Source organism: Mesoplodon densirostris, chromosome 16 (genome assembly GCF_025265405.1).
Source record: "Mesoplodon densirostris isolate mMesDen1 chromosome 16, mMesDen1 primary haplotype, whole genome shotgun sequence".
In the NCBI taxonomy this organism is placed as follows: Eukaryota; Metazoa; Chordata; class Mammalia; order Artiodactyla; family Ziphiidae; genus Mesoplodon; species Mesoplodon densirostris.
Genome location: NC_082676.1, coordinates 44,630,349 through 44,687,754, shown reverse-complemented (window position 1 = coordinate 44,687,754; position 57,406 = coordinate 44,630,349). Strand labels below are relative to the sequence as shown.

General features: G+C 48.9%; 2 protein-coding genes and 1 pseudogene across 9 annotated transcripts; 2 read left to right on the top strand and 1 right to left on the bottom strand.

Moving 5' to 3' along the window:
• Positions 1 to 4,808: 4,808 nt before the first annotated feature.
• Positions 4,809 to 5,894, bottom strand: LOC132476949 (zinc finger protein 28 homolog; annotated as a pseudogene).
• A 14,664-nt stretch (positions 5,895 to 20,558) lies between these two features.
• On the top strand, positions 20,559 to 26,002 carry PRR14 (proline rich 14). Of its 6 annotated transcripts, none has more exons than XM_060078944.1 (11): positions 20,559 to 21,047; positions 22,099 to 22,267; positions 22,894 to 23,015; positions 23,088 to 23,277; positions 23,562 to 23,605; positions 23,808 to 23,917; positions 24,218 to 24,806; positions 24,943 to 25,018; positions 25,095 to 25,186; positions 25,459 to 25,530; positions 25,621 to 26,002. In XM_060078944.1, exons 2-11 carry the CDS (start codon positions 22,253 to 22,255, stop codon positions 25,898 to 25,900), a joined length of 1,590 nt encoding a protein of 529 aa, XP_059934927.1. In that variant the 5' UTR covers positions 20,559 to 21,047; positions 22,099 to 22,252; the 3' UTR covers positions 25,901 to 26,002. The 6 variants fall into 6 exon arrangements, with proteins under 6 accessions (XP_059934927.1, XP_059934926.1, XP_059934922.1 ...); XM_060078943.1 differs by having other exon boundaries at positions 20,559 to 21,114; XM_060078941.1 differs by lacking the exon at positions 20,559 to 21,047 and adding an exon at positions 21,855 to 21,974 and having other exon boundaries at positions 24,943 to 25,012.
• A 1,475-nt stretch (positions 26,003 to 27,477) lies between these two features.
• Positions 27,478 to 40,116, top strand: FBRS (fibrosin). 3 transcript variants are annotated; one of them, XM_060078074.1, is made up of 18 exons: positions 27,478 to 29,018; positions 29,300 to 29,479; positions 30,218 to 30,253; positions 30,373 to 30,402; positions 31,460 to 31,508; positions 31,601 to 31,901; positions 33,268 to 33,569; positions 33,775 to 33,980; positions 34,096 to 34,140; positions 34,393 to 34,488; positions 34,725 to 34,793; positions 35,568 to 35,597; positions 35,978 to 36,049; positions 36,360 to 36,480; positions 36,586 to 36,666; positions 37,569 to 37,652; positions 38,006 to 38,213; positions 38,317 to 40,116. In XM_060078074.1, the coding sequence occupies exons 1-18, from the start codon at positions 28,563 to 28,565 to the stop codon at positions 38,894 to 38,896; spliced, it is 2,946 nt and encodes a 981-aa protein (XP_059934057.1). In that variant the 5' UTR covers positions 27,478 to 28,562; the 3' UTR covers positions 38,897 to 40,116. The 3 variants fall into 3 exon arrangements, with proteins under 3 accessions (XP_059934057.1, XP_059934056.1, XP_059934058.1); XM_060078073.1 differs by having other exon boundaries at positions 35,568 to 35,606; XM_060078075.1 differs by lacking the exon at positions 34,096 to 34,140 and having other exon boundaries at positions 35,568 to 35,606.
• The last annotated feature ends 17,290 nt before the right edge of the window (positions 40,117 to 57,406 follow it).

The window sequence follows — 57,406 nt, the reverse complement described above, 5'->3', positions numbered from 1 at the left end:
GTTCCCTTTCCACAGGGCCCCCTCTATTTTTTTTTTTTTTTTTTTGGCCACGCCCAGCGGCTTGTGTGATCTCAGTTCCCTGACCAAGGACTGAACCCAAGCCATGGCAGTGAAAGCCCGGAATCCTAACCACTAGGCCACCAGGGAGCTCCCACACAGGGGCCCCTCTTGGTCATAAATTCGACCAAGGTTTGGGAGGCATTTCATGGTCAATTTGTCATGGAATTCTCATTCCTAGGTCAGAGGAAGATTTCATTGATCAGCCACCCAATGTGCTGTTTCTGTTTATTTTTTTTTTAATTTTAAAAAATTTTATTTGGTTGTGCCAGTTGGGGCAGATGTGCTCCTTAGTTGCGGCTCACCGGCTCCTTAGTTGTGGCATGCGAACTCTTAGTTGCGGCATGCATGTGGGATCTTAGTTCCCTGACCAGGGGTTGAACCCAGGCTCCCTGCATTGGGAACACAGAGTCTTAACCACTGTGCCACCAGGGAGGTCCCCCAATGTATTATTTTTGGATTAGGCTCTGTTAATAACCTAAAATTCTCTGGATCGTGTGTTTTACTAGTCTATTCCTATAATCCAGGAAATGTTTTCCCTTGTTGCTTCTCCATATCTAGAGTCTCACTGTTAAAATTATTTTACATAGAGTTATATATATGATCAATTGCCTCAAGACATTTAGCCATCATTAATTTTGTTGGAGGCCTGATGATACATTAGGTAATGCAAGAGGTAACAATCTTATAAAATAGACAGGATATAAGTAATATAGCTAGTAACATTAATAAGGTCATAGTACAGCAGAGAGAGACACAAAGCATAAGCAATTTGAGAACAACAAAAAGAGAACAAATTTCAACGACTAGTATAACTAGTTGTAACCTGGTCACAAGAAGCCATCAAGTCCAGAGGGGAGCTAGCTAGGGAAGCCAAATCCTGGAGGGATCAGGCAGAGAGAAAAAGAGCAATGTTTCATCTTCATTTACAATACAGAGGTATACTTTATCAACTTGTTGTAGGTCATAGCATAAGAGGAAAGGTTTTCTGGAAAACAGAGATTAAAAGCCAGCCAGTAGGGCCTCCCTGGTGGCGCAAGTGGTTGAGAGTCCGCCTGCCGATGCAGGGGATACGGGTTCGTGCCCCGGTCTGGGAGGATCCCATATGCCGCGGAGCGGCTGGGCCCGTGAGCCATGGCCGCTGGGCCTGCGCGTCCGGAGCCTGTGCGTCCGGAGCCTGTGCTCCGCAACGGGGGAGGCCACAGCAGTGAGAGGCCCGCATACCGCAAAAAAAAAAAAAAAAAAAAAAAAAGCCAGTAATATTTTAGACAAAAAGTCATAAAATTATAAATCATATTTATCAGTTCATTCAGTCCCATGTAATTAATTCCTGTTAATCTGGAAGAAGCCATCAGGTTTCCTGTTAGAGTTTTGTAATTTTTTATCCAGTTCAGTGGTAAGATCTAAAAGTCATCAAAAGTCTTATTTGTCAAAAAGTCCTTTTTATGAATCTCCTTGAAGATCTTCATTTTATAAAAGCATCAGAGTAAAACAATGTCTATAAGTGACAGAAGACTTAAAATGGCATGGTTGAGGTACTTCCCTGGTGGTGCAGTGGTTAAGAATCCAGCTGCCAATGCAGGGGACACGGATTCGAGCCCTGGTCCGGGAAGATCCCACATGCTGCAGAGCAACTAAGCTCGTGCACCACAACTACTGAGCCTGTGCTCTAGAGCCCGCGAGCCACAACTACTGGGCCCGCGTGCCACAACTACTGAAGCCTGTGCACCTAGAGCCCGTGCTCCGCAACAAGAGAAGCCACCGCAATGAGAAGCCCACAGACCGCAACAAAGAGTAGCCCCCGCTTGCCACAACTAGAGAAAGCCCACACACAGCAACGAAGACCCAATGCAGCCAAAAATAAAAATATAAGTTTATTTTTTAAAATGGCATGGTTGAAATTGATATAAATGATCTCAGTTGAAACTCATCTTCAGAGTCCCTATGAGGATGATTATCCTTCCAGAGTCATTATGAGGACATTTCAGAAGGTTGAGCAGCTTGCCCAGAACCTGTTAGTAAAGGCAGGGATGAGATTTGAACCTGGAATGTCCCCTGTGTTGCACTGGCAGCTCTAAATTGGGTTTTGAAAGTCTTCGAGTTAATTTCTCCTTGTTTCATGCTCAGTGAGAGGCAATGCCTGAAAGTACAACTTCCGATTATAGTTAGTACACATGGACTTCACCTTATAGACTGACAAACCTCACCTTTGCCTAAGATGTCATTGCACCATAAACCCAGACTTGAGCAAGCAGTGTACTTAATCCTGGGAGAGGGTAATGAGTCCTGAAGGACTTAACAGATTCATGTAGGCTAGTTCCAACCTGTCCTTTTTTTTTTTTTTTTTTTTTGCGGTACGCGGGCCTCTCAGGCCTCTCACCGCTGCGGCCTCTCCGGTTGCGGAGCACAGGCTCCAGATGCGCAGGCCTACGGGCCCAGCCGCTCCATGGCATGTGGGATCCTCCCGGACCGGGACATGAACCCGCGTCCCCTGCATTGGCAGGCGGACTCTCAACCACTGCGCCACCAGGGAAGCCCCCACTTTTTTTTTTATTTTAATTATTTATTTTATTTTTGGCTGTGTTGGGTCTTCGTTGCTGCACGGGCTTTCTCTAGTTGCAGCGAGTGGGGGCTACTCTTCGTTGTGCGCAGGCTTCTCACTGTGGTGGCTTCTCTTGGTGCGGAGCACGGGCTCTAGGCTCGCGGGCTTCAGTAGTTGCAGCACGCAGGCTCAGTAGTTGTGGCTTGTGGGCTCTAGAGTGCAGGCTTAGTTGTGGCGCACAGGCTTAGTTGCTTGGCAGCATGTGGGATCTTCCTGGACCAGGACTAGAACCCGTGTCCCCTGCATTGGCAGGCGGATTCTTAACCAGTGCGCCACCAGGGAAGTCCCCAACCTGTCCTTTCTAAGTAAAGTAATTCACAGGCACCTTCCTGATTAATTCTATATCCTGCTCTCTGAAGGGGGACTTCAAGGCAGGCACACACCTTATCACTTAGTACATCTCCCCCTTTTTTTCCCCCTCTCATGCCTCTGCTCACCCTGCATGGCCAACACTCGGATGAAAAGAGATATCTTCCATCATAAGCCTTCACAGCATGTGACCCAGGTCCCCCATACTCCTGGAATCTGTCTGAGAAATAGTGGATTTGAACTGGGTGGGCCTGATCCCCAGGGATGGAGCCTGACACAGGGACTACCCAGCTCTCCCACACCTTTGCCTCTTCCTGTTTGTCTGATGGATCCACTGGTTGGCTTTCAGGGCATACTTTCTCTTGAATCTTTCCCCACTCTCAGTGCAGGGAAAAGGCCTCTCAGCAGAGTGGATGCGCCCTTGGCTGAGCAGGAGGGAGGAGTAGAAGCAGATGCCAACTGCAGGGAGAACGCTTCTTGCCTGTGTGTGCGCCTGGCTGTAAATGCCCAAGGAAGCCTCTGGCAGAAGCACCGCCCCCAGTCACAACACCAGCAGGGCTTCTTTCCCGTGTGGGTGAGCTGGTTCCAGAGCACGTCTTCCTGGCAAGCACTTTGTAGGCAGTAATGGCGGTGCTTACCCAATGCACGAGCCCATGTTGGCTGGGGGGGTGGGGGGGAATGGGCGTATGCAAAGCGGCACCCACAGTCTGTGCAAGTACGTCTGCACTTGTGGATACAGAGGACCTGCTCGGGTGGAAGTGGCGGTCATAGGGCACAGGTGTGTCCTGCGTGGAGCAGCTGGTGCTAGCCCAGGTGAGCCCTCTGGGAAAAGTGGATGCCACATGACCATAAACATGGGAACGGTAACCAGAGTGGACCTACCTGCGTCTAACGGTGTGGGGAAGGCAAAGAGCTGCCCACAGTCCAGACATGAATAGGACTTCTCCTTCTATGGGTGGCCAGTGCCCTAATTATTCAAAAGCAACAGCTACACTGGAGCCAGGGGAAGATTGCAGGGTGCTGTGAACCACATAGCTCTCTCTCTCTCTGGGAAGCAGGCAGTTGTGTATGGAGATGGAGCAGCACATGAGACTGAGTACCCATTCATCCGAGGCACAGGGGTCTGAGTGTGACCCCCTCATCCAGAGATACCCCACCTGCCTCAGGCACAAGTTTCCCCTTTTCAGGAAAAGTACCATCCCTTCTTCCTCACTCAGGGCCTCCAAAACTGTATAGTGTTCTCATAAGAAAGTGCTGAATTCTTTTCATAGGGAAGCTAACACCTCTCCCTGGTTAAAGACCTTAGATGTGAGCATTTCAGTGAAAACATTTCTCAAACTGAGACCTCAGTGCCTTTTAAGCACACAAAAACACTTGTTACCATCTTAATTGGAAGGTGGCAAGTCATTAAATTACTTATATTGAGGGGTCTAGGCAGCTTCAAATGGCAGGGTACTTCCTTAGAGCCAAAGGCGGGCCAAGAAACCTGACCAAGTGAACTGGCCCCTCTGCAAGGCCAATCAGAAATATGGCGGCGTCTAGGCTTAAATTAGCTAAAAGTTAAAATTCCCTTCCTCAGGCACACTAGCCACATTTTAAGTTCTAAATAGCCACATGTGGATAGTGGCTTCTATGTTGGACAGCATAGATACAGCACATCCTCATAACTGAAGAAAGCTCTGTTGGACAGCAATGCTCTAAGTACTCTAAGCAGAAAGAAGGCAAAAGATCTCAATCCCCAACAGAGCTGCCTCACCCCAAACCCACAGTGCGGACCAGTGGGACCAGCTTCCCTTGAAGGCAAGGAGGACGCCAGGTGTGGTAAAGAGAACTTGGGAAGAGAGGGTTCACTGGATTCGTACTAACGGGTCTTTAAAGAGAAGGGCTGGGGAAGGTAGGGGGAGGGGCTCCTGGGAGAAAGGGCCGCCCGGCTCACTCCCAAGAGAGGCTGACTTCCAGCTCAGCTCAGTTTTCCTCACCTATCCCAGATCCTGGGCCCCTCGGCCCCTCCTCGGGATCCTTGGCCTCCGAGCTCCATGCCTCCTTCCTTCCCTCCATCCAGGAGATGAGGGCCGGTTTGGGGCCTGCAAATCCTAGGGGAGAAGGGCGAACAGCGGACAGAGTGAGAGGATGGAGCCTAGAGAAGGTGCTTCCTCTGCAGGGGTGGGGTGCAGCCTCCCGATCACTCGGAGAGAAGACCCTTCCCAACAACAGACACACTCTCAGGCGCGCCCGGACCGAAGCCTAAGGGTCCCCCGGTCACAAGAAAAAGGTTAAACGGGAGGGCCGGGCCTCAGAGCGCGCCCAGGTGGCCGCAGGTCTCCCGCATCACGTCCCGATACAGGGCCCTCTGCGCTGGCCGCAGACACCCCCACTCCTCCGGGAAGAAGTACACGGCTACGTCCGCGAAGCTCACGGCGCCCGGCCTCCCTCGCCCGGGCCGGGCCTCCCCCTGCCCGCCGGCAGGGAGCGGGTCCGGGGGCGGCGCCGTGGGTCCAGCGCTTTTCCCCGGGTTCGCCGCTGGGCGCCGGGTTCTGGACGCAGCGGGGCTGACGCCGGCCTCTGCTCGGACGCAAAGCGCCGCCGAGGAGGCCCGAAAGGCTCCGCGACCAGCCTCTCCTGGAGCCAGTGAAACCCCCTCCGATATTATTCTCACGGGTCCTGCAAGGACCGGGGTTAGAGCCTGGGAAGATGCCTTCGGGCGCAGTGGAAGCGCGGTTGAATCTCACCTACCGCTAGGCGGCGCCGGGGCCCTAAACTCTTCGCCCTGAAGTGTCATGGCGCTGCTGAACTTCACGCCCTTCTCCCGCCCGCGCACTGTGATTGGGTGGTGTCCGGCAGAAGGCAAAGAGCCAGCGTCCTGATTGGGTCTGAGAGAGTCGTTCCGGTTGGAAGGAAGCCAGCAATAGCGTTGAGGGCAGGCCATCTTCCTGGAGCCCCAGCCAGCCACTGTTCAGCACCTGCTCGGCGCCAGGCGCTGTGTTGGGTGTACGTGCCAAGGGACAGCGGCGCAGCCCTGCTGCCCAAGAGCTCACAGCACCGGCCTCCTCCCTGGCCCGGCGCTCGGCCCCGCTCTCGCCAGAGCCTCGTCTGCGTTGCTCTAGTAGGATTCCCTGCCTCCTTTACACACAGACTTGGACGATGGTCAAACATTTATTGAGCACCCACTGGGTTGAGCACAGTTGTAGGCGCTGGGTAGAGAGCAGGGAGCTACTCAAAGTGGGCTCGGCCGTGGAGGTTACATTCCTCTCCACAGCCTTCCAGATGCTCAGGTCTCCACTGGACTTGATTCAAGGTTTAGTCCTGGAGCACCTGAGGCTTTCCATGTCTGAAGTGATTTAACATGGCATCTCCAAATATAATGCTTGGGACCAGAAAGAGGTGGCTCTAAGGGTGCCTTCTCCCAGTGGTGCTTACAACCTACTGAGGGAGACACAAATATACAGGTCTAGTTGCCCAAGGCACTGGAAAAGCCCCCAGTGGAGCCAGCAGCCCCCAGGTAGTAAAGGCATCATACTGCAGCACAGACTTCACTTCTAGCTTAGTAGTGTCTTCTATAAGCATCTGAGAGTATGACAGTAGGCCTCTTGCATATTTCACCTCAGATGATGGTCGTATTTCCAATGTATTTACCTGTTAAGATTTATATGGAATCTACCATGAGAAGGGCACAGTGACACACCCCAGGGAATAAGATAATCTCTCACCTCCGAGTTGAGCACAGAAAAAGATAACCATTGTGAAACAATTAAGAAGAAAGCGAGGACTTCCCTGGTGGCGCAGTGGTTAAGAATCTGCCTGCCAATGCAGGAGACACGGGTTCCATCCCTGGTCCAGGAAGATTCCACATGCCGCAGAGCAACTAAGCCCATGTGCCACAACTACTGAGCCTGCGCTCTAGAGCCTGTGAGCTACAACAAGAGAAGCCACCACAATGAGAAGCCCGCACACCGCAACGAAGAGTAGCCCCAGCTCGTCACAACTAGAGAAAGCCTGAAACAAAGACCCAACACAGGCAAAAATAAATTAATAAATAAAATAATTAATTAATTTTAAAAAGAAGAAAGGGAAAAAAGCTGGCTGAAACATAAAGAGCTAGAGAAATTGCACTAAAAAGCAGGTGTTTAAAACAGATGATTAGATAAGCCTGTCTTCAATATTCAAAAGACTCTACTGTCCTCACACACCTTAAGATGGCTACTATTATAAAAAAAAAAGAGGGCCTCCCTGGTGGCGCAGTGGTTGAGAGTCCGCCTGCCGATGCAGGGGATACGGGTTCGTGCCCCGGTCCGGGAGGATCCCATATGCCGCGGAGCGGCTGGGCCCGTGAGCCATGGCCGCTGAGCCTGTGCATCCGGAGCCTGTGCTCCGCAACGGGAGAGGCCACAGCAGTGAGAGGCCCGCGTACCACAAAAAAAAAAAAAAAAAAAAAGAACAAGTGCAGGTGAGGATGTGGAGTAACTGGTATTCTTGTGCACTGTTGGTGGGAATGTAAAATGGTGCAGTTGCTCTGGAAAACATTATAGTGGTTCATCAAAAAATTAAAAATAGAATTACTTTATGATCCAAAAATTCCACTTTGGGTATATACCCCAAAGAATTCAAAACAGTGTCTTGAGGAGATATTGATGCACACACGTTTATGGCAGCATTATTCACAATAGTCAAGAGGTGGAAGCAACCCCGGTGTCCATGGACCAATGAATGGATAAAGAAAATGTGGTGTTTACATACAATTGAATATTATCCAGCCATGAAAAGTTAGGAAACATGACACATACTACAACTTGGAGGAAACTTGAGGACATTAAGTGAAATAAGCCAGTCACAAAATGATAAATACGTATGATTCCACTTATATGAGGTATCTAAAGTAGCCAATTTCATAGAAACAGAAAGTAGAATGGTGGTTGGGTGATTACCATGGACTGAGGAGAGGGGAATATGGGGAGTTTTTTAATGAGTATATGTTACTGAGGCTAAGCTCGTACTGCTCACCACAGGAGAGGCCAATAATCGAGAGAGGTGTTGCTGGGGCAAGGAATAACGACTTTATTCAGAAAGCCAGCTGACCCAGAAGATGGTGGGTTTGTGCCCAAAGAACCATCTTGCCTGAGTTAGAACTCAGGCTCCTTTTATACAAAAATGGGAGGGAGTAAAGCAAAACACTTCCTGATTCCTATCTGCCTCCAGAGGGGATGTGCTAATTTCTTCCTCCCACAGTCATTCACAGGTAGGCCTGGTCAGGATATTTCCTGTGAGCTAAACAAAGGTATTTAGATTAACGCCCATTACCTGGGAAGCAGGGTTCCCAGAGATGGGCCATTATGTATAATGTAAGCTTAGAGGCAACATCTCTTTAGTGATTAACTTGTGATAGAACACAAAAGGTTCTTCCTTATTACATACAGAGTTCCAGTTTTGCAGGATGAGAAAGGTATGGAGATTGGTTGCACAACAGTGTGAATATTCTTAACACTACTGAACTGTACACTTAAAAATGGTTAAGATGGTAAACATTATGTTGTGTGAATTTTACCACAAATAAAAATAAAAACCAATACCTAACAAAATACAAGAGAAGACCAAATCCAGCAACACACAGAAAGGGTTATATAGCATGATTGGATGGCAGTTAGCCCAGGCGTGCAAGCTTGGTTTAACATCTGAAAATCAATTCATGTAATACATCATATGTCAATAAAATAAGGACAAAAACCACAGGATCATCTTAACAGATATGCAAAAAGAACTTCACAACATCCAACACCCCTTCATAATAAAAACACTCAACAACTAGAAATAAAAAGGAAAGTCCTCAACTTGATGAAAGACTGAATGCTTTTCCCATAAGATCAAGAACAAGATAAGGAGGCCCACTCTTTTCATTTCTATTCTATTCACCAATATTATTCTCATTATTACATACTATAATATATGTATATTTTTCTCATCACTTCCATTTTATTCTGTTACATTATACTGTTCTAGGCAGAACAATTAGACAAGAATATGAAATAAAAGCCATGCAGATTGGAGAGATGTAAAACTCTTGCTATATGTAGGTGACATGATATACAAACTCCTAAGGAATTCATTGAAAAAAATTAGTACAGCCATTTTGTAAGACTGTCAATTCCTTAGAAAAATAAACATACTCTTATTATATGATCCAGCAATTATGCTTCTTGGTATTTACCCAAAGGAGTCGATAACTTACATCCACACAAAAACCTGCACACGGATGTTTACAGCAACTGTATTCACAATTGCCAAAGCTTGGAAGCAACCAAGATGCCCTTCAGTAAGTGAATAGATAAATAAACTGTGGTACATCCATACAGTGAAATATTAGCGCTAAAAAGTAATGCGCTATCAGGCCATGAAAAGATATGCAGAGACCTCAAATGCATATTTGTGATTATTGTATGATTCCAACTATATGACATTCTGGAAAAGGCAAAACCATGGAGACAATAAAAAGATTGGTGGTTTCCAGGGGTTGGGAAAAGGAGGAATGAATAGTTGGAGCACAGAGGATTTTTAGGGTAATGAAACTATTGCACATGATACTATAATAATGGTGGATACACATCATTATGCATTTGTCAAAAGTCATAGAGGTACAACACCAAAAGTGAATCTTAATGTAAACTATGGACTTTGAGTGATAATGATGAGTCAATGTAGGTTCATAGATTGTAACAAATGTGCCACTCTGGTATGGGTTGTTGATAGTGGGGGAGGCTGGGGGGAGGGCAGAGGAATATGGGAACTCTGTACATTCAGCTCAATTCTACTGTGAACTCTATAAACTACTCTAAAAATAAAATCTATTTTAAAAATTCTAAATAATGATTCATGTTATAACACGGATGAACTTTAAAAACATGCCAAGTGAAATAAGCCAGATAAAAAAAGACCACATGGGGCTTCCCTGGTGGTGCAGTGGTTGAGAGTCCGCCTGCCAATGCAGGGGACACGGGTTCGTGCCCCAGTCCGGGAGGATCCCACATGCCGCGGAGCGGCTGGGCCTGTGAGCCATGGCTGCTGAGCCTGCGCGTCCGGAGCCTGTGCTCCGCAACGGGAGAGGCCACAGCAGTGAGAGGTCCGCGTATCGCCAAAAAAAAAAAAAAAAAAAAGACCACATGTCTTATGATTCCATTTACATGAAATGTCCAGAAAAGGCAAATCTACAGAGAGATAAAGTAGATCAGTGGTTGCCAGGGGCTGGAGGAGAGGAGAATGGGGAGTGATGGCTGGGGAGTTTCTTTCTGGAGTGATGACAATGTGTTTAGTTGATTGTGGTGATGGTTTCATAACTCTAAATGTACTAAAGAACGTTGAATTTTACACTTTAAATGGGTGAATTACATGGTATGTGAATAACATTTCAATAAAGCCGTTTAAAAAAAACTATTTTGTAGTCATAGACACAGCAAGATGGTCATAGTAAATTATTTAAAAAAAGAAAAAAAAAGGCTTTCAAGAGACACTCTAGGACAGCCCCTCCCCAAGCCTCAGCCCACTATCCCCTCTGTTCCCCTCAGCTCCAGGCATTTTGCCCTGAGTAGTCCGCATCTGCAGTTCTAGCCCAAGAACTGGCTTACGTACATCGTGAATAGATGAATAGAGTGAGCAAAAATGGGCAAATGGAGGAGACCACTAAAGGGCCTCACGGAGCGCCCTCAGGTGGCCATAGGTCTCTAGTATCACTTTCGGTAAAGGGCCTTCTGCGCCTCGGATTTCACCACTTCTCCAAGAAGAAATACTCCGCCACGCGGCAAAGCTACACAGCTCACAGCCTCCTCGGCTCGGATCCAGGCTCCGGGCTGCAGATGGGGAACGGGACTAGGGCGGCGCTTGAATTCTTCCAGTCCCCAGGTCCTAGATGCCCCAATCCAAGGGCCACTCTCTTTTCCGGACCAAGGAGACACTGCCCTGCTAGACCCGGTGTCTGAGCCAGCCCGGATTTGGCTTTGCGTGGGGCCAAGCTGCGGCCCAAACAGAGGAATCACAACGTCATGGGTCACTCTGGTACTCAGAGTGGACAACGGTACCGGAAAACGCCCTAAGAGAATATGGCGGCGACCTGCCTTCACAACCATCATTCAGATGCAGTCGGAAGCTGGTCATTCTTTCCCCCCAGTTGGTCTTATCAAATAAGAGCCAGCTCCGAATACTCAGCTCCAGCTCTTAAAATTCCTAACCCCTCATTGGTGCTTGCGGAGATTAGCTTGAGGAGGTGGCTTTTGACAGCGCCCGGTGACTGGACTGTTCCCATCACTGAAATAACTAAGTACGTGCTGATTGGCCTCTTGGGCCAGACTCTAGGACGCTGTTGCTAGGTAACGCCTGACAGGAGGCCGGGTTCGCGAGAACAGAATCGGAGTCCCTGGAGGTTACCATGTAGCGAGCCCGCATTGGTCAGCGTCCTCTGGGCTATTCCACCTCAGCTCCTTCTGTTCTGCTGACCCACAAGGCCTCGGAGAGTGCGTCCTGGCCGCAAAATTAACTGGGTTCCTGTCCTGAGAGAAGCCAGTAGGGAGCTGAGCACCTTTGTGGAATTTCTACATTGCCCCAGGTGCACAACAACCTTCTTAGAATCATCTAACCCTGATCAACGCTCCATGTGAGGGTAGGGAGTGTGGTGTCTGTTTAAGAATAAGAACATTGCGGGGTTGCGGGGGGAGAATAAGAACACTGAGACTGGGTGGCTGGTACCCAGGTCTCTCTGGCTCCAAGTCCAGTGGTCTTTCTAACCTAATCACTAGGGCTTTTCCTTCTGAGCCATCTTGGCACGTAACCAGCTCACACACACTCCTGGCATAGAGTCCCTGACCACCAGCTGGATTTCAGTGACTTACAGAAGCACCCTATTCCCTTTTCTCCATCGCTCTGAGGGCTGAGTGGGCAACGTCATAATTTTATTCTCTGTTGCTGCTAAGCATCTAATAACTCTAGTGTAACAAGAAAAACAACAACCCACACCATGGGCCAGGAACGGTGTGAAACACTTCAAATACATTGTCTCATTTAATCCTTGAAACAACCCTATGAGGCTGATCATCTCACTTTCCGAATGGGGATGCTCAGGCTCAATCCAGTAAGAAGCTCTCCGCTGTAACATGAACACCGCTAAATTAAGGAGCCAGCAATAGAATCCAATGTATCTGACTTTGAAGCCCATGTATCCTAACCATTGTGCTATACAGCTACAGCTGGCAGAGCAATTTTTCAAAAATATTGAACTAATGAAAAAAAGTTTTCTTTGCTTTCCCGTTTTTACTGGCTACTGGACTGCATCTACATTTTCATCACCTGTCCCACCTAGGACACGTACGTGTGCACACACACACACCTAAACCCATGCCAACCAGGCTCTTGTCCTGCTGTTCCGCTGAAACAATTTTCTCCAAGACCTGCTAACCTCCTTGTTAAAACTCTCTGCTACTTTCTTCCAGTGGCTTCTGAATCCCTTTTTGTTTTGTTTTTTGGCTCATCTTTGTCTTCTTTGTTACATCCCCCATTTTTTTTTTTTTTTTTTTTTTTTTTTTTGCGGTATGCGGGCCTCTCACTGTTGTGGCCTCCCCCGTTGCGGAGCACAGGCTCCGGACGCGCAGGCTCCGGACGCGCAGGCTCAGCGGCCATGGCTCACGGGCCCAGCCGCTCCGCGGCATATGGGATCCTCCCAGACCGGGGCACGAACCCGTATCCCCTGCATCGGCAGGCGGACTCCCAACCACTTGCGCCACCAGGGAGGCCCTACATCCCCCATTTTTAAAGTACATTTTCCCGGGGACTTCCCTGGTGGCGCAGTGCTTAGAATCCGACTGCCAGTGCCGAAGATCCCACGTGCCACAGAGCAACTAAGCCCGTGCGCCACAACTCCTGAGCCTGCGCGCCTAGAGCCCGTGCTCCACAACAGGAGAAGCCACCGCAAGGAGAAGCCCGTGCGCCGCAACGAAGAGTAGCCCCCGCTCGCCGCAACTAAAGAATGCCCGCGCGCAGCAACGAAGACCCAACGCAGCCAAAAATAAATAATTTTTTTAATTTAAAAAAAAAGTACATTTTCCCAAGGTTCAGGCATCCAACCTCTTTCCCTTGGTTCCAACTGTCATTATATCCTCTAGGCCAGTGATTCCCCACTTGGGGGCGTGACTCCCCACTACCCCACCCCTCAGGGGGTGTTTGGCAATGTATAGAGACATTTTTTGGTTGTCCAGCATGGGGGTGGAGGCGGGGGAAGGGAGGGTCCGGGGAGGGGTATGTGTGCGCTACTGACATCTAGTGGGTAAAGGCTAGGGATGCTTCCACAAAACATCCTACCATGCACAGGACAGCGCCTCACAACAAAGAATTCCCTGACTCAAAATATTAATAGTAATAGTGCTGCGATTGAGAAACCCTCCTCTAGGCCTGCACATCTAACTGGCTGCTAAACATTTTCACGTGGTTGTTGAGCCGAGAGCTTATTTTTTTCTAGATATTTTAGTTGACTATTCAACTACACTTTACTCCTGTTGCTAGCATATGACCTAAAATCCTGTTACCCGAGTCCTTCCTTCTCATGGTTTTCCCATGCCAGTCCCGAGTCTATTATGTACCAGTAGTTTAGGACAAATCCATGGGGAAAAAACAGGCAAAGGTTCTCTCCTCAAGGAACTTATCTTCCAAAGTGGGAGAATGGACAATTTCTAATCGACATAGATAAGGGATCCTTCGGTTTAATGGGTGGGCCCAGGGGTATCAGCTGTCTTGCTCAAAACCAGCCAGCCCTGCTCAGTGAAAAAGTGTCCCTTGTCCTCTACCATGCTCAAAATGCCCCGTGGACATGCGTGTAGGTGAAAACAGGTTTGTAATTATCTGAGTACAGAACCTATATTTATTTTATATAGAAGCACAAACTTACAAGTACAGTTTTAATCCTGACTTTTCCAGAAAGGCCTGTATAAATGGAGGAAAGACTGTATTTTGTTTTGTTTGGAACTTTGCCAAGAATTATTTGCCATTTTGAAAAATCATTACACAGATGGCCACACTTGAATTTGAATCAGCAACACAACCCATCTGTGACAGCCTGAGTTTGTAGCTGCTGTGTTCATAGAAATCCTATATGTAGTGCAAGCATATTTCCATATGATTGCTTCACTAAATCCTTTGGCAAAGCCCTGCCCAAGCATTTACATATTGAGATATACATTACTTTTTTTTTAAAGAATAATATAATATATGAAAGTGCACAAATCTTAAGTATCAGCTCGATGAATTTTCATAAAGTGAACACACCCACATAACCAGTACCCAAATGCAGAAACCAAAACATTTCCAGCACCCTAACCCTAGATACCCGTCATGCACCTTCCAGTCACCACCCTTCCCAAAGATAACCACTAGTCCAAGTTCTAACATTACAGATTAGTTTTGCCTCTTTTTGAACATAATACAAATGGAATCACTGTATATATATACACACATTTTTTGGTGCCTGTCTTCTTTTGCGTCTAAAATTCACTCATATTGTTGCCTATAGTTGTAATTTTTATTCCAAGTTACTTATAGGTTACCATTGGATACACATTCTTTTAAATGACTTTATTTGTCCTTTAAATTATAGTAAGGGTTATAGTGATTTTCAAAAAGTAGGACTGTAGATGGCTTATTTCTCTATTTATTTATTTCATTGTAATAAAAGGAGCATTCAACATATTTATTCTACTAATTAATTTATTTATTTTCGGCTGCATCAGGCATCCAACCTCTTCATTGCGGTGTGCCGGCTTCTCATGGCGGTGGCTTCTCTTGTTGTGGAGCACGGGCTCTAGGCACACGGGCCTCAGCAGTTGTGGCTCGCAGGCTCTAGAGTGCAGGCTCAGTAGCTGTGGTGCATGGGCCCAGCTGCTCTGCAGCATGTGGGATCTTCCCGGACCAGGGCTCGAACCCATGTCCCCAGCATCGGCAGGCGGATTCTTAACCACTGCGCCATCAGGGAAGCCCCAACATATTTATTCTAAAAGGCATGCATTAGTTCTGAGAGGCTGACACCCAATTATTTGCAGCCTCCTGAGTTTTGTCCTGTGGTCCTTTGCACAGTTGTGATGACCCATGCAGTCTCCCCACCAACCCCCTTTCCCTCAGTTCTTAGATGATTCATCACCTTCTCTGAGGTTTCTCTAGCTCTGCTTATGTGCTCTTTTGGGAACCTGCATATAAGCTGAATTTAGCATTTATCTCACTATGCCCTGGTCTGTTTATTTGCCTCCCTGTGGACAAGGACTCTCACTGTCTTGCTCACCATAGTATTTTTTGTGTCTGGCATGTGGTTTGAGTTTTAAAAATGTGTTGAGCAAATAAATGGACATGTCATCCCATATTTATAGCCTTATTTATTTATTTTTGGCTGCATTGGGTCTTCTTTGCTGTGCACAGGTTTTCTCTAGTTGCGGTGTGTGGGCTTCTCATTGCGGTGGCTTCTCTTGTTGTGGAGCACGGGCTCTAGGAGCACAGGCTTCAGTAGTTGTGGCTCGTGGTTTCTAGAGTGCAGGCTTAGCAGTTGTGGCGCATGGGCCCAGTTGCTCCGCAGCATGTGGGATCCTCCCGGGCCAGGGCTGCGAACCCATGACCCCTGCCTTGGCAGGCAGATTCTTAACCACTGCGCCACCAGGGAAGTCCTACAGCGTTCTTGAACGGCCAGGGCCCTTGTCTCCCATGTCTAGGCCTCTTTCTCTGGAGGAAAGGTCATAGCCAGGTGAATGTGTTTTGTGTGTATCATGGACCTCCCTGCCCCAGCATTGCCACTGATACCACTGTCCCTCTGCCTTCTCAGCCTATAGTATCAGGTACAGTCATTTCTAGAAGCCTCTACCTGGACTTGTTTTCTGAGTGTTGTCTAGAGCTGGCCTCCACCTGAAACCACAGGATGTCAGGAATGGCCTTTAGATAACATGGCAGCTGTCTAGCCCAACTTTCTCCGCTTTGGTTGAGCCAGCCGTCCTCACAGGCACCATCTGCTCTCATTTATTATTTTTTTCTCAGGTGCGATAGGAGCATTCAAAATGCATTTAAGGAATATGTCTGCAATGCAGATTTTAAACCTCTCTCAAAAATGGCCTACTCTCTGAAATATCTGCATAGTAATTGCAGTAGGAACTTTCAAGATTTGGATATTCCATTTTCTTTAGTGCTAAAACACTAGTATTTTTGTTGGTGATGGTATAAGTGTGGGTGCAATTGGGAGAATCCACATAGCAATTTAAACAAGCAGAAGTTTATTAAACAGAATTATTGGGAGTTCCCAATAATTGGGGTGGCCTAGTGGTTAGGATTCTGGGCTTTCACTGCTGTGGCCCAGGTTCAATCCCTGGTCAGGGAACTGAGATCCCGCAAGCCATGCGGCACAGCCAAAAAAAAAAAAAGAATTATTGGGACTTTCCGGGTGGTCCAGTGGTTAAGAATCTGCCTCCCAATGCAGGGGACACAGGTTCAGCCTCTGGTTGGGGAACTGGGATCCCACATGCCACGGGGCAACTAAGCCCCTGCACTCTGGAACAACCAAGCCTCTGTGCTCTGGAGCCCATGCACCACAACTAGAGAAAAGCCCACGCACTGCAACAAAGATCTTGTGTGCCATGACTAGGACCTGATTCAGCCAAATAAATAAATAAATAAAATTTAAAAATACTTAAAAAAAAGAATGATCAACTATAAAAGGGAATTAGAGAAATGAGGGATTGGATTGTGTATTAGTTTCCTAGGGCTGCCATGACAAATTACCACAAATTGGGTGCCTTAAGACAACGTAAATCTATTCTCTCATAGTCCTGGAGACTAGAATCCTGAAATCAAGGCATCAGCAGGGCCATACTCCCTTTGAGACCCTAGGGGGAATCTTTCCTTGCCTCTTCCTAGCTTCTGGTGGTTTGCTGGTGATCTCTGGCATTCCTTAGATTTGTAGATGCATCACTCTAATCTGCCTCTGTTACCACATGGCATTCTTCCTGCGTATCTCTTTGCATGTCTTCACATGGCCTTCTCCTTTCCATGAGTCTGTGTCCAAATTTCCTTCTTCTTACAAGGACACCAGTCATTGGATTGAGGCCCAACCAAATACAGTATGATTTCAATGATTATGTCTGCAAGACTCTATTTCCAAATAAGGTCACAGTCACAGGAACTGGGACACAATTCTGAGGGACACAATTCTGCCTGCTATAGATAGTAAGAAGTAAAGAGAATTCTAAAGAATGCAGGAGTAGCAGCTATAAGAGCAGCCACTACCCCTCAGCTGGAGATACTGCACCTAAGAAAGAGCCTCTACCTGGGCCTCCCTGGGGCTGAGATCCAGAATTTTGGGGGGAGAACACAGAAGTCACTGGAGTGCTACTCTGGTGGAACATGCTGGAAATCTTCCCTCTAGGGTGCCAGGGAAAACTGTTCATGGGAAGGTATCTCACCAGAGGCACTCTACCACTAAACTGTCCAATGGGTATACCAGGGGAAGCTGCTGGCATTTGGGTGCTGCTGGCCACTGCGTACTTCAGGAGCCTGCCAATAGGGCTCATGGGAACCAGGAAGCAAAGCCCTTCCATCCTGCAATGTCTCCCCAGCTCTCTACTGACAAAACATTAATTGTGCCAGCTGGCAAAGAAAAAGTAGTTAAAGGGCCCAGATCCATTTTCACAGAGCAGGCAAAAATAATGATTTTTTTTCCAAGAGGTAATAAATGAATAACTGGCACAGTGACATACATCTGTTTCAGATACTAATAGGTAGCTCCCTTTACACTTCTTGACTCTCTCTCTAATCCTCCCAACGTTCTTCCTCCCCCTAACATCCTCACCATAAGCCTTATCACTTTTTTTTTTTTTTTCTGTACGCGGGCCTCTCACTGTTGTGGCCTCTCCCGGCCACAGGCTCCGGACGCGCAGGCTCAGCGGCCATGGCTCACGGGCCCAGCCGCTCCGCGGCATGTGGGATCTTCCTGGACCGGGGCACGAACCCGTGTCCCCTGCATTAGCAGGCAGACCCTCAACCACTGCGCCACCAGGGAAACCCAAGCCCTATCACTTTTTTTCTGGCCGCACTGTGGGGTAAGTGGCATCTTAGTTCCCTGACCAGGGATTGAACCCGTGCCCCCTGCAGGGGAAGTGCGGAGTCTTAGCCACTGGACTGCCAGGGAAGTCCAGGCCCTATCACTTTACCATTCAGTTCCTCCAAACTTGACACCTGCTTATCATACCCACCTAAAAAAAAAAAAAAAAAAAAAAAAAAAAAAGGAGGTGAGGATAGTAGTGGTGGCAGATGGTTCTAGACTGGGGAAGACGAGTTAGACCATGGGCAGGACCAGTTTCCCCAGATAAATAAAAATTCTAGCAAGTAGCTGACCAGAGTGGAAGAGCCTCCAGAGGTGGTCTTGAAAGCTCCTCACCAGGGGAACTAAATTGGACAGGAGTGTGCTGGCACCTGGTGGACTAAATACTTCAGGGTGGAGGGGACTGAGGCTGAGGGAAGCAGCAGAGGCAACGGCAACCTTGTACACAGGCATATAAACTCCAAACTCCTAGGGACAGGCACCTGTCTGTTCCCACAGCATGGCATACAGGTAATGAAATTTTGTTGAATGGTTGATGCGAACCAGAGTAGCAACCCAAACCCAAGACTTCCTGTCATTTCTCAGGGGTGGTTCTTGGCAAAGGGCTATAACTGAACATCCCTCCATCTCAACACCCTCCAGCCACAACCCAACCCAATCCTCCCTGGCTGATCTAGAGCTCAGGCTAGAGGCTTCTACAGAGAAAGATACTGAACAGAGTAGCTGGCTTGAGGACCAGAAGGGATAGAGCAGTCTGAGAGACAGAGGCAGTTTTCATCCTCCTCTTTTTACCTGCAGCCTGAGACTTAACTTACTTATCAGGCGCTTTCAGATGTGCCTTCTCACTTGATCTTCTATTTTGAGGCAGGCACGACAGGGTTTATTGTTCCCATTTTACAAATGAGACCACTAAGGCCAGGAACAGTTAAGCAGATGTGAGCCCAGAGCCTAAAGGGGTCCAGAGTTTCTGAAGAATAGATACATGGATGTGCCAATCTCCAGCCACATCACCTCTCCCGTAGGAGGCTGGATGAGGCCTTTTGCCACTGGATCAGCACACATTGGCCATGCCTGGGGTGTGTACACAGGTGGTGGATAAGGTAAGAGTTTTTGAAATGGTAGTCACAAAGAAGTGACTGGAAATCCTCCCTCTAGGGTTATTTCCAGAGGCAAGGCCGTGAGGGTGTGAAGGCTCATCACTGCTGGCCTGGGCTGAGGGCCAAGAAACTGCAGTCTACCTTATTCAATTTGATGAACTCCAGCACCCCAAGTTAGGGTCGTAGGGCTGGGCCCTCCCCGCCAGATTCTCAGGCCCTTTCTTTAGGCTACTTCCTTTGCCCTCAAAACTCAGATCAGGCTTGCTCGGCCCTGAAAGGTTTTCATTGCCCTGGAGTCTGGGAAACACCTGTGTATTTAAGCAGGAAAGTGAAAGCCTACAGGGGCCCTCTCAACTCACCAAAGTTGAGAGGGCTCTCTACTCACAGCTGGAAGCATCACCATACCAGCAGGGAACATCCTCAGGCACCTGTGTAGCCAGCCCTGCTCCAAGGGGTAGAGAGAACACTTCTAGTTGGAAGAGTTGCTGCTTATTCGCACCAGAAGTCTCACCATGCATTTCCAGAGGACCCAGCAGGCCTGTGCTACAGAGGGTCACTGTAGTAGTCCCAGAGACCTATCTGGATGAGTCCTTGGTTTCAGTGGGGAGTCTTCATTTTCCACACCAACTCTACCGATGCTGTTCTTTCCATATCTTCCTTTCTGGATCATTAATCTTATCACTCAATCCCATAAAAGAGAATTATGCTGGGCTGAGTAGGTCACTCTGCACCTTCATCTCAGACCCAGGATTCTAGGCTTCAGGCTTTTTTGTTCTATCAAGAAAATAAACACAAGGGAATCCCCTGGCGGTCTAGTGGTTAGGACTCCCAGCTTCCACTGTAGGGGGCAGGGGTTCGATCCCTGGTCGGGGAATTAAGATCCCGCATGCCCTGGGAGCGTGGCCCAAAATAAAAATTTTTTTTAAATAAAGAAAAAAAAGAAGAGTACTAGTTTGGACCAGGGAATCCTGGGGAAGGAGAACTAGTGGAGGCATGGGCTTTGGTTAGGCAGTGAGGGCGCCTTCACAGTACAAGAAGCCAGTACATGCCCACTACCTCCCCACCAACAGCAGGCTCCTGGTATAAAAGTTCCGTGACGCAGCCTCTCTAAGCAGTAGGATTCCATCCCCGATCCCCTACTACTAAGGACTATTTACACACCACATCAGCCAGGCCCCTCTTGAAAGAGGGCTCGTGGGAGCCCCAGAGAAAAGCGGACCCATCAAGCACGCCAAGGTGGTTACTGGTCTCCTGCAATGACGCCTCTGTACTGAGCCCTCTATAGAAACCCCGCTCCTCCAGGAAGAGATACACAACACTCGGGTAAAGTGAAGCTCAATGCCCCACCCTCTTCACCGCTTTGACTGAGCCCAGTCTCTCCAGGACACCGTGAGAGCAAAGGAGCCTGAGGCGGCACCAGCCCTAGCCAAACTCTTCCCTGCAACGTGGGAACCCGGTTCAGGAGCCTACGATGGTACTGGAAACGGGCTCAATGGGGCCTCTCTAGGAAATTGGGAATTTCACATATCGTTAGCACTCAGTTCACGTTTATTGGTCTAAAAACGAAAGAACCGGAAGATGCCCTTAAAAAACGTGGCGGTAACCGAGCTTCACGACAGTTGCCTCAATGGCTCAAGAAACTTGCCATAGTCTTCGGCCACTCACTGACCGGAGAAGATGACGCCGTCCGGTCTACTTCGGTTCATCGGTTTCAGCGCAATCTGCCCTCAATTATAATGGCGGCGCTGCCAAATTTGGCTTCTTGCCCCTAGGGATGATGGCCGCCAGGCGGCTTCACTTAGCTTCTCACCACCCCGGAAGACGGGGACCGGCGATTGGGCGGTGCCCCAAGGCTTCAAGAAGAAGGCCCTCGGCGGTTGGGCAGTGCTGGGTAAGGCTAGTTTTAAAGGAGCCGGAGGTGGGAGCCGTCGAAGACCCGGGATCCGCGGGAGGCGGCGGTGAGCTGCGCGCGGGGGAGGGCACCGAACGGCTGGAGAGAGGGCGGGAGGAGGGAGGGAAAGAAACTTTTGAACCATCTGGTCCCCGGCTGGGGAGAGCGCTGGGCGGGGATCAGGGGAGGGCGGAGGGAGGGGGTCTGTGGGCGGGACCTCCCGGGATTGGAGTGAAGGGGTTATCTGCTTGACAGTGGATCCCCAGGGATCCGGACTGAGTTCCTGATGCTCAAGCTCAGGCCGCCCCTGTCTGAGTGGAGCTTTGCGAAGCCGAAGCTCACAGGGAGAGGAGGATCCTCGCGCGGCGTCTGTTTGGAGGAACAGCGCTGTAGGATTCTTTACGCGCGGATCCAGTCTAGGGGATCTAGTGGGAGTGGGGAACCGTCGGCGTGTGGGAGTATTGCTTCGGAGTCCTCGGCCACTCGCTGGGGGTGGATGAGAATTGAAGAGGGTTCCGGCGGAAACTGAGCCTCCGAGGACCGGGATCCCAGCTGATCCCGGGGGAATCTCAGGGCGGAATCCGCAGGGACAAAGGCCCCAGGAGGCTCGGGCCGTGGGAGAACGGGGGCCGCAGCAATCCAGGTTTTCGCGGCCCAGGCAGGGCGCGAGTGATCCGCTGGTCGCTGCGGCGGCAGCGGGAAGACACCCGTTCCCGGCAGCCAGGCGGGGGCGTTACGGGCCCCAGGGCTCCGGCCCGTGAGCTACCGGGAGCCGCGGGCGGACCATGAAGGGCGGAGCCCCACGGGAGGGGCTGGCCTTCACTCCCGGCTCCCCCGCTCCCCGCCCCACCCCAGGCTGGAGCCTGGGATCCCCCAGGGACTCCCCGGAGCCGCCGCTTCCCCCATGGACTTGCCCGGGGACTCCAGGTGAGAGCGCACCCCGCCCGCCTGTCTTGAGCCCGGGAAACGGGGAGCCTGGTGGCCGTACCGGGGAAACCACAGAGCCAACAACAGGCTCAGGCGACCGTCCTCTGCTTCTCTCATCCTCCAGCCCGCCTGGCCGGCAGGGTCTGTGCCGCCAGCCCCTGGCTCGAGCGTTATGGGGAGCCAGGAGCCCCAAACGGCCGAAGCTGCAGCCCTTCGGGGCCCCGTCGCCCTTGGAAAAAGCTTCTCGGCGAGTCCTGGCCGTGGTCCTGGAAGATGTCATGGATGCCCACATGGTGAGCCCCTTGAACTGAGAGGCCCCCTTCTCCCTCAGGTCCCCTCAGTACCAAAGTCAAACTAGATCACTAGTGAGGATAACGGAGGTCCAAACACCTCACACTCACACTCGTCCATCAGACAGCCTCCCTAATGCTAAAGTTTTTTGTTTGTTTGTTTGTTTTTCCTTGGCTCTCACTCCAGCCTGGAATTGGGCAGGGTCTCCAGTGCCCATTCCCCACTACCAACTCTGTTGGGCTGAAACCACATCCCTACAACTCTTCTGCTTTCTTCCCAGCCCAACTTCTAGGCAATCCTTGGGAAGCAGGCTGAGGACTTTGGCTCCATTGCACAGATTAGAAAAACTGAGGCCCCAAATAGGGCAGTGACTCACTCCAGGTCACCCTCTCCTTTTCATTTCTTCAAATATCCTGGGTGACATTATCCAGCTCCCACACCAGCAGCTCAGGACACTGTCATATTTGGCCCTTAATTGAGGGCCATCACTGACCTCTTCTTTGGGGATCTTGAATGAATTCTAGCCACGATTTCTGTCATTTTTGTGGCATAGGGCACTGTTAGGCACAGGGAGGCCCTGTCCAGCCTCATTCCGTCACCTTGCTCTTGACACTTCCTCCTCCCCTAGGTCCCCCTGGTGCCCCAAGAGGAGATATCCACCCCACGGCACCGCAGCAACTGTCAGGATTCTGTCCGCAGCCATCCACCTGCCTCGCCACCCCGACAGGCCACGTGGTCCCCACAAGCCAGGTGAGTATGGCAGGATGGGGGGTAAGCTGGGAACACAGCTGAGCCCCACTGATATTCCTGGTCCCTCTCTAGGCCTCCCGACCCACTGCACTTATGCCGAGAGCCCCTGAGCCGTGTGCATCAGTCCCCTTCCACACTGAGGCATAGATCAAGGACAACACCTGGCCCAGAGGAGGGCCCTTCACAAAAGGTGGACCAGGCCCCCCAGCCCACTCTGGTGGTGATGTTAGAGGACATTGCCAGCTCCAGACCCCCAGCGGAGGTATGGAAACTTCAGGGAAAGATGTCAGGAGTTCAGCTGGGGGCAGGCATGCCAGTGGGCATAGAAGACAGGGGTAGGAGGGCTGAGTCTGGGGTGAATTTTGCTCAGAGCAAGGAGGACAGCGTTTTAGGGTGGAAGACACTGTCTGAGCAAAGACCTATATGAAAAAGTCTTTAGCGTGAACCCAGGCAGGAATCAAGACCGAGAGAGTTGGGATGTGGGAAGCTACAGAGACCACAGGGGACTTCCTTGCCTCCTCACAACCATCCCCTGTTTATATCCAGGGCTTTGCCGATGAGACTCCCAACTTCACCGTCCCAGCGAGAAGGTGAGAGGGCTGGGGAAGGGATTATCAAAATGTGCAGGCAACAGCCATTATCCAGGCAGCCAGAGCTAGGGGCATCAGAATTTACATGTCCAGTCCTTCCTTGTAGCACTTTCAGAAGCCTTAAGGGACAGGGGAGGTGCTGGCTTAGGTGGGATCTGAATCTGGAAGCTTCCTCAGCCTTTAACTTGCCCCTTCACCCCAGAACTGAGCCAAGGATGATGGTTCACCAGCCAAAGCCTCCACCCAGGGACGTGGAACCCCCATTCCAGCCATCTGCCCTGTCTGCAAACCCTCTGGAGAGCCCACCACCAGGTAAGGACTCAGATGGATGAGACTTGGGGTTCTGGAACATTCTAGCTGAGCTTAGAAATGTGAGGTGACGAGTTGGGGATGGGGCTTAACCCCCTCCCGGGGCAGAGCTTGGTGTATGAAGATGGGGTTTAGACTTCAGAGACCTGAAGCTTAACTTCTAAATTTAGGGCTTGGTATTTTAGGGATGGGCTTATTCCTCTGTGGGCAAAGATTAGTGTTTGGGGAGGGACTAAGGTTACTGAAGTGGGGCTTAGACACCTGCAGCTGAGGAATACCCACCTGACCCTCTCCTTTCCTCAGCCCCAGATCCTGTTCTGGAGCTCCCATCGACCCCACCGCCATCCAGCCTTTTACGCCCCCGCCTCAGTCCCTGGGGCTTGGCCCCCCTCTTCCATTCCGTCCGCTCCAAGCTGGAGAGCTTTGCTGACATCTTCCTCACACCCAACAAAGCCCCACGGCCCCCGCCCCCGTCACCCCCCATGAAGTTGGAGTTGAAGATTGCCATCTCAGAGGCCGAGCAGTCTGGGGCTGCTGAGGGCACTGCATCTGTCAGTCCCCGGCCCCCTATCCGCCAATGGCGGGCCCAAGACCCGAATCCCCCAGCACCTCTCCCTAAGCCCTCTCTGGGCCGAAGCCACTCCTGCCCTGATCTGGGGCCCCCTGGCCCAGATACCTGCAGCTGGCCCCCTGCTCCACCCCACCCAAGCCGGCCACGGCCTCGGCGGCACACTGTGGGTGGTGGAGAGATGGCCCGAGCCCCACCACCCCCTCGGCCCTGTCTCCGGAAAGAGGTCTTCCCTCTTGGAGGAGTGGGAGGCTCTCCTCCCCTCATCACATCTTGCTCGTCTACCACGTCCACTTCTTCCTTCTCTGAACCTGCAGAACCCAGGTAGTGCTCTTGATAAACCCTCCTTAAAGCTCTGGCCATGGTCTGGGCCCAGCCTCCTTCCCTAGTATCCAGTGGGCAGGAGATGGGGATGTTGCTGTGAATGCTGTTTGGCCCTGAGCCTTGACCTCCTCTGCAGGTTGAGCTCAACCAAGAGGAAGGAGCCAAGGGCCTCAGAAGACCAGGTGCTTTCAGACCCCAAGACCAAGGTAGAGGTACAGATGAAGGGGGAGGAGACAAGTGGGAGCCTGAGCCCATGCTGCACTTTTACACTCTGCCCCGTTTTTGCAGACCATGGGAAAGGTTTCTCGATTCAGAATACGCAGGACACCGGCCCGTTCTCAACCAAACCTTACACCAATGGGGCTGCCTCGACCAATCAGGTGAGAGACTTGTTGTGCACGGAGCTGCCTTGGCCAAACAGGTGTAGGCTCAGATCCCCTGAGTGTGGCTTCATCTCCTCTTAGGGAGCACAGTCCAGCTTGGAGGAGTCAATTTGGTCTGGACATGGTTTATGCTTAGAACCATTTGTCTGCCTCAGGCAGCACTCCTGGCATGTTCCAGAAACTGAAATACAGACCAGGCCTTGATTACCCCTTCTCCAGGCCCATTGGCCCCAGGTTTCTCAGAGGCCTCTGCTCCTCTTTGCTCACAGGTTGAACAAGAAGGAGTTCAGCTTGGAAGAAATTTACACCAACAAGAATTACCAGTCACCCACAACCAGGAGGTGAGAAACGTTGAAGGCTTGGGGGTGACAGAGGGAAATATGGAACCAGGGAGCGTGCTGGTAACCAGCACTCCTCCCTGCCTGGTCCAGGACCTTTGAGACCATCTTTGAGGAACCCCGGGAGCGCAACGGGACTCTGATTTTCACCAGCTCGAGGAAGCTCCGGCGAACTGTAGAATTTCGGGACAGTAGTCTTCCTCGATCCCGGCGGCCATCTCGCGGGGCCCGGGCTGCAGCTGGCAGGACCCTTACTCCCAATCTGGCCCCCAACCCAGATGTAGGACCCCTGCTACAGCAGCGACTGCAGGAGCTGGATGCCTTGCTCCTGGAGGAGGAGGAAAGGGATCGAGAGCGGCCCCATCGGACTTAGAAGCTCCATCTGTTTGTCCATCCATCCTGGAGGGAGGGGAAGTCTCTGAGACAGTTATATTTTTTCTCTGTGTTTCCAGTAAAGTTTTCGATATGTTTCTGATTCTTTTGTATGTCTCTAGCTGAGTTTGAGATTAACTGGCAGTACTGGCTGGTGTTTCTACTTTGGCACCCGAAACTGGGAAACAGGAGGGACCAGGGAAGATGATGAAGGTTGGATATAGGGAGGGGGGTAGAGGAATGGTCATTGGAGATACCCTCTTGATTTGAGAATTTTCCTATGTGGAGGGATACTACTGAATATGCTCCAGAAGATAATGTGACCCTGGTCAGGGTTCTCTCAGTTCACTTACATCAAGGAGGAGACCGAGGGAATTTCCTGGCAGTCCAGTGGTTAGGACTTCGTGCTTCCACTGCAGGGGGCACGTGTTTGATCCCTGGCCGGGGGACTAATATCCCGCATGCTGCGGAGCGCGGCAAAAAAAAAAAAAAAGAAGACTGAAAGTCCCAGAGTGGATTAAGGCCTTGTTCAAGATGGCCCTGAGTTCCTCCTAACACGCAGGCCAGGAACCTGCTGCTGGATTCAAGAGCTAAGAGTAATCAGCTGTAATTAAGCACCTACAACCTGTCACAGGTAATTGACCTACACATAGCCCTGTGAGAATTATACCCATTTTATACATAAGAAAGCAAGTTGACTCTCAGTGTAATGTCCACACTAAAAGGGTAACCCAGGCAACCAGAGGACACAAGCGGCACTCTACATCTTTCATAACTTAGAGGCAGAACAGAGCAGTGGTAAAGAGCACAGACTGGAGCTAAGCTTCTTGAGTCCAAATCTTGGTTAGGAAATTAAGTGTGCATCAATTCCCCTCTCCATCTGTAAAATGGGGCCGATAGCAGTACTTTCCTAAGATACTTCTCATTGTCAAATGAGTTAATATGTGAGAAGGTGCCCGGCATTGTTTTTTTCTTGTTAGCACGCGGAGACCACAGGCCAGCACTCTCCCACTGCACCGAGCGATAACGGGATGAGGTTTCCTTCCCGCGCGGCTGGCGCTCTCAAAGCACGCCGCGTGCTCTAGCCACCACGCACGGCGGGGTATCCCGCTGGGCTGCCAGCCGGATGGTGGTATCACCACGCGCATGCGCGAGAAGCCAGGCTGCCTGTGGGCTAAGCCAAGCAGCGGAAAGGGAGAGATACTGCTGGCTGTCGACTGGGACCTTCCGCGGCCGCGCGCCGCCCAGCGGCCAACCGTCCCCTAGGCCTCGCGCACTACATCTAGATCCTCGCCTTGACGCCATCAGGATACGGGCCAATGAAAAGAGCAGGAAGAGGCGGGGTCATCTGGAGAACCGCCCCAAGCACCTACTTTTAACCAGTCGAGTCACAAGACTTGATGAAAGGCGGAGCTAATCTGACATACCCAATCCAAGATTTGAGGGCGGTTACATATTACTCACTCCCCAGAGTTTGACTCCGCCCTTCGTCTTGACGTACACTTCTCAACCTATCAACGACTAAGGCTGTAGAGGGGAGATGGGGAAGGGGGCGGAGAGTGGGAGGAGGCCGAGAGAGGAAGGAGGCGTAGGCTGAGAAGGAAGAGGGAGGAGGGGCAGGGAAGTCCTGGCGGAGAAGAGGCCCAAGACTCCAAAGGAGACGACAGGAGGGTGAGCTGGAGTTCCCTCGGTGCCCAATAGCCGTTCCGGATCCCTTAAGACGCAAGTCAGACAGAGACGGAGGAAAGGAGGAAGAGACTTTTATGTCGGCAGACAGACAAGCTCTACCCGTCACCGTTGCCTCACATCCGGGGCTTTGGAGGGCTGGCCCCCGCGGCCCCGCCCCCCCCTCGCGCCTTTCATGGCGACCGGAGGCGGAGGCTGGAAGAGCTGGGCCTGGAAGAGGCCCCTTTAAATCTCCTTAAAGGGGTGGCCACTGATCTCGGCCGACTACAACGCCAGCCTTTAAAGGGGAAGCCACCGAACCAGATGCTGACAAATTGAGAACTGTACTGTTGGGAGAAGTGGAGCGAGTGGGAATTCTCACCGCCACTTCTCCCCCACGCAAGAAGTCCTTTAAATTCAACTTAAAGGGGAAGTGGCCGCTTGTGGAGGACTAGAAACTAACTCCCGAGCCCTTAAAGGGGCGGCCTGCTGTTTGGAGAACCCTGGACTCTTTAAAGGGGTGGCCTCTTTTAGCCGGCGGACTTGAGGCACTTTTAAAGGGGAGGTCTGCGTTTCGGGGCGAGCTTTCGGCCCCTGGCAAAGGGGTGGCCCTTCCTCTTCCTCGGGGAGAGTTGTCTCGACCCCTGGCAGGGGGTGGCCACCGAACTAGGCCGGTCGGACACCGTCGGGTCGTCTTAAAGGGGCCAGGGGCTGGACAGCTTGAGGCCTTGCCTTAAAGGGACGACCGCCCCGTTTTCGCCGTCTCGGCCCCGCCGGCCCCACAGGGGGGGCTCTCAGGCTTGTCGCCCCGGGGGCGGCGCCGGCACCCCGGGCCTTGGCCTTGGGGCAAGCTCGGGGCCAGCAGATCCAGCTTTAAAGGGGAAGCCGTGGCCCTCTCGTCCCTGTGCAGCCGCCAGCGCCGCGCCTGCGACCCCGGGCCTGCGGACAGGCGGTTTCGGGGCCCGCCGCCTCCGGATGCGGCGCTGAGGGCGGTCGCCATGGAGACGGCAGCGGCCGCGGCTCCGGGCCCGGGCTGGGCCGCTGAGGGGGAGCGGCGGCGGCGGCGCTGCTCGCGCCGAGACCGAGACCGGGAGCAGCGGCGCCGCCGAGGTCCCGGCAGCGACGCGCCCCGGGCCCTGTTGGCCGCCCCGCGCGGCTCGTCGTCGTCGTCGTCGCCGCCGCCGCCCGCCAGGCCCTGGTCGTCAGCTTCGTCTGGAGAGCGGCCCGGAGGCCCGAGACGGCGGCGGCCGCGTCCTAGGCCTCGGCCCCCGCGACCCCGAGCTCGGAAGCGGCCTGCTGGCTCGGGCAGCCGCGGGGAGGAAGAGGAGGAGGAGGAGGAGGGGGGCGCAGACGATGGGGAGGCTGAGGAGGAGCCTGAGGAGGAAGAAGAAGAGGAGGAGGACTTGATCGATGGCTTCGCCATCGCCAGCTTCGCCAGCCTCGAGGCCTTGCAGGTGGGGCCTGATGGGGCCGGGGACCTTTTCAGAGGGCCAGAGAGAAGGGTACGGTGCCTGGAGGGGGTGGAGTTGAGGGGGGAATGCTGGCACCCCAAACCAGAGCAACCGGCTCCTCTGGCCAGGCCGCTGCCCCACCCTGGGGTGGGAGGAGGTAGAGCTAGTCTCCAGGGACCAACCAGGTTACCTGGCCTGAGAGCCACTTTGGTAGCCTGGTCACCCCTAGAGAGGTCGGAGCTTTCCTTTCTCCATCTACTGTAGTTCCACCTTCTCCTCCACAGAAGGATGCGTCTCTTCAGCCCCCAGAGCGACTGGAGCATCGGCTGAAGCATTCTGGGAAGCGGAAGAGGGGGGGCTCCAGTGGGGCAACTGGGGAACCAGGGGACAGCTCTGATCGAGAGCCTGGCCGGCCCTCTGGGGATCGGGCCCGAAAATGGCCCAATAAGCGGAGAAGGAAAGAGGTGAGCTTGTTCCAAATCCCTGTCCTTTAAAACTCTGCAGAATGTTCTTCACATAGACCCATTTTCCATCAGCAGTGCTGCTACCCATGGTAAACAGTGACCCCAGTTTCTAAGGGCAAAGAGAAAGGCAGAGCAAATTTGAGCTTCCACTGCTCCATCCAGGTCTGACAGACATGTCCGCAGTCAGACTTGCCTGCTTTTGGCTGACATTACGTCTGCCTCAAACATATTCATAATTCAGAGATATAGCAAAGGGACTTAGTTGAATCATAAGTTAGATATGGCTTCTGCACACCTTTTCAAGTCGGTGTCAGTATAGCAGGAAAGAAGCAGTCTTTGAGCAAATACCTAGACGAAAACCTGAGAAGCAACAGAAGGCAGAGATCTGGGAGAGATGCTGCAGAAGCCCACATGAGGAAGCCACTCATTCTGTCTGGGGGATGGGAGGAGGGTTGTGGTTAGGGAAAGCCCCCTGGGATGTCTTAGTCAGGCCTTGAAGGATAGTCATAAGTTTGCTAAGAAGAGAAACAGGGCTAAGTTGTTTTGGGCGAAAACACAGAGATGTGAGAATCTGGTATATTTGAAAAATTGCCAGAGCATTGAGAACAAGGGGTGGACAGTAGAAAGAGATTGAGAATAGGTCATGAGGGGCCTTGAGTGCCTTGCCGGGCAGTTTAGACTTTATCCAAAGGCCTCGCCAGTCAGCCTCCCTTACCTCTGGACTCTGGTCTTTCTCAGGCCTCCTCCCGTCATTCTCTGGAAGCTGGATACATAGTAAGTGCTCTCCACCTGTACCAGCCCCTCCCCTTTCGCTCCCTGTCTGAAATTCCCCTCTCGACCTTTGCCCCCACTCCTCTTCCCTCTTGTGACACCTCTGTCTTTCCTTTCCCCAGTGTGACGCGGAAAGCGATCTGGACGAGAGGGTGAGTGGGGCTAGAACTTGTTGGGTGGGCAGTATTACAGCTCGTAAAATGAACTGCAGCTTAAAAGTTTCCTTGTGCAGCAGACAGAGTCTCCCCTTAAGTGGGGAACGTGTGTTAGGTTGAGCCAGAATTAGATTTTTGGGGAGGAAGTATGGGGCGGGGGATTGAGAAAGTGACAAGTTATATTTGGTAACTAGAGCCAATTGACCAAAGAATCAAAGGCCCATGCCTTGCTGTGCCATCCTTTCCAAAGCCCCTGGAGATACCAGTGGTTCTCCACGGAAACCTGGGGTGGCTGTGGAATCCAGTTGGTCCTTCCTGCTAGCCATTAGTCTGTTCCTGTAGATTAGAGTCTGAGCTGAGACCATGGTCATGGCAGTGAGGACACTAAACCATTGTAGTCAGTTTAAGAATATATCCTGTAAAGGTGTATTTCATTTTATCCTTAGGGCTGATGTGCTAATTTTGAAACTGTGTGTTCTAACGGTTGGTGCTGTACTCCTGTAACTAACTAAATTTGTACTCCCTGATGTGTGTCTTGCTGTAGTTTAAAAAGTTGGCTGGACAGGAACTGTGGTGAAACAAATAGTACTTGTCTATCCAAACGGGGCAGCCACTATTGGGAGAATAGGGGCCCATTCTCAAGAGAACCTGCAAGTCTGAGTTTTTATGAGGAATCTCCGGATTTCTACATATCAGCAATTAGTTTAAGAATTTTGCTAGCATTTATGGACCAAACAAATCTGTAAGCCAGGTAGGCATCTGAGCCAGCAGTTAAGTGATATCTGACATTTTTGATTTGCTTGTTTCTCTGCTACTTCCATGCTGCCTCAGTTCAGTCCTCCCAGCCTATCAGATTCTCAGGCTCAGTTGCTCTACCCTTTTCCCCAAGCATAGGGCCCCCTAGAGCTCACAATCTTTGGTGGATTTCAGCTAAGTTGATGGACTAGACTTGTCACCACTACCAGTTCCTAGCAGACTCCAGAGGCTGTTGGCCTTCCTGAGTGAGGGCCTGACCTGACCAGAACCTGTCCCTGTTCCTGTCCTTCTTCCCCAGGTCTCCGATGATGACCTTGACCCGTCCTTTACTGTCTCAACCAGCAAAGGTTGGTCCCAAGGGGCTGGGGTTGGAGACAAGGGAGGGAAATTGGGTGAACGTGGACCTCAACTGAATATATCTGCCATCCTGCCTTCACAGCCTCGGGCCCCCACGGCGCCTTCAATGGGAACTGTGAAGCAAAACTCTCCGTAGTCCCTAAAGTGTCGGGCCTGGAGCGGAGCCAGGAACAGCCCCCAGGGCCCGACCCGCTGCTAGTGCCTTTCCCCCCGAAGGAACCACCGCCTCCACCGGCCCCTCGGCCTCCTGTCTCACCCCCTGCACCCTTGCCGGCCGCCCCCAGTCTGCCACCCCCACCCCAGCCCCAGCTGCAGCTTCGGGTCTCGCCTTTCGGCCTCCGCACTTCCCCCTATGGCAGCAGCCTGGACCTCAGCACCGGCAGGTGAGTGGTCCAGGGGTTTGGCCTGGTCTGGAAAGGCTTGGTCATTTTGGTGTCAACCCCTGCATTCTGTGGCTGGGACATGGGATGGTACCTGTGGGATATGACTTGAAAAGGGACTCGGAGGCTAAAAAGTTTGAGAGACGCTGGTGGAACAAATCTGAAGAGATTACTACAGGACTTATCAGAACCCTTTATACATTCACATAGAAGGGAATCCAGTTTGTGCCGTTTCCCAGTCTTATTTGCTGGTGAGACATTTTCGCAAGGCACATCTGCTAGGAATAGTGTTCTTTGGAACATACTTTGGGAAATGCTGACATAATGATTAAGAGTGCTGGCTTTGGTGTCAGTCAGACCTGGATTCAAATTCTTGCTCTGCCGCTTAATGGCTGTGTGATTTTCGACAAGTCACTTAACCTCTCTGAGCCTCGATTTCTTCTTTCTGTAAAGTGAAATAATAGTACCTTCATTGTAAAGCTGTTGTGAGGATTAATTATGACTTAATGCAGTGTTTCCCAAAGTGTGTACGCTCTTTGTTAGTGGTATGAGCGCATTTTAGATGTTATGCGAGTAAAGTTTTTTCAGCTCTGATGTGCTTTAAAAAAATATGAGTAGTTCCTCAGTCCGTTTATTTCACGTGTTACTGCTTGGTGAGGCTAAGTAAAAACAAACTGAGTTAAGTTAAAGAAGTAAACGGTACAGGGAGTTCCATGGATGAGGCAGCAATTGGGAAGGTGATGTGGAATGTTGGAGACTTGGATTAGCATATAAAGCAGGTGACAGCACTTGGCCTATAGTAAGTGCTCACTAAAGGGTAAGAATCACTGACACTATTGTTATCATCGATGCTATCTTTGTTATTATTGTTATCATCATTATCATTCTCTTATTATTGGAAAACTAAGGCTCAGAGAGGGGCAGTGACTTGCTCAAGGTCACCCAGGGTGTTAATGGCAAGATGGGCCTAGAATTCAGGTCTCCTGACTCCTAGGCCAGGCCAGGGCGGTGCTGCTTCCACTGTCTTAGGGTGGGAACCCAGGTGGCCTGTCGTAATTAAGCGTCAAAGTGAACGATATGTTTTGTGCTGTGGTCGAGTCAGAGAAGGGAAAGTCACGTGGCCAGAGGCGTCAGAGGCAGCTGTGTGGAAAAAGAGACCTAGAGAGAGGGAGAGGGGGCTGTTGGGTGTGGGAGGTACCTCAGTCTGAGGATGGGTTCTCCGGGTCGGCGGGTGGGGGTCCTGGGGGCCAGGTTCTACCACCTTCCATGTTGGAGAACCAGGGTCAAGGTATCGCCCAGGCTTCTGACCCCCTCCCGTCAGAGCTGGCACCTCCCAGCCCCTCACTCATCTCCCCACTTCTCTCCCCAGCTCTTCACGGCCGCCCCCCAAGGCCCCGGCCCCTCCCGTGGCTCAGCCTCCCCCCTCATCATCCTCTTCGTCCTCTTCCTCCTCATCTGCCTCCTCCTCGTCCGCGCAGCTCACCCACCGGCCCCCGACGCCCTCACTGCCCCTGCCTTTGTCCACCCACAGCTTCCCCCCACCCGGGCTGCGGCCCGCACCCCCACCCCCCCACCCCTCCTTATTCTCCCCTGGCCCCGCCCTGCCCCCGCCCCCACCCCTGCTGCAGGTGCCAGGGCACCCTGGGGCCTCAGCCGCTAACGCCCTTTCTGGTGAGTTTGGGGTCCTGGCCGGGGGGTGGGGGGCCATGGCCCCGGGCTTGGGCCCAGTTGGCTTCGGGGCATCTGGACCTTAGCAAGCAGCAGGGCATGAGGAGGGAGTGGCCCAAGGCCAGAAGGGAAGGCCAGTCACCTGGGCCCAAGGAGGCTGACACGGTGGCTACAGATGTTAAAGCCTTCTCCCCCTCCCCTCCCACAGAGCAGGACCTGATCGGCCAGGACCTGAACTCTCGCTACCTGAATGCCCAGGGTGGCCCCGAGGTGGTGGGGGCAGGGGGCTCCGCCCGGCCCCTGGCCTTCCAGTTCCACCAGCACAACCACCAGCACCAGCACACCCACCAGCACACCCACCAGCACTTCACCCCTTACCCCCCGGGCCTGCTGCCACCCCACGGCCCCCACATGGTGAGCTCCTCATTGGGCCGGTGATGAGGCTCAGAGACCTGGGGGGAGGGTATGGCTTCCAGGGGAAGGCCCTGGGCTCCTGGCTGGCAGCTTACTCTTCCCTTCTCTTCCCTAGTTTGAGAAATATCCAGGAAAGATGGAAGGCCTTTTCCGGCATAATGTGAGTGTGTGAGAGTGTGTGAGTGTGTGGGTGTGTGGGTGTGTGGTGTGGGTGTGTGGTGTGTGGGCATGGATGCATCAATGCGTGTGGCCCTGGTTGTTGGGGTCCAGTCTTCAGCTTCAAAAACAAGAGCCTTGAGCCTGGGAGAGCTCCCTGGGGGGGATTTAGGGTGGAGGCCAGAGGACTGATGGGCAGACCACAGATGGGCTGCACCTCCACCCCCAGCTTGGACTAGTCCCCTTCTCTCCACAGCCGTACACGGCCTTCCCTCCCGCAGTGCCCGGCCTACCTCCGGGCCTCCCGCCGGCTGTCTCCTTTGGCTCCCTGCAGGGGGCCTTCCAGCCCAAGGTGAGCTCCCAATCCAGAGGACACTGCCACCTCCCACCCCTTACAAACCCGGATACCCCTGGATCCACTTACCTTCCCATTCCCCAAAACCATGCCCATCCTCCTGCCCTCCCCTTGTGGACCCAGGTTTCTCCAAAGCCATGCTCCCTCCCTGTCCCAGCTGCCAGCTTGGTTTTAGACCCCTTTTATGCCTGGTGTCAGCTCTCCTGACTGATCCCTCCACTCCCCTTTCCCAGAGCACGAACCCCGAGCTGCCACCACGACTGGGGCCAGTGCCAAGCGGGCTTCCCCAAAAGGGGACACAGGTGAGGGGGGCCAAGGCAGGTCCTCGGGGAGCTGGAAAATCTGTTGAGGGAGAGCAGGGTTGACTTGAGAGTGAACCACTGATTCCTCCCTTTAATATATGGTCAGGGGTGTCCCTGAGAACCTGAGAAGAGGGAATTTCTGTAAATGAAGGATTTCTCAGGCATGAGGGATAGGAATTTCATGAAGTTGCCCCAGAAATAAGATTCCTAGGATGATGGTTTTTGTAGGGGTTTTCAAATTTTTTGTCACAGCACTCTTTTCTTCAAATGACATCATACCAGGAAGTTCTGTCCATAAAACAATGAAAAGATAAGCTGCTTCTTTGTGAAGTGACATGGGGAGCAGCCTTAAAGCACAGGGCTTTGGGAACATCGTGAAAAGCAGAGGATCTGTTTCCTAAAGGAGAGACTAGACAGAGGTTTTCCAGCTTCTTTTAACAATAGTAAAGACTTTTTTCTAAAGAAATCTTAAGCAGATCTTCATTATATAAAGCTGTTTATCAGATAGCTATTCTTCTCTGAGAAACCTGTCCTGCCTGCCCACTAACCCACTCTGCAGCCTTCCAAGCAGGGCACCTCCTTGGAGCCAGGTTCAGTAACTTGGTGCTGGAGGGGAGGTGCCCGGAGTGGGAGAGATGGGGAAAGGAAAGGTTTGAGGGAGCCACACACGGTCTCAGGGAGGTGTTGGGGGGGGCACTGGGGACTGTGGAGATGAGGTGCCCAGGTCAGTAAACAGGTCTGAACTGCTGCCAATCTCTGCTTTGCTATTCCCAGATCCCTGACCATTTCCGGCCACCTTTGAGGGTGAGTTTGGTGAGGACCTCAGGCTGCATGAGGCTGGGGGCTGGCGTCAGGGTGTTTGTGTGAGGGGAGGGTCTTGCTTGGGAATAAGCAAGAAGCCCAAGACGTGGAGGCAGCCAGATGTGGAACAGCAGGAAGCGAAAGGCTTGCAAACCGCAGACCTGGGTTCAGACACAGCTGGCCGTGGGACCTTGGGCAAGACAGTTTATCTCTCTGAGCCTCAGTTTCCTAGGCTGTGAAATGAACCTAGTCATCCCTCAGGTGTAGGGGTGATGAGTGGGGACGTTGTGCGGCAAGGCTGGGCCCAGGGCCAGGTCTGGAGTGGGTGATGAGTGAACATTCTTTCCTTCCCTTTCCCTTTGGTCATCCTTCTGGGGCGGCAGAAACCAGGGAAGTGGTGTGCCATGCACGTGCGCGTGGCTTACATGATCCTGAGACACCAGGAAAAGATGAAGGTACTGGGGCCGGAGGGCTGGGGAGAGCGGGCCTGCCTGAGCTCTGGGCGTCTACCTTCAGCAGAGCTTGGCAGAATCTTGGCCAGAAATGTTCCCTCCTGTCCCTGGTCACTGCCTGAGCAATTCCACAGTTAGCACTAGGTTCTCTTGCTAACTGGGGGGTGGTCAGAGAAGGCTCTCAGAGAGGCAGAGGCCCACCCAAGCCCTGTCTTGGCGCCAGGCAGCCCTCGGAGGGGGCCTCGGGGTGGAAGAGCAGGAGCGGGACCACACCTGGCTCCTCACTCACTGCCCCTCTCCCTGTCCCATGCAGGGCGACTCCCACAAGCTTGACTTTCGGAACGACCTCCTGCCCTGCCTTCCGGGGCCCTATGGGGCCCTGCCCCCTGGGCAGGAGCTCTCCCACCCGGCCGCCTCCCTCTTCACTGCGACTGGTGAGTCTGGCCAGCCCTCTCTGGGCCTGAGGTTGCCCACCTGTAGCCCGAGGCCCACCTTGCGTCCACTCAGCCTCATCAGAATCTCCCGCCTCTCTGCCCCAGGTGCCGTCCATGCTGCAGCCAACCCTTTCACGGCAGCTCCCGGGGCCCACGGACCCTTTCTGAGCCCCAGCACCCACATTGGTAAGAGTCAAAGGCATGTTGGGCAACCTAAGCCTTGTCCCTGAGTTCCAGGAGATGTTAAGCTGGGGATAGAAGTTAGACCTGAGAGGCAGCTGGAATGGAGGGTAGACCTGGTTCCACTTGCTTTGTGACCTTGGGCAGGTTACCCTACCCCCTCTGAGCCTTGATCTCATCCTCTGTAAAATGGGATAGGGAAGGGCAGAGTAATCGCCAATCCCTGACAGCTCAGTCACTGTCTCTGAACTAGCCAGTGGTAGTGGGGAGTGTGCCACCTGGGAGAGTGGGGTGGAGGAAGGCTGTGCAGGCCCAGCGGAGAGCATGGTCACTGGCACCCAGTGATCTTGGCAGGCTTCTCGGGGAGATTTATCCTGGGTTTGGATGGACGAGGAGGAGTTGAGCCGGCTGGCCTAGGGAAAGGTGTTCCTAGAAGAGGAAATTGTGAGGTTCCCACAGCTTGCTAGTTACATGTTCTGACTGGCTATGTGACATATATACGAAGTTAGGGTCAGGTTGGGAGCAGCCCTGCATGCAGGTGGGAGGAAGCTAGCTGAGGCCTTCAGGCGAGTGGCTTGCTGTAGAGCTGGTCTGGGTGGCTGGTGTTGGGGGCTGTGGGGTAAGAGCCTGACCTCTGGAGTCAGAGGCCCTGGATTGGGAGTTCCACTCACTGGTTAGATGACCATTGATTGGCAAGTCACTTCACCTCTCTGAGCCTGTTTAATCATCTATAAGTGGGAATGCTCCCGTCTGCCTCATGGAGCTTGTGAGGTTAAACAACACGTTGCACCTTAAAGCTCAGTGCTTTTCTGGGGCCTGCTTGATGATCAGCCTCTTCCCTGCCAGTCCTTGATGCCGGCTCAGAGCTGGCCGCCCAATGCTCTGACCATCCCCCTTTTCTCCTACAGATCCCTTTGGGCGTCCCACAAGCTTCGCCTCCTTGGCTGCCCTCTCCAACGGGGCCTTTGGAGGCCTGGGCAGCCCCACATTCAGTGAGTGCTGGGCGGGGTGGGGTGGGGGCAGTGGGCTCCTGTGCTCAGGCAGGGGGCTGGGAGGACGCCTGAGTGGGACCTCCCACTCCTGGCTCCCATCACTTTCTTTTTTTTTTTTTTTTTTTTTTTGCGGTACGCGGGCCTCTCACTGTTGTGGCCTCTCCCGTTGCGGAGCACAGGCTCCGGACGCGCAGGCTCAGCGGCCATGGCTCACGGGCCCAGCCACTCCGCGGCATGTGGGATCCTCCCGGACCGGGGCACGAACCCGTGTCCTCTGCATCGGCAGGCGGACTCTCAACCACTGCGCCACCAGGGAAGCCCTCCCATCACTTTCTACTTTGTCTTCTGTCTAGACTCCGGCGCCGTCTTTGCCCAGAAAGAAAGCCCAGGGGCCCCACCAGCCTTCGCCTCCCCCCCAGACCCATGGGGCCGCCTGCACCGCAGTCCTCTGGCCTTTCCTGCCTGGGTCCGGCCCCCTGAGGCCGCCCGGACACCAGGCTCAGACAAGGAGCGGCCTGTGGAGCGGAGGGAGCCCTCTCTTACTAAGGAGGAGAAAGACAGGTGTGCTTCCCCGCCAGCCCCCACCTGCCCTGCCCTCCGCCCTCCCTTTCCTCAGCCCAACCTCCGGAGTACCTTCATCCTCTCCTCCCTCACCTGCCCCCAGGGACCTCCCCTTCTCACGGCCCCAGCTCCGAGTTTCTCCTGCTACTCCCAAGGCGCGGGCTGGCGAGGAAGGGGCCAGGCCAGCCAAGGAATCGGTGCGGGTAAAGGAAGAGCGGAAGGAGGAGGCTGCTGCTGCCGCTGCCGCTGCCGCCGCCGCCGCCGCCGCCGCCGCCGCCGCCACCACCACCGGGCCTCAAGGCCTTCACCTGCTGTTTGAGAGGCCCCGGCCACCCCCCTTTCTGGGCCCTAGTCCTCCAGAGCGCTGTGCTGGCTTCCTGGAGCCAGCCTGGTTGGCAGGGCCCCCTCGCCTCTCTAGGCCACCCCGCTTCTATGAGGCGGGTGAGGAGCTGACTGGACCAGGGGCTGTGGCTGCTGCCCGCCTCTACGGTCTGGAGCCTGCCCATCCCCTGCTATACAGCCGCTTGGCTCCACCGCCGCCACCAACTGCGGCCCCAGGAACCCCTCACCTTCTCAGCAAGACCCCGCCAGGAGCCCTTTTGGGGGCACCACCTCCGCTTGTGCCCGCCCCTCGGCCTAGTTCCCCACCTCGGGCCCCTGGCCCAGCGCGGGCTGACAGGTGAGGGAAGGGGAGGGGCAGGGGCATAGCTCCATCCCCCTTTTCTTTTGACAAGGTCCTAGAGCTGAGGTTTCAAGCCAGGGCTGGAGGGCAGAGGTCATGACCTCACCAGCCACCTCTGAGGTCGTGGAAGCTGGGAGCAGTAAGCCCCAACCCCCACTAGATCAAGCATCAGTTGGATCTTGGGGTCACTGGGAGGGCAGAGGTCACAAGCCTTTAGAGAGGTGTGTGTGTGTGTGCGTGTGTGTGAGTGTGTGTGTGTGTGTGTGTACATGAGTGTGGGGGTCATTTCAGAGGTCATAGCTCGTGATCTCCTGAGGTGCACCATCGCCCCTTCTGAGGGCCCCTAGGCCCTTGGCCTGCCTCCCCAAGGGCTCACTAAGCCAGAGGCCAAAGTGCCCCCCTCCTCTTCACCTACCACCCAAGTCCTCATGCCCTCTCAGGGCTGGGGGAGGAGGGGCTAAAGGAAGGGGGGTTCCATGTACATATTTATCTCCTCTTCCACATAGCCCCCCAGACCTTTTGTACATTTTTACAGGGGTGCCCCTCCCAATAATCCCCCTTCCTGGTTAATTAAATCCTAAGACTGGTGCTGTGTTCCTAGCCTCTGGCCTCTCTGTGGGGGGAGGGGGGATTGTAGCGGGAAGAGCTGGGAGGGAACAGGCAGGAACCCAGGGCTTATCCCTGGAAATCTGCGGCCCAGCAGGAGATTGACCAACAGGAAAAGGGACCTGGGTACCTAGGCTAGAAAGAAGGGCAAATGCTTCCTGCTTGGCTGTCAGCCCAGGTTCCCCCCGACCTGTTCCTGTTACCTCTGTGTGCCCCCATCCCCAAAGGCGCAACCTTTAAGCTTCAGACTCCACCTCTTAGTGGCTTGGTCCCCTCCACTCTATTTCCAAGTGCCCCCAGGATTCCTGGGCCTTGCTCTCCAGAACCCTGTTCCCCAGAACCCTGCCGCAGGCTCCTTAAGGGGGGCCAGAGAAGGTCACCATGTACCACACACCAAAGAAGGGGGTCGGCCCGGGGGTGGGCCACACAGGCAGCTTCTTCAGCAGCCTCTTGGCAGCAGCCCCAGCCTTCCCAAAGCAGCAGGTGCCCCCAGGCTGGGGCCCAACCTAGAAGGCAGGGGTCGGTTTAACAAAAACATAACGTTGACTTTTTTCCCTGGTGGGACTTATTCTGTAACATGACTTGCGGATATTTATATAAAAATGAGTGTTACAATGAGGCCCCTTGGCTCCTCTTTGAGTGTGTGTGGGTCACCTGGGGGGATTGGGCTGGGTCCTGGGGTTGGGGAGGGATGAGGACAATATTGTCCATGTCCTGATGAAGGTTTTCCCCTCCTTCCCACCTGGGCAATTTGTTCTACTTTGGATGGATGGATTAGAGTGTTGGGCACTGAAGTTTTTCACATTTTTCTACAGTCCAGGAGTACATATTCCAGTTGACCCTTGAACACGGGTTTGAGCTGCACAGGTGCACTTATACGTGGTTTTTTCCCCAATAAATACTTCATACAGTACCACATGATCAATGGTTGGTTGAATCTGTGGATGTGGGACCACAGATACGGAGAGCCAACTATGGGACTTGAGCATCTGAGGATTTTGGTATCCACGGTCAACTGTGTAAGATTCAAGCAATAGGGCTTCCCTGGTGGCTCAGTGGTTGAGAGTCTGCCTGCCAATGCAGGGGACACAGGTTCGAACCCTGGTCTGGGAAGATCCCACATGCCGCGGAGCAACTGGGCCCGTGAGCCACAGCTACTGAGCCTGCACGTCTGGAGCCTGTGCTCCGCAACAAGAGAGGCCGCAATAGTGAGAGGCCCGTGCACGGTAATGAAGAGTGGCTCCCACTTGCCGCAACTAGAGAAAGACCTTGCACAGAAACGAAGACCCAACACAGCCAAAAATAAATTAATTAAAAAAATACTTTATAAAAAAAAAGATTCAAGCAATAAAGACAGCAAAACTAGATCTCCCATTCATGTGTCAACATACCCCAGCCCTGCACCCTTCCCAAGGTAACCACTGTCAGTCATTTGGTATTTGTGTTTACCTGCATATATATATGAACATGCATAGTAGTTAATGTTAGAAAAGGTAAAAGATCTATAATTTTTTAAAAATCAGTATTGGTTTTTATTTTATACATGGTCATTATAAAACAGTTCAAATACACAGAAATACATAGTACAAAGAGAAAGTGCCTCATAATCCCATTCCTCAGAGATGGCCACTGTTAACTGTTGGGCATATTCCTCCAGTTATTTTACTAACTATATGCTCAAAATATTATGAAGAAATGGGATCCTGTGAAATGTACTATTTTACAACTATCTTTTTACACTTAACATCATTCTTTGATGTAATCATTAAAAAACAAGTGACGACTAAACTGAGCTAGAGAAGCTGGCTCCCACCCGAGCCACCCAGAATTGACTTGTTCCGAGTATACCCATCACCTTAGGAAAGATGCATCCAACACTCTCTGCTACCACCACACATACCCCAGACTTCTAGGGAGGACTCAGGTCTACCTTGCTCCGACAAGTCAGAAACGGGTTGACCACGAGAAACTTGGCTTGCAGACAGTATTTCACCTGGCAGTCCTTGTTTTCAGCTTCTCTTGAAAAATCCAAAAATCTGTTAACATTGTACCTGCTCTCCCTATGACTGTCACGAGATGGGGCATATTCTCTCCAGATTGTCACTGTTCTTTCCACTCTATTGTCTAGGAATGGGGCATTGGCATGATTCAGGGCACTTCCCTGGTCCCTGTAAGCATTTGGGTATGGAATTCTCAGTGAAATGCTTTCTAGATACGTACATCCAACCTCTCCTAGATCTCTCCTGCAAGTACCTCAGATCTCTGATGCTGCACACCACCCCACCCCTATTCCATTTCCACCTCTGAGAGTTTCACCAGCACCAAAGTCAGAAACCTCTCTCTGTCTGATTCCCTGTCGGCACTGCCTCTTATTCTTTCAACTGCTGTTCGCTTCATCTATCATGCCAGGCGCTGAACTAGTGGCTGGGGATACAGAGGTAAACAAAACAAAAGCCAGCTTTCCTGGAGCTTACATGCTACCGTGAGAGAGGAGCAATAAACTCATACGAGAAGAAAGAGTGAAGGGAAAGAATCCCAAGGGCTACCTTTTTAGGGCCTATCCTCAATAACCATTGTCTTCCATTGACCCATCTCTGGTTCTGACCCTAACTTATGCAGCTCCTTAGGCAGAAGTAAAAGGGGAGTCCAGAAACGACTGTCAACATTGGGGAAATACAAAACAAAACCCAAATCATTCACCATCAGGCTGCTATTTGGAAATGTGTTTCTTTGTTCTGAATGAGCTCAGCAGAGTAGCTGTGTAATCTTAAGCAGTGTGCTCATTTCTGTGCCATGGTTTCCTTATTTGCAAAATGGAGGGTTTTAAAAACAAATTTACTGATATATAATTCACATACTGTACAATTCAACCTGTCTTTTATGACTGGCTTCTTTCACTTAGCATTATGGTCTCAAGGTTCATCCCTGTCGTAGCTTGCATCAGTACTTCTTTCTGTTTTATTGCCAAGTAACATTCTCCATTGTATGGATATGCCACATTGTGTTTATCCATTCTTCAGTTGATGAACATTTGGGTTGTTTCTTTTGACTATTATGAATAATGCTTCTGTGAATATCTGTGTGCAAGTTTTTGTATGAATGCATGTTTTCAATTTTCTTAGTTATATACTTTGGAGTGGAATTGCTGGGCCATATGGTTGTGGCTCTACATTTAATATTTTGGGGAACGGCCAAACTAGTTTCCAAAGTGGCTGAACTATTTTACATTCTCACCAACAATATATGAACCTGGAGTTTTAATGGTTTCTTCTACCATTACTGTATGAATTTGCTATGTTAGTAAGCATAAAGTTCTTAGAACTGTGTCTGGCACAGGGTACATGCTCCAAGAACGATTGCTGTCATTGCTGGTGATGCCTTTCTGATCAGAAACCGTAAAAAAGAACTTAAAAGCTTTTGCACGGCAAAGGAAACCATAAAGAAAATGAAAAGACAACCCTCAGAATGGGAGAAAATATTTGCAAATGAAGCAACCGACAAGGGATTAATCTCCAAAATATACAAGCAGCTCATGCAGCTCAATATCAAAAAAACAAATAACCCAATCAAAAAAATGGGCAGATGACCTAAATAGACATTTCTCCAAAGACAACATACAGATGGCTAAAAAGATGCTCACCGTCACTAATTATTAGAGAAATGCAAATAAAAACTACAATGAGGTATCACCTCACACCGGTCAGAATTGCCATCAGCAAAAAAATTACAAACAATAAATGCTGGAGAGGGTGTGGAGAAAAGGGAAACCTCCTACACTGTTGGTGGGAATGTAAATTGGTACAGCCACTATGGAGAACAGTATGGAGCTTCCTTAAAAAACTAAAACTAGAGCTACCATATGATTCAGCAATCCCACTCCTGGGCATATATCCAGAGAAAACCATAATTCGAAAAGATACATGCACCTCAGTGTTCATTGCAGCGCTATTTACAATAGCTAAGACATGGAAGCAACCTAAATGTCCATCAACAGAAGAATGGATAAAGAAGATGTGGTACACATATACAATGGAATATTACTCAGCCATAAAAAAGAATGAAAAAATGCTATTTTGCAGCAACATGGATGGACCTAGAGACTGTCATACCGAGTGAAGTAAGTCAGACAGAGAAAGACAAATATCGTATGATATCACTTATATGTGGAATCTAAAAAAAGGGTACAGATAAATGTATCTACAAAACAGAAATAGAGTTACAGATGTAGAAAACAAACTTATGGTTACCAGGGGATAAGGGGGTGGGGGGGTGGGGGGATAAGTTGGGAGATTGGGGTGGACATATACACACTACTATATCTAAAATAGATAACTAATAAGGACCTACTGTATAGCACAGGGAACTCTACTCAATACTCTGTAATGGCCTATATGGGAAAAGAATCTAAAAAAGAGTGCATATATGTATATGTATAACTGATTTACTTTGCTGTACACCTGAAACTAACACAATATTGTAAATCAACCATACTCCAATAAAAATTAAAAGAAGAAAAGAAAGAAACCTTAAGAAAGAGATTTTTAGAGATTGATGAAAGAGAATGCTTAGTTACAAGCAGTTTGCTGGGGAGGCACATCTTTCAAAACAGGCTTTAGGATGGACAGCATCTACCAATGGACATAGAAGAGGGAAGGAGGGATCTGAGCCAGTGGAGAACACAGGTTTAGAGCCTTTTACATCAGATATAACGGAGTTTGAATTTAGTTTCCTCCAACCAAAGCTCTGTGTCTTGGTCTAGTTGCAGCCTCTTTCCATGGTGGACAAAGAAGAAAAAGGACAATCTTAGCCCACAGTTTCATTGTGATGGTTACACAGGAATAATGCATGTAAAGGGTGCCTAGCATAGAATTTAGTACACAGTGAACATTCATTCACTAAATGAGAGTGTCGTTATTGATTGTAGTTGGAAGGATTCAAAATAATATCCCTGTTTCAAGATGGGGAAATTGAAGTTCAGAGAAGTTATATGACTTACGGATTTAGGAGAAGAAAGGAGACATTCTTATGTGGAAATGTTAAAAAAAAAATAAACTTTGTTATTCAGAAGTTTTAGATTTACAGAAAAATTGCAAAGATTGTACTGATGGTTCCTATATGTCCCCCCACTCAGTCCTCTATTAACATCTCACGTTTGTTACAATTAATGAATCAGTACTGATACATTATTATTATTAAGTCTATACTTTTTTCAGATTTCCTTAGTTTTTACCTAATGCCCTTTGTCTGTCCCAGTGTCATCATGTCTCCTTAGGCTTCTCTTGACTGAGTTTTCCAGGTTTCCTTGTTTTCTTTTCTTTTCTTTTTTTTTTTTTGGCATAATGTAGTGGTTTTATTTTTTATTTTATTTTTTAAATTTTATTTATTTATTTATTTATTTATTTATGGCTGTGCTGGGTGTTCGTGGCTGTGTACGGGCTTTCTCTAGTTGTGGCGAGAGGGAGCTACTCTTTGTTATGGTGTGTGGGCTTCTCATTGCAGTGGCTTCTCTTGTTGTGGAGCACGGGCTCTAGAGCTCAGGCTCAGTAGTTGTGGCGCATGGGCTTAGTTGCTCTGCAGCATGTGGGATCTTCCCAGACCAGGGCTTGAACCCGTGTCCCCTGCATTGGCAGGCAGATTCTTAACCACTGCACCACTGGGGAAGCCCCTTGTTTTCTTTTTGTGTGTGTGTGTCTGTGTTTTTAATTAATTTATTTATTTTTGGCTGCGTTGGGTCTTCGTTGCTGCGTGCGGGCTTTCTCTAGTTGCGATGAGTGGAGGCTACTCCACTGCGGTGCGCAGTTTTCTCATTGCGGTGGCTTCTCTTGTTGCAAAGCACCGGCTCTAGGCACGCGGGCTTCAGTAGTTGTGGCTCGTGGGCTCAGTAGTTGTGGCTCACAGGCTCTAGAGTGCAGCCTCAGTAGTTGTGATGCACGGGCTTAGTTGCTCCGTGGCATGTGGGATCTTCCCGGACCAGGGCTCGAACCCGTGTCCCCTGCATTGGCAGGCGGATTCTTAGCCACTGCGCCACCAGGGAAATCCCAGGTTTCTTTGTTTTTGATGATCTTGACAACTTTGAGGATTACTGGTCAGGTATTTTATAAAATGTCCCTTAATTGAGATTTGTATGTTGTTTTCCCTAGAAGTAGACTAGAGGTTATAGGCTTGGGGAGTAGGCAGAGGTAAAATGCCATTTTCATCTCATCATATCAAGGGTACATGCCTTCAAGATGATTTATCACTTTTTTTTAATTTTCAATTTTTTCAGGTTGTATTTATTTATTTATTGGCACCACGCAGCATGCGGGATCTTAGTTCCCTGACCAGGATTCGAACCCATGCCCCCTGCGGTGGAAGCACGGAGTCCTAATGACTGGACCACCCGGGAAGGCCCAAGATGATTTGTCACTGTTGATGTTAACTTTAATCACCTGGCTGAGGTAGTGCTTGTCAGATTCCACTGTAAAATTACTCTTTTCCTCCTTTCCCTATCCTACTCTTAGGAAGGAAGTCACTATGCACAGCCCATACTACAGGAGTTGAGACATTATGCTCCACCTCCTTGAGGGCAAGAATATCTACATAAACTATCTGGAATTCTTCTGTACGGTAAGAATTTATTTATTCAATCATTTATTTATATTATATTATGATGGATTTATGGATATTCATTTTATACTTTAGGTTAAACACTAGTACTACTTTAATTATTACTCTCCAGTTTTCAGTTGGCTCCTGTGTCCCTTTGATGTACCCCCATCATTGTATTTTTTGTTCTGGGTGTTTTCCTGTTTTTTTTTTAGCGGAGACTTACTTTTTATTATTTATCCTTTTATGTCTTTGGATTTTTGTCTCATGTGCATGTATTATCTACTTTTATGCCTAGGGTAATTAACATTAAAATTTGTAGCTTATTACAAAAGGTAGAATAAAAAGTTTCCTTCCTTCCCCTAACCCTCCTACCCTGCTCCATTTCCCCTTCCCCGGAGACATCATGTTGATCTCTTGTTTGTTTCTGCAGAACAATTCCTTTTTTTCCTTCTTTTAAACAAATGTTTACGTATAGTACATGCTGTTCAGCACGCTGCTGTTTTCAACTAACAATCTCTTGTGGGTTATTCCACTTCAGCACATAGAAATCCATCTCCTTTTAGTCTCTACATAGTATTCCTTTGTAAGGCTATACCATAATATATTTAACCAGTCTCCATCAGTGGACATCTACGTTCTTTTTAGTCTTTTACTAGAACAAGGAGTGCTGCAGTGAATACCCACATCTTTGTATACTTGAGCAAATAAACCTGGAGGATCAATTTCTAGACAAGGAATTGCTAAGCCAGAGTATATGCTTTCAAGATTTAGATGCTGCTAAATTGTCCTCCACAAACCTTTCACCAATTTTCATTCTCACCAACAGTGTATGAGAGGACCTGTTTCTCCACACCCTTGCTAACATGGAGAAGTAACAAGCTTTTTGATCTTTGTTAATCTGATAGGTGAAAGATGTTGACTCACTGAAGTTTTAATTTGCATTTCTTTTATTATGAGTGAAGCTGAACATCTTGCCAGACGTTTACAAATCACTTGTATTCTCCTTTTCTGTGAATCGTCTCTTGAGATCCTCTGCCCATTCCCCCCTCCCCTGCCCTTTAGACTTTTTCTAATCTTTGTTTTGTGCCTCAGTGAAAGCTACTCATTCATTTAGTCCATCAATATTTATTGATTATCTACAGTGTTATAGCAACATGCAGTGAACAGAAAAGACAAAGGTATTTAAAATTCTAGAGGGGGCAGAAAGAGTAAAGAAATAAATATATGTCAGTTGGCGATAACTGTTATGGAAAAAGAGTAGAATATAGGCTAGAAAGTTTTGGGGTGCTATTTTCTTTTTTTTACATTTATTTATTTATTTATTTATTTATTTTGGCTGCACTGGTCTTAGTTGCGGCACCTGGGACCTTTTGTTGCAGTGCGCAGGCTTCTCTCTAGTTGTGGAGCGCGGGCTTAGTTGCCCCTCGGCATGTGGGATCTTAGTTCCCTAACCAGGGATCGAACCGGCATCCCCTGCATTGCAAGATGGATTCTTAAACACTGGACAACCAGGGAAGTCCCTGGGGTGCAATTTTCTATAGAGAGATCAAAGAAGGTTTCTCTAAGGGATGCCAAGGGCGCAGAGTGGGAATGAAATGAGGAAAGGAATCATGCAATACCTGGGAGAGGAATGCTTGAGGCAGAGGGAGGAGCAGGGTGAAGTCCTTGAGGTGGAAATGTGCTGGGTGAGCTGGAGAATTAGCCAGGGGACCAGTGTGGCTAGAGCAGAGTGAGTGAGAGGGAGAGGGATGGGAGATGAGATCCAAGAGGTGTGCGGGGACGAGATCGTGTAGGACCTGGCAGGCCTTTGTAGGGACTTGAGGATTTTGGCTTCTACTCTGAGTGAGATGCTAGCCATTACAGTTTATTTAGGCTGTACTTTTTTTTTTTTTTTGAGAATTTCAGAACAGTGGAAAGACATTACCAGATTTAGTTTTTTAAAGGACCACACAACGGCACAACAGTAAGGTCCGTGAAGGGAGTCGTTACAGTCCACACGTGATGGGGGCATTTCCCATGATTAGCCTGTTCTAACTGGACTATTTAGGGGGCTAGCCTGCTTTAAGCAAATCCAATGTGTGAAAATCCAGATGGACCTAATTTTCTCCAAGGGACAAGGTGGTCATTGCCATAGGCATGTGCTCAGCGTGGAGAGGGTAATGCAGAGATCCCAAGCCTCTCTGGGTAATAAATAAGCCCCACCCTTTTTCCCATTGGAAGTAATCATCTCCCTAAAGCTTATCCACCACACCTCTAGAAGTGCCTCCTGCTGACACATTCAGGAAAGGCCATAAAAATATGTGTTCAAGAACATTCCCAGGGATTTCCCTGGTGGCACAGTGGTTAAGACTCCAGGCTCCCAATTCAGGGAGCCTGGGTTTGATCCCTGGTCAGGGAACTAGATCTCACATGCATGCCGCAACTAAGGAGCCAGAGAGCCACAACTAAGGCCTGGTGCAACTAAATAAATTAAATAAATAAATAAAGTAAATATTAAAGGGACTTCCCTGGTGGCGCAATGGTTAAGAATCCGCCTGCCAATGCAGGGGACCCACCTTCCAGCCTTGCTCTGGGAAGATCCCACATGCTGCGCAGCATCTAAGTCTGTGGGCCACAACTACTGAACCTGCGCTCTAGAGCCCATGAGCCACAACTACTGAAGCCCGCACGTCCTAGAGCCTGTGCTCCTCAACAAGAGAAGCCACCGCAATGAGAACCCCATGCACTGCAACAAACAAACAGTAGCCCCTGCTCACCGCAACTAAAGAAAGCTCGTGGGCAGCAACGAAGGCCCAACACAGCCCAAAATAAATAAATAAATTAATTAATTTTAAAAAAGAAGTGAGTTGGAACTTTTTAAAAAATAAATAAATAAATATTTTTTAAAAAAAGAATGTTCCCAGAATTAGATAGTGGTAGTAGTTGTACAACTTTGTGAATATACTAAAACCCCAAACCCTTGAATTGTATACTTTAAAAGGGTGAACTTATGGTATATGAATTATAAGTCAATAATAATAGTAATGTTCCCAGAAACCCTGTTTGTTATCGTGGAAAGACTGGAAACAACCCAAATGTCTAGCCACAGGCATCTGTTAAACTTGTAGGATCATCAATGGATAAATATGGAACAGTTAACAAGAATGAGGTGTGTCTGTACTGGTTGGTGTGGCAGATAAGGTAAGCTCCCTGTGATGTAGTATTAAGTTAAAAAATTAAGGGAAGAACTGTGTGTATAGTTTGCTACCATTTATGTGAGAAAAGTATATATCCATGCATGCATAGAGTATTTCTAGAAAGATATTTGAGAATTGCTCAATAGGAACTTCTAGGGAGTGGAGATAGGGTTTCACCTTTATGGATCATGTTCTACTCTTTCTACTTAAAATATATATATATATATATATATATATATATATATATATATATATATATGTAAAACTTTTACAAAAACATAAAATTTAATTATCACAACAAAAATTAAAAATACAAAAATTGGGAGAGGAATGCTTCAGGCAGAAGGAGGAGCAGTGCCCAGTCCTTGAGGTGGGAGCGTGCTGGGTGAGCTGGAGCCTCAGCGAGGGGAGCCGTGTGGGCTGTTGCCGGCTACCAAGTGAAGAAGAGCCTGGGAGGAGTGTTTGTGGAGCACTTTCTACATGCCAGGCATTTCGCTGTGGGGTTGTGCGTGGGCAGTGGTGGGTAAGACTGACAAATGCCTTCACCAAGCTCCTAGTTCCTCCCAAACCCTCCCACCAACTGGTGGGAGGCCCTGCCCTGGCTCTTGGAGGGAGTCCTCTCTTGCCTTCCTTCCCCCCTTCTCCCACCTTTTCTCCAGGACCCATCAAATCCCGAGTAGGCTTGAGCTGAGTGACCTTGAGCAAATGACTTTACCTTTCTGAACCTTAGTTCCCTCATCTGCAAAATGGGAATAATAATAAAGCGTATCTCAATGGAGTTGTTGTGAGAATCACTGGTGTTCTAAAAATGGTTAAGATGGTTACTGATATTAGGCTGCCTCTAGCACCAACTTGCCTGAGTTGGTTATTTAATACTAAGAATGTAATGCCCACAAGTCTTGCTTGCAAGGCAGGTAAGACTGGGATGAGTATCCTCAGTGTATACTGAGGTGCAACGATGAAAAAGGCTCATGCAAATTTAGTGAAAAATTCAAGAGGGACAGACTTTAGGGTCAGACAAAATATAGGTTTGAATCCCTGCTTTGCTAGCTGTTTGCTTTGTGATTTTAGGCTAGTTACCTCTCTGAACCTGAGAGTTAACCACACCTACCAAAAAAGGGACAAATCCTTGGACCTCAAAAGCCTGGAGGACTAAAAGCTGCGGCAAAAGAAGGCCTTACATAGTGCTGGGGACATAGTAAATGCCCAGGAAATAGCAGCTGTTAGGGTCATTATTCTGTAAATGTCCTGAATGATTATAACATTTACGGAACCAGGTGTCAGACCCCATGTTAGGTGCTGAGATCAGATGAACTAGAGACCAGGTCTCGTGGTCTCTAACTCTCTCCCTAATACCAGCCCCTGCCCTCCCAAGCTGTGAAGGAGAAGAGGTCTTTAGTGATGCAAATGAGCGTTTACTTTTTTCATTAACGAGACAATGAGCCCTTGATGGAAATGTTTGGAACTTTGAAAAAGGAGAAAGATTGGTTAATAAGTGTTTGTTGATATACTCACACCCTGCTTTACTGTCAATAAACATTTCCTGAGGCCAGCTGGGACAACCCCAGCTTGGAATCCAGTTGAGGTCTCTAAAATGCTAGGTGAACTGGGGCCTCAGTGTCTCAGGCTAATGTAGGAATAACAGCGATGTAATGATGCTCACCTCTCAGGGCTGGGCCAGGTGGCTGTGATGAAATGTGTATGAAACACTTGACACACCTTAGAAATGAAGCAATTTTTCTTACCTAACAAAATCACTTATTTTACTCCAAATCTCCCCACCCCACCCCTAGCTTCAGGAGAAGCAATTGTAGACTCTCTAGGGGACCCTGACCCCAATACTTAGGGATCACAGAGCCATTGCCAGTCTCCTGGGGAAGACACAGTGGGAGGAAGACAGTGATGAAAAAAGACCGAGGACATCTAGAGCCATTGTGCTGGGTGCAGAACAGGCTAAAGTTAGCAATAAAGAGAGACTTAAAAAACAAAATCAAACACTGTTTTTCATGTATGTGAAGATATTCACTACAGGTTTTCCACAAAAATATTGTTCCTAGAGCTAGAGAATGAAAATAATTCAACTGTCCAAAATAGGAGTGATTAAATAAATCATTCAACATTCACACAATGGTCTAGGATGGCCTTTTAAAATATAAGGTAAAATAAAATAAAATATAAGGTAGATCCCAACATGCAGATCTGGGATAATCTTCAAGATTTATTATTAATAAGCAAATGGGGCTATCTTGTGTTCATGGATAGGAAGACAATATTGTAAAGATACAGTTCTCTCCAAATTGATCTGTAACCATCAATGCAATGTTAATAAAGCTTACAACAGGGTTTTTCATGAAACTCAACAAGCCAATTAAAAAATATATACAGAGAAGTAGGAGCTAAGAACAGGTAGATACTTCTGAAGAAGAATAAAGAGAAGAGACTTGTTCTACCAGAATTGTTAAAAAGCTATTGCAGTGAAGACAAGATGGTGTTGGTAGTGATAGAAATTCACCAAAATCAACTCATGAATATAAAAAATTTTGATAAATGACAGGGGTGGCACGACAGATCTAAGGAGGAACTATCCAATAAGTGGAGCTGGAAAAAAAGTCCTCCCTATAGGAAAAAATGAAATTAGATCATTGCCTCACACTATACACAAAAATCAACTCCAGATATAAGGACTTAATTATCAAAGGCAAAACATTAAAAGTTTTAGGAGAAAATATAAGAGAATTTCTTTCTAATCTTGGAGTAATAACGAATCTCAAAACACAAAAGGTTAGTTATAAAATAAAATATTGATAAATAAAACTATATTAAAATTAAAACAAAATTATAAGCTACAAATTTGAAGAAGATATTTGCAAACACATATCACTATTCAAGGATATATATATTGAGATGATCTAAAGACCATCTATGAACCAACAAAGCATAATAAATCAACAGAAAAATGGGCAAAAGACTCGAACATGCATTTCAAAGAAGAGGAAGTATGGCTAAGAAACTTACTGAGAGATGTTCAACATCATTCAAGGAAATACAAATCAACATCATAATGAGATATCCAGTCTATGGCAAGAATTAAAACACCAAGTACTGGAGAAGAACAGTAGGTCTTCTGTACATTGCTGGTGGGAATATATATCCATACAACCATTTTGGAAAACAATTCATCATTCTTTCTTGTCAAATTGAACATTTACACACCTTAAAGCCTAGCAGTTCCACTCTTGGGCAGGTATCCAGGAACAAGTCTTGCTCAAGTGCTCTAGGAGACATGTACATGAATATTCATAACAGCAGTGAACAAATGGCCAAAAACCAGAATGAACCCGAAAAGCCCTTCAACAGGAGAATGGATAAATACATTGGGGCACCTTGACAAAATGAAATATTATACAAGAGTGAAATTGGAATTAACCACAGCTACACATAACAGTACGAATGAATTTCATTAATAGACCATTGAGTGTAAAAACAGAAAGTGAGAACCTGAGGACTCCTACACCATGATAACCTTTTAAAAAAATCCAGAAATAGCTAAAACTAAACAACATATTGTTTAATCATCATAGATAGGACAAAACTACAAAACTAAAGGCAAGAAAACAATAAACACAAAGTTCCAGAGAGTGGTTTCCTGGTGTGGGGAAGGGGAAGCAGCTTGAACAGGACAAAGGTAGAGCCCATCAGAAGATGGGAATTATTGTCAATATTATTGTAATATTAATAAGTAAATATATAAATAGATGAATAAACAAATAAAAACATAAAACAAGTGGATAAAGAAATAAAAGAGGGCTATAAACAGATAATAACAATGTGTTATTAAGGATTTTAATTAATCCAATTCTTAGTACCTGAAGTCTTTTCTTTTTTTTTCTTTTGCAGTATGTGAGCCTCTCACTGTTGTGGCCTCTCCCGCTGCGGAGCACAGGCTCCAGAAGTGCAGGCTCAGCGGCCATGGCTCATGGGCCCAGCCGCTCCGTGGCATGCGGGATCTTCCCAGACCGGGGCACGAACCTGCGTCCCCTGCATTTGCAGGCGGACTCTCAACCACTGCGCCACCAGGGAAGCCCACCTGAAGTCTTTTCTTAAAAAAGCATGCATCTTACACTAAAAAACACTAGCGGGGAAAATATTCATTCCCTATGCACAGAAATTTTTATTTTTATACACCAGCCTTTCACAGGGTATCTGGGTTGGATGGGGTAGGAGGGTCATATAGGGAGACTTTCTCTTTACTGTATACCTTTGTGTACTGTTTGGAATTTTTGTTTTACTTTGTGCATAGAATGTCTTTTCAACAAGGCTTTGTGTCAAGATGAAAAAATTAAAATAAAAACCAAGCTTTTTATTTGGTAGAGTTGATGTTTCACAGGAGATGTTTTAAAAGCCTGCTAGGGACTTTCCTGGTGGTGCAGTGGTTGGGAATCCGCCTGCCAATGCTGGGGACACGGGTTCGAGCCCTGGTCAGGGAAGATCCCACATGCCGTGGAGCATCTAAGCCTGTGCACCACGACTACTGAGCCTGTGCTCTAGAGCCCATGAGCCACAACTACTGAGCCCACGTGCCACAACTGCTGAAGCCCGAGCGCCAAGAGCCCATGCTCCACAACAAGAGACGCCACCGCAGTGAGAAGCCCGCGAACCGCAACGAAGAGTAGCCCCTGCCCACTGCAACTAGAGAAAGCCCACGTGCAGCAACGAAGACCCAACACAGACAAAAATAAATAAATAAATTTATTTAAAAAGTAAAAGCCTGCTAATTAGTGATATTAATGAGGGAGGGGCAAAGGGGCACCGTTCGTACCCTGTTGGTGGCACTAGAAATTAGGGTAGCACCTTAGGAGGGCAATATTTAGTAGTGTCTATGGAAATCTTAAATGCACATATTCTTTGACCCAGCAATTCTCTTCCACTTTAAGAATTTACCTTATAGATTTACTTGTACAACTCAAGATACAAACGTACAATGTTGTCCATCACAGCATGGTACAAAGTTAGCTAGACATCATGTTATATGCACACAATTGACGGGTAGCTATTTAAAAGTAAGAGATATGGACTTCCCTGGTGGCACAGTGGGTAAGAATCCGCCTGCCAATGCAGGGGACATGGATTCGAGCCCTGGTCTGCGAAGACCACACACGCTGAGGAACAACTAGGCCTGTGCACCACGACTACTGAGCCCGCACACCACAACCACTGAAGCCCACGCGCCTAGAGCCCGTGCTCCGCAACAAGAGAAGCCACCACAATGAGAAGCCTGTGCACCATAAAGAAGAGTAGCTCCAGCTCGCTGCAACTCGCGAAAGCCCGTGTGCAGCAATGAACACCCAACACAGCCAAAAATAAAATAAAATAAATTTATTTTTGAAAAAGTAAGAGATAAGTCTGTATGTATTGATGTGGAAAGATGTTACACATATATTAAGTGTAAAAAGGCACGATGTAGAACAATATATACAGTATGATATCATTTCTAGGTATAAAAGACATACTCATGGAAAATTTCTGAGGAAATACAAGTAACAATACTGATTACCTCTGGGGAGTGGAATTAAGAAGGTGAAGGAAAAAAAAAAAAGAAGGTGAAGGAAAGACATACCTTTTGGTTTATACTTCAAAGTATTGGATTTTATGTTTGACAAAGAGCAAACATTTATTACCGCGATTACAAAAAAAAACGATTTTAAGAGTTCAAAACACAATGTCAGTTATATTTCAATAAACCTGGGGAGGGGTAAAGTTCATAAATTAAAAAGAAGCAATGTATGCTCATTGCAAAAAAGTTTTTAAAGAAAATAAAGAAGAATATAAAGAAGAAAAGATCAACAGCTTTTGCCTCCTCATCCTCAACAAGATGGTCACATGTAACAGTTTGGTATATTCTTCTAAAAATTTTTGTCTGCGTTTTTGTTTTCCTATTTAGATTTAGTTATTTTTATGAAATGGAATCATATTACATATGTTGTTAGTCCTTTTTTCACATTTTATCATGTTAATAATATATACCTACAGCATTATTGGTTTCCCAAACCATAAATAATTGTACTTTTTTCTGACTGTACAAGTGTGATTCACAAACAAAATATCTCTATAACTGTGTTGCTAAATAAGAAATGCAGGTTGTAGAACAATAGGTACAGTGTCCTCTCATTTTTGTTAAAAAAAGCAAAAAGAAAATGTGTGTGTGAGGTCTGAAAGAACAGTCGAGGAGAATAGTCATTAAACTCGGCTTAGAGTAGTTATGTATGGGAAATTGGATTGAAGTTGTTTGGATTTTTATAGCATGTTGCTTTTATAATGATGATACATGCCTGTTATCAAAATTTTTTAAAATTCAGACAAGCTCACAAAAAATTGAAATTATCCCAAATCCTACCACGCAGAGATAACCCCAGTCGACACATTGGTTAGCACGCTCACATTTGCTTGTCTGCCTATACAAATATATTCATCCTCTCAATTTATAAGTTGCAATTATACAAAATGCACTACTCTGTACCCTGCTGTTTTCAATATGTTCCATGTCAGTACATCATTCTAATGATTGCACATTATGCCATGTAACAGCTACACTGAAATTTAATCAAGCAATCCCTCGCTGTTGAATTTTTTAACAAAAACTTTTAAATTGTAAAATACAACATACATCAGAAGAATGTATAAAGCGTATGTACTTCTTACGAAGTAATTATAAGCAAACATTTGTGTTACCTCTATCCTAGACACACTTAAAAATTGTTTTTAAGTTAAAAAAAGAAAACTAAAACAAACACCTGTGTACCATCTCCTAGAATTAACAAACACACATTTTGTTATTTTTTTTGCTTCCATTAAAATTTTTTTTTCACTAACAAGACGACAAAATAGGATTATTTTATTCTATTCACCCTTTTTAAAGAGTTCAGAACTTTATGTTCACTCTTCTGTGAATACTTCAGTGGACCAAGCCCAATACTGACCTCAGCCCAACAGGTTTTTTTTAGGGTTTTAATGGTCTTAGCGTTGGCCAGTGGGAGCCCCTTTGTCAAGATTCTTGTCTTTCCAACAAGACTATGTTAATCTTTGAAAATTTCTTTGCTTCCTGGCTCTACAAGATGTTCCAGGCTCATCTTGTACCTTTCAGCCCTAGACACAGACTTGGCCTTTTCTGCAACCAGCCCTAGTTAGAGACCATAATCTGGGTGCTAAGGTGCATTGTTGGGGTGCAGAATTGTTAAATAAAATGCAACTTTACAGGTAAAGGCGAAGTCCTCTTAGTTCTGTGAAATGGTAATGTTATCACTTTTACATTTCCCTGATTATTCATGAGGGTGACCATCTTTTCAATATATTTATTGGTGATTTGACTTTCCTTGTCTCCCAACTACTTCTTCACATACTTGTCTTTTTTTTTTTTTTTCTCGCCTTGTGGTTTGTGGGATCTTAGTTCCCCGACCAGGTATTGAACCCAGGCCCCAGCAGTGAAAGCTCCAAGTCCTAATCACCAGACCTCCAGGGAATTCCCTATTTTTCTTTTGTTGAACCTTTATGTCATATCTAAATTTTGTTGCCTTTATAAACAATGCTGTGATGGACTTCTTTGTCCATGGATATTTGCTCATTTTTCAGATTGATTCCTTAAATAAATTTCTAAAAGTGTAATTTCTGGGGAAAGAATAGTGTTTTTTTTAAGTTTTAAAATAAACTTATTTATCTATTTATTTTTGGCTGCATTGGGTCTTCGTTGCTGCGCGCAGGCTTTCTCTAGTTGCAGCGAGCGGTGGCTTCTCTTGTTGCAGAGCACAGGCTCTAGGCGCACAGGTTTCAATAATTGTGGTGCAGGGGCTTAGTTGCTCCTCATCATGTGGGATCTTCCCGGGCCAGGGCTCGAACCCGTGTCCCCTGCATTGGCAGGCGGATTCTTAACCACTGCACCACCAGGGAATTCCCAAAGAATCGTTTTTAAATTTAATACTTTTATTTTCTTTTTTAAAAAACAGTCTTTTAAAAAAATCCAAATCGGGACTTCCCTGGTGGCACAGTGGATAAGACTAAGTGCTCCCAATGCAGGGGTCCCGGGTTCCATCCCTGGTCAGGGAACTAGATCTCACATGCATGCTGCAACTAAGAGTTTGCATGCCACA

Excerpts from the sequence above, each read along its gene's own strand:
- PRR14 (XM_060078938.1), top strand. The coding sequence starts at position 21,833 with ATGAAGGGCGGAGCCCCACGGGAGGGGCTGGCCTTCACTCCCGGCTCC. Across the intron at positions 22,268-22,893 it reads ATGTCATGGATGCCCACATG|GTCCCCCTGGTGCCCCAAGA; the intron begins GTGAGCCCCTTG and ends CTCCTCCCCTAG. Across the intron at positions 25,019-25,094 it reads ACCCCAAGACCAAGGTAGAG|ACCATGGGAAAGGTTTCTCG; the intron begins GTACAGATGAAG and ends CCGTTTTTGCAG.
- FBRS (XM_060078073.1), top strand. The coding sequence starts at position 28,563 with ATGGAGACGGCAGCGGCCGCGGCTCCGGGCCCGGGCTGGGCCGCTGAG. Across the intron at positions 30,403-31,459 it reads AAAGCGATCTGGACGAGAGG|GTCTCCGATGATGACCTTGA; the intron begins GTGAGTGGGGCT and ends CTTCTTCCCCAG. Across the intron at positions 34,489-34,724 it reads AGGGGGCCTTCCAGCCCAAG|AGCACGAACCCCGAGCTGCC; the intron begins GTGAGCTCCCAA and ends CCCCTTTCCCAG.